The sequence below is a fragment of the Cnephaeus nilssonii genome (assembly GCF_951640355.1).
Source record: "Cnephaeus nilssonii genome assembly, chromosome: 3".
NCBI lineage: Eukaryota > Metazoa > Chordata > Mammalia > Chiroptera > Vespertilionidae > Cnephaeus > Cnephaeus nilssonii.
This window is the reverse complement of record NC_137074.1, coordinates 99830299-99902387: the sequence shown is the minus strand read 5'-3', so window position 1 is coordinate 99902387 and position 72089 is coordinate 99830299. Positions and strand designations below refer to the sequence as shown.

The 72089-nt window shown below is 37.4% G+C and overlaps 1 protein-coding gene across 2 annotated transcripts; it reads left to right on the top strand.

The window, feature by feature from the left end:
- Positions 1-19592: 19592 nt before the first annotated feature.
- On the top strand, positions 19593-70708 carry SAMSN1 (SAM domain, SH3 domain and nuclear localization signals 1). Of its 2 annotated transcripts, none has more exons than XM_079766713.1 (8): positions 19593-19728; positions 42065-42136; positions 46564-46713; positions 48241-48370; positions 50457-50608; positions 55035-55241; positions 58300-58450; positions 69894-70708. In XM_079766713.1, exons 1-8 carry the CDS (start codon positions 19672-19674, stop codon positions 70094-70096), a joined length of 1122 nt encoding a protein of 373 aa, XP_079622839.1. In that variant the 5' UTR covers positions 19593-19671; the 3' UTR covers positions 70097-70708. The 2 variants fall into 2 exon arrangements, with proteins under 2 accessions (XP_079622839.1, XP_079622840.1); XM_079766714.1 differs by having other exon boundaries at positions 19616-19728; positions 42070-42136.
- Positions 70709-72089: the final 1381 nt, after the last annotated feature.

Sequence of the window (72089 nt, the reverse complement as noted above, 5' to 3'; positions counted from 1 at the left end):
GTGGACATTTAATAAATATTTGTTAAACAATAAGATAGGACTCCTTCCCCATATATTGGAATATGACAAGAATGAGAAGAGCCCAGAAACAATAACATGCGCCTGTGGGCATTCAGGTCCTGCCCAGTCTTCTCTGCGTGACTAACAGAGTGATTTGGCCAGGTCCTCCTCATCAGTGCAAAGCAGTCACAGGAAAAGCCTTAAAGCATTTTAAGGTTTTCCAATCTGGTGGCCAGAGCTGTGATGACTAAAAGACCAGCAACAGACTTCTTCAGTTCCCAAATGGGTACCTTGTAAAGATGATATTGAGTGGATTCTGTTCACCACAAATTGCCAGCAGAGGAGGTGACCTTTGCTGGATAAAATGAAGAAGTTGGCTTTGCATGTACCATATGACATACTTACTGATTGTACCAAGAACTAGAAAAAAAGTTCACATTTTTCCCCCTAAGTGTTTATCATTTTGAAAAGCAAGTTTCTTTTCTCTTTCAAAGGAGAAGTGTTAGTTTTCTAAAGTACCAAGATGAGCTGGTAAGTTCAAGTCAAGCTCTAATATTGAGAGAATTATAGGGCGAGAGTTTTAGTGGACAGAGGGACAATATAATCTTTTTCAATAGATAAGGAGATATTTCATTTCAATGAATGCTTTGCAGGCTCAGCCTTAGAAGTCCTGTAATCAGGACCTAAATTGCTAGCAGAGGGAATCCAAATAGTCAGTTTCCAGTATGTATAAAACTACAATAAATACTTCATAGGAAAGCTGCTAGGGTGAAATAATTTATCAATAATAGATCATTATTGTCAATAGGAAACTATGTTGACATTTCTTATGGATTTCTCCATAAATGAGAAAGTATTTTTTAAAAGTTGTTTATGGTGTGTTAAAATTTTTTTAAAAAAATTTTTATAATATCTAGTTAAACATTCATTCTGCCTCCCTTATCCCTTTTGGTTTTGAGGAGTATGAATTCTGAGGTTTTGATGCTGATACTTATTAATTCAAGAAGATGGTGTGCAAATATATAGCGTTGAGTTTATTCCTCCACTAAACAAACACATTCTGAGCCTCTCTCTGTGCCATAATCTAGAGCTAGCAATAGGCCTGGACTCTGACTTCTAGGTAATCAAACCAACCAACCAGTCAAGAGCACTGACAACTAGCAAGATTATATGGATTCAGTCAGAAAAGGCCCTCTGTGCAGGTGGCATGAAGGCTGATGCCTTAAGGATGACAAGGAGCAAGCCATGTGTAAAATGAAGGGAAGAACATCTCAAACACAAGAGAGGGCTTGGCCAAACGCCCAAGGCAGACAAGAACTGAATGGTTTATAAGCACAGAGAAAAGACCAGCATGATGGGAGCAGAGAAAGAAAGAAAGAGAGTGGCAAGACTGGAAAGGCCAGAGATTCAGGCCTTCTTGGTCATGGGAAAGAGTGTGGAGTTTGTTTTAAGAGCAATTGCAAATCCACAGTTAAATGTGTATTACCAAATCTAAATAAAAGCAGAACTGAATTTCCCTGTAGAAATTTCTCATAGCTGGTGGCTTGGAATAAACATCAGATGCAAATACCATTATAACATGAGACAGTAAGAAAATATCAGATTAAACTAGAAATGGTATATGTACAGGCTTTGGAAATCAGAGGGCAGACATGCCACCAGGAAGTTGGGTGACACTATGACCACATCCTACATGAGAATGGGTCTTGCTTGAAATCTTAGATACCTCATATGTTTTTACCTTTGTATTTGAAGGAGGTAGATGAAACTAGCATTTGTTAGACCTTCTCTGTGTTATAAATTTTTTACATATGGACTTATTCAATCCCAATAACAATCAGATGAGAAAATATTATTTTCCCCTCTCATCAAAGAAGAAAATAACTCAAGAGGTCAAATGTTGGACCCAAATTTATATAGCTTGACTGAACTCAAACTTATGTCAGTCCTCCAAAGACCATACCCTCTAATCCCACAAGAAGACCTACAAGGGTGGCATGAGGAAAAGGAGACCCAAGCCAGGCTTTCTCAGCAAAAGACTAGTCACCAGAATGTGTTAGCTCTGTAGGGACCACTTTGGTTGATTGGAATTCGATGCCCTTAAAAACAAAAGAGGAAATTTGATTTATCTCCAAGTAGATACTAGTTTTTCATTAATACATTAGTTTTTTTTTGAGCTTCTGGAAACAGATGTAAATGGCTATTTGGTTCACCATACTACTTTATTAACTAAGAAAAACTGACTTTTCTTTCATTCTCACAATATAGCTGTAAAAGTTATGGAATATTTTCTTATTAAAAAAGAATTGAGTTGTAGGTAACATACTTGTAAAATCCTGTAAATGATCACCTGAGTTTTCCCTTCCCAGAAATGACAAATACATATGTAATAAATTTACAATACAGGAGTGTTTTGAAGAAGCTGTGCCTCACTGTGGCTTCACACTTTATGTGGAAACCTCACTTCATGTGTGTTGGGTTGGGGAGAGCAATGTGTACCTATTTAAAACATACCTGGTCTCTAAGAACATTTTCATTACTCTTTGTATGAAAAGGAAAAGATGATATTCCATCTAAATAAACACAAACATATATACACACATTTATATACATATGCACATACATACATGCATATATATGTGATATGTGTGTATAAATATGACATTATGAAATTTGATTTTGCTGTGGTAAAAATTTTTACATTAAAATTCCACCCCAATCATATTTTATTCATTTCTTTGGTTATGTATTCTATTCATTGAACTGATATGCAATTAAAGTATTTCATTTTATAATTATATTATAGGCAACATTGATGGGATTAAGATCACCTAGAGGTTTTGATTGTTTAAATAAATAGGCTATATATTATTATCTCTTACTAGAGGCCCAGTGCACAAAATTTGTGCATGAGGGTTGGGGGGTGTCTCTCAGCCCAGCCTGCACCCTTTCCAATCTGGGACCCCTGGAGGGATGTTCCACTGCCCATTTACAGGAATTGGGCCATGGGGGTGTGGCCAGCCTGGGTGAGGAGCTGAGGGCTGTTTTCAGGCTGGCCATACCCACTTCAGGGTGGGGGTCCCTGCTGGGGTGCCTGGCCAGCTTGGGTGAGGGACTGATGGCTGTTTGCAGGCTGGCCACACCCCCGGTGACCCAAGCTCCCAGCCCCTCCTTTTTTTCCAGCCCCTCCTTTTTTTCCAGTGCCTCCTTGAGCGGAGGCCAGGGCTGGCTAGAAGCAGGTATCTGGGATTTATTTATTTTCTATAATTGAAACTTTGTAGCCTTGAGCAGAGGCCAGGGCTGGCCAGGGTGGGTGGGAAGCTTGGCTTCCTCCATCACCAGGGGCAACCCAAGCCTCCTGCTCACTCCAGCTCCATGGCCGCCACCATCTTTGTTGGGTTAATTTGCATACTCACTCCTGATTGGCTGGTGGGTGTAGCGGAGAGATGGTCAATTTGCATGTTTCTCTTTTATTAGTGTAGATAGGCTTTCAGCATTAGCATAGTTTCAAATGGTAAGGTCTGAAAAACAATCTGGTCACTCTTGAATCTGTTATAAATTGTTTTGACTAGTGAAGATGGAAAGGAAATAGAAATTATTTTGTTCTTCCTGTTTAAGAATAGCTTTTCTTCAACAATGTTTTATTAATTACATTTTTCCTCAGTAGGCAAAGGCAGGAATCATGGTCTACTGATCAGCCCAGTCTACCTTCCTCTTATGTTTCTGGGGAAAGACGTATGAATTAAGCAGGGGATTTTTATAGCACATGTGGAGTGTACTGTGTTCAGATAGATGTTAATTGAAAAAACACTTTTGTGCAAATTTAGTTCAATTTGTTCTGTCAGTATTGTACTATGGGCAGAATTTTTTTTCAGCCTAATGAAAAAGGATTCATGCATGGTTGAGGTGGTGCTGAATTGCATTCTTAATTTAAAAATTACTTTGAACACTTTTAATACAAATGTAAGTTTTTTATTATTTTATACTAACTATAAAAATGAAAAGGCAAACTATTTCACAGGATACTATATTTCTGAGCTTGTGAGAAGAAATGTGGAGAGAGCAAAATTACTTAAATGTGAGAATGAGCTTCCCTGGAAATGCTTTATGTTTGTGTTAAGATTGATGTAGGACAGGACAGTCCTACATCAATCTTAAAAAATTGGATGGTAAGTGTGGTGGTGACAGAGATCAGTTTTATGTAATTAGTTATACCTTCCATATAATTTGGAGTTTAGCAAATAAGATAAAAAGATGAAAATATTTTAAAGGGCAGAGTGAAAGAAGAGAGTCAGAGGTGATAAAAATGTGAAGAAATATAGCTGACCAAACTCTATTTTGCTTAAATATAGTATATTATCCACTTACAGAGACAAAGACATATATGATGTAAGGGCAGGAGAAGAGATGCATGCCAACTAGTGTATGGGATGATGGAGGTGAATGGAGGACTGGAGCAAGTGGCAATCTCAGAACCTGCAGAAAAAGGATGCAGCACTGAAGTAAGTCAGTGTGTGCCACAGACCCCCTGAGAACTTCAGCATTTGAAGGCTGCAAGGAATATAATCCCTTACTCCACATCCTCCCCAGAACATGAGAGGATTATTACCTGAAGTCTCAGAGAATAGAATTCCAGAAATTGCTATCTGAGGGTCTTCTGATAAAAAGGCTTTCTTGGTGCTGATCCCCCTACCAGCCCACCCATTTACACAGTGGTTCCAGACAGGATTTTCATAACATGTCCTAAGTGATGTATCAACAGCCAAGGATCACTAGACATTTGAAGAAAGCCACAAAGATGAAAGACAAAAATCAGAGCAAACAAAAGAAAGATATCAGAAAGAAAAAAAGGAATGCAAAAGACAGAAGTAAAATTATAAAAATTATAACTAATAACCTCAGAAAGAAAACATATTTTATGTATTTATTTAGTTCTTAGTGTCTAGTATATGCCATGCACATTTTTATAAGAGTATCTTAGTCCTCATAGAAATCCCCTTGAGATATTTAACATCTTAAAATATATCTGGGAAATAAAAGCTTAAAACCTCAAAAATAACCTACAGCCATCCATGCCGAACCCCCATCCCATCCCCTGACACCCTCCACTCAAGGAAATCATTATACTAAATGCAGTGTTCCTCACTCCCTTGTTTGACTTTTTAAAAAGCTGTAAATGTGGGTGTGTGTTTTTTAAAGATCATCATACTACATGTAATTCTTTTGGAATTTCTTTTCACTTAATATTTTATTTTCATATTGCTGCATGGCAATTGATTTCATTAATTTTTACTACTTTATTTTTAAAACCCTCTTTATGAAAAGAAAGAACTATTGCAAAAATAAAATATTAATAAAATATTTTTAGAATAATTAGAAAAACTAAAGGAATTTTCTTAAAAATAAAAACAAAACAAAAAAGTAAGGCTTTCTGTCACGATGATGGCAGAGATAAATGTGGTACTTTCATCTTTCCACAACCACATCAAAATTACAACTAAACTACAGAACAACCCTCATTCAGAACACCTGAAATCTAGCTGAACAGATGTCCTACAACCAAGAATATAAAGAAGAAGCCACAATGAGACTGGTAGGAGGATGGAAACTCAGAATGAGTCCCACACCCATGTGTGGTGGTTAAAAATTGGGAGGGATATCTTGTGTGGAGGTCCCCCTTAAGAGCAAGGGGTCCCAGCCCTATATATACCAGGTGCCCCAGCCCAGGTTTCCACCACCAGAAAGAGAAGTCCCTATAATTTCTGGCTGTAAAAAACAACAGGGAATGTGGCTGAGTAAGATGGAGGGCTACTAGAGTCCCAGGCATTCCTCTTAGAGGCCCACACATGGAGTTACATAGGATCTGAGCTTCAGCACTGGGGCAGCAGCTTGAAAGGCACCGAAGACATACAGGGAGGAACTGAAGTATATGGTATCAGGGAGATAGGTAGAGGGGGCAGCTTTCTCCCAGACAGAGGTGCTAGCAGAGGCCATTGTGCCTTTTCTGAGCCCTCCCTCCACAGAGCCTGCAGGCACCATATCTGAGTCTCCATCAACCTGCCTAACACTGTTAGCCATGCCCTGGTGATTACCTTTGACACCACCCCACCCAGCTTTCAGGCCTACCCAAGCTATTTCTAGTGCCTTTTTCATACTAAAGGCTGTTTTATCTCATGCTTCAGATTTTCCTAAATCTCTCAAACAAGCAGGACCTGGCCTCATCTCAGTGTGCCCTGTACCTCTCACTAAGTGGCCCAAGTGGCAGCTTGCCTTGGTTTGCAACTTATCCTCTCCTGGGTACCTCTTAGCCCAATACAAGTAACAAACATCTGAAGATCATTTTGTAACTAATGACAGATGGCCTACAGTAGAACTCAGGTGGTGGTTGACCTTGGCCTGAACCTCCCAGAAGGCCCCAGAGCCAGCACACCTGGTGGATAGCTTCATATCACATGGAAGAACCACCTAACCACCTCCAAAACAACACACTTAAGGATCAGACTCAATGGGCACCAGAGCCCTATGGCAGTAAGTGCTGCTCCATGTGGTGGGCCCCTGCACAGCTGATTCTCCATGGTGGTTGGTGGTCATAGCAAATCCTTGCAGCTGATTACCTTGATGGTAAATCCTTCACATTGATGTGCCAACAGCAATCAAGGCTCAAATACAACAGGAGGGTGGATAAGCTCACATGAGGGGATGCAACTGGAGTGACCAGCTTGGGTGATCAGAAAGGCTGTGCCACTGGACTCTACAAGAAACCTACTATATAAGACCACTCAACCAAGTCCAGGAGATGTACAAGCTCTACCTAATACATATAAACGAACACAGGGAGGCTGCCAAAATGGGGAGACAAAGAAACATGTCCCAAATATAAGAACAAACAAACAAACAAACCCCTAAAAAAGAACTAAATAAAATGAGACAAGCAATCCACTAGATGCAGAGTAAAACACTGGTTATAAGGATGCTCAATGAACTTAGGAGAAGAGTAGATGAACTTAATGAGAACTTCAACAAAGAGATAAGAAACATTAATATAGAGCTAGAAAACATAAAAAATAACCAGTCAGAAATGAAGATTACATTAACTGGGATAATGAATGCATTACAAGGAATCAACAGTAGAATAGAAGAAGCAGAGGATCAATTCAGAGATTTGGAAGACAAGGAAGCAGAAAACACCCAATCAGAATAGCAAAAAGAATTTTTTAAAAATGAGAATAGTATTAGAAATCTTTGGGATAATTTCAAGCACACTAACATTTGCATTATGTGGGTGCCAGAAGGATAAGAGAGAGACCAAAGAAATGAAAACCTATATAAAAAGATAATGATGGAAAACTTCCCTAACCTGGTGAAGGGAATAGACACACAAGTCCAAGAAGTGCATAGAGTCCCAAACAAGATGAACCCAAAGAGGCCCACACCAAGACATATCATAATTAAAATGCCAAAAGTTAAGAAAAAGAGAGAATCTTAAAAGCAGCAAGAGAAAAGCAGTTAATTATCTACAAGGGAACTCCCATAAGACTATAAGCTGGTTTCTCAACACAGAAACTTTGCAGGCCAGAAGGGATTGGCAAGAAATATTCAAAGTGATGAAAAACAAGGACCTACAACCAAGATTACTCTACCCAGAAAAGCTATTATTTAGAATCAAAGAAAATATTAAAAAATTCCCAGACAAGAAAAAGCTAACGGAGTTCATCACCACCAAACCAGCATCACATAAAATGTGAAAGGGTTTGTTTTTTTAGTTTCGCTTTCTATGAGTTCATTATTGGTGTATAAAAAAGCCATAGATTTCTGGGTGTTAATTTTGTATCCTGCTTCATTGCTGAATTCATTTATTAGTTCTAGTAGCTTTTTAATGGAGTCTTTAGGGTTTTCTATGTACAATATCATGTCATCTGCAAATAATGACAATTTTACTTCTTCTTTTCCAATTTGGATGCCTTTTATTTCTTCTTGTTGTCTAATCACTATGGCTAGCACTTCCAGTACTGTGTGGAACAGGAGTGGTGAAAGTGGGCATCCCTGTCTTGTTCCTATTCTTAGGGGAAATGGTTTTAGTTTTTGCACAATGAGTATGATGTTGGCTGTAGGTTTTTCATATATGGCTTTTATTATGTTGAGGTATGATCCATCTATTCCCACTTTCCTGGGAAGGGTGTTGGATTTTGTCAAATGCCACAATTTATAATAGCTAAGATTTGGAAATAGCCTAAGTGTCCATCATCAGATGAGTGGATTAGAAAACTGGTACATCTACACAATGGAATATTATGCTGCTGTAAAAAAGAAAGAATTCTTACCATTTGTAACAGCATGGGTGGAACTGGAGAGCATTATGCTAAGCAAAATAAGCCAGTCAGAGAAAGATAAATATCAGATGATCTCACTCATTTGTGGAATATAATGAACAACATAAACTGATGAACAAAAATAGAACCAGAGTCATAGAAGCATCGAACAGACTGTCCAACCTATGAGGGAAGGTGGGGGGTGAGGGGGGGAGAGAACAACCAAAGGACTTGTATGCATGCATATGAGTATAACCAATGGACACAAACGGAGTGAGGGCGGGGAGGGAGATAATGTGCTGGGGAGGGGTGGCCGGGGAGTGGTCAATGGGGGAAAAAGGAGACTTATGTAATACTTTAAACAATAAAAAATTTAAATTAAAAAAAATAATAAAAGAGGATAAAAATATGTTAAAGGGTCTTCTTGAAGAAGAAGAGGAGAAAGAAGAAGAAGAAGAAGAAGAAGAAGAAGAAGAAGAAGAAGAAGAAGAAGAAGAAGAAGAAGAAGAAGAAGAAGAAGAAGAAATATAAAAATATAAATAATAAAATGGCAATATATACATGTCTATCAAAAATTAAATGATGTAAGAAACAAATAGAACAGAAACAAAGTCAAAGATACAGAGAATATTTGAATGGTTGTCAGATGGTTGGGGGATGGTGAAAAAGGTGAAGAGAATAAGATGTACAAATTCATAGTTACAAAATAATCATGGGGATGTAAAGTACAGCATAGGAAGTATAGTCAGTAATATTGTAATAACTATGTATGGTGTCAGATGGGTACTGGATTTATCTGAGTGATCACTTAATAAGGTTATATAATATCTAATCACTATGTTGGACACCTGAAACTGATATAATATTGTATGTCAACTGTACTTAAACAATTAAAAAATATAAAATAACAAAAAGAACTTGCAAATTAGGAAATCATTATCTCAAAAGATTGGCAATAAGCTCTTGAGTCAGTTAAAATATAGAGTTGGTTTAATAACTCTTATAAATGTAATTATAAAATTATGTAGGGGACCAAATAATTGGAGGAGATATTCTAAAGCAAAAAGTAATATAAGAGAAAGTGTAAACATTTTAAATGAATAAAACATTTTAATGAATAAAAGCTATAATAATAAAAGCATAATATGCAAATTGACCAAACAGCCATCCTGACATCCTTCCAGACAACCTTCCAATGAAGCTGGAGCTGCAGCCGCAGGATCGAGGCAGCCACCGCGGCTGCAAGGGAGGGATCAAGGCAACTGCAGTGGCTGCGAAGGCCTACACTTGTAAGAATTTCGTGCATCAGGCCTCTAGTTATTTATAAAACAGAAACAAACAAAAAATAAAATTGAAAACAGAGAAATATAATACAATGAGAGTATCAGTGAATGATGTCTAACATTGATTGAATTAATCATATTCCAGAAAGACAGAACAGAGAAGAAAAGATGAAGAATTTATCAAAGAAACCCAAACCCAAAGGTTGTGTTTCCACTTTAAAAGAGCCATTGAGTGAGCAGTACAGAGAATGAAAAAAAATAACCCATATCAAGCATAAAAGGAAACTACAAAAACAGAGAGAGAGAGAGAGAGAGAGAGAGAGAGAACCATGTACAATAAACCAGGAATCATAATGACATTAGACTTTTCAACAATAACTCTGGAAGCTGGCAGGCAATGGAGAGGCCTCCTAAATTCTGAGGGAAAATGAGGCTAGAATTCTACTTCATGTCAAAACACCATTCAAAGAATTGTAAAGACTCTACAAGCATCTAGAATGTTTTCATTAGGAAGGTGTGTTTCTGCAAATGAGAGAGTAGTCAAAAATGATGATGTAAGACACAAGTCAGAGAGAATCCAAACCAAGACAAGATTGAGAAGTTCCATTTCAATTTCATCCTTAGCACTGCATCTATACTAATAAAAGGGTAATGTGCTAATTAGACCGGATAAACTGGACATCTTCCAGACATCCTTCCAGACAAAGCCATAGTGGCGGGGGCTGAGGCAGAGGCAGTTAGGGGCATCAGGCAGGCAGGCAGAGGCAGTTAGGGGTGATCATGCAGGCAGGCAGAGTAGTTAGGGGTGATCAGCAGGCAGGCAGGTGAGTGGTTAGGAGCCAGTGGTCCCAGATTGTGAGAGGGATGTCCAACTGCCAGTTTAGGCCCGATCCCACAGGAATTCCTGCAGGATCGGGCCTAAACAGGCAGTTGGACATCCCCTGAGGGGTCCTGGATTGGAGAGGGTGCAGACCGGGCTGAGGGTCCCCCACCCCATGCACAAATTTCATGCACTGGACCTCTAGTATTTAGATAATAACCAAACTACATTCGAAGAAAAAAAAATCTGAACATTTTGAGCATTTGAAATTATAATGTGTGAACTTAAATATTCAAAACAAGTAAGTTGTTAGATTTGTTGGGACATTTACCTGGGATACATCACAACACATAGAGAATCAACCATAAAAAGGAAGGTAATTATAAGCTCCAAAAAATGGATAACAAAGGGAACATAAAGCACTAAGCACAATTTGACTTATCCATCAAATCAACATTATTTACAAAATAATAATGAGTAATTGTTTAACTGAATAATTATAAGGGAGTTGGAAGATGAAAAGAGTAAAGAATTCGCAAGGATAAAAGCAGGAATCAATAGATAATAACTAACACATAAAGTCAAGAAAGTACAAGTCTATCACATAGAAAAATGAATCTAACTAATGAGAAAAATGATTTTAATACTAGAGGGATCAGAAAAGAATTGAAATAGGAAGTCTGGGAATAGAAAAAGATATGACAGGAAGCTTCAATTTTTTAATCCTTTAGGGTAAGCATTTTAATTTTTAAAAAAAGTTAAAATGTTATTTAGAAGCGCAGAAGGGAAACGTATTATAGAAATGTAAAGATTATGACCATAATTCGGATGTGACCTTGAGGCAAGAAAAACTGGTAAAATTAATAGTTAATGGATAAGATAATAATAAATACATTTAAGAAACATAAATTGGGATGCTATAGCTCCAGATCAAGGAAGAAATAAAATATGCTTATAATAGTAACTTCACAGATAATGTTATTCATAGATGAATACCTTATCAAAAAGCCATCAGCAGGGAACTTCAGGACCTAAGGAATTTAATAAAGTGTGGAAAAGTCTAATCTGTGATTTTACCCTGATTTATATAAGCAGGAAATTAGAGAAAATTATTATTTAAACTAGTGTTAATGGGCTCTTGACTCTTCTTGGAATCACAAAAAGGTAGCTTGGGTTGCAGAAGGAAAATGAAGTAGTACTGGTTTGTCCCCGTGGTGCTGAGTCTGAATTAAAGAAGAGGATTCTAGATTAGTTGCATACTTACTGGTTTCAACTTTTTATTCACACTTAATGATTGAAAGAAACATTCTCTCCAACCAGTAGCTCAGCATTACCCTGTACCCAGCCCTTATCATTCCTGGCTCTAACACCCAAGTAAACCACTTCCATTTTATTCCAGGTCTTTGTGTATGCCAAAGCACAACGATGTGATAGAGGGATATTTATGTGCTGAGGCTTTGGATTGAATCCTGACTCTACCACTTACCAGCTGTGCAAATTGGACACATTACCTCACCTCACCTGGAGGTAAGAATGATAACATTAGCAACATGAAGATTTTGTGAAGATTACATGGGAAACATGTATAAAGCATAGAGCACAATGCCAGGCATAATAATAAGCACTTAAAAAGCATAGTCTTTATTATTATTACCTTTGAGAATAAGATTATTTCAATAATCTTGTAACTTTTAATCATAAATGGGTAAAACTGCATCATTACTTATTGTGGCAACCACTTAGTATATAATTAGAATTTATTGAAATAATTTGAGTAATTTGTATTTACTTAGAATTTATTCAGTTCCCCTAATTGTTTTAGTCACTGTTGAACTGGTGCTCCTTGTATTTTGTTTACGAAATCTTCTCAAACATTGTTTCCAAACATCTTGCCATGCATAGATATGATGTGAGAAGTTCTTTGTCTCTTTCTAGATAGTTTTCCTGTATGATTATTTAGGTTCACCATTCATCTTAGACCATTGGTCCTTGTTATTTACCTCAATTCTCTATTTCCTCTCTAACTAAGATAAAGGAGATAATGTGACACATTATCTTTGTAGGAATTTAAAATAAGAATAATGTTGCAGGGCCAGGCTCCCTCCCAAGAGTCATCCCAAGATATGTTGGGCCTGACCAGTCCATTTCCTCTCTCTAAAGCATCATGATTTGGGCACACCCAGAGTGGATCCTTATTTTGAGACACACTCTAATTTACAACCATGGTAATTTATTACTTTATAGTGAGAAATATAAATTATAGGGTTTAAGGGACTTGATGTCCATACGAACAATGCATTCTCCTCCTGAAGAGCTACCTAAAGAGCCAAGTCATTGTTAGAAGGTTAATCTGAGGCTTAAAAAAGAAATAGACAGAAGTAGTTAGACATATTTGTTGTTTATTAAAATCCAGCTAAAATTGCTTGATGCAGCCATCTCCACATGATGAATCATCTTGTCAGGAGAATTAAGACACTAAAAGTTGACTAAAGCTCTCTCTTTTTTGAACTAAGCAGCTTGAGTGGATACTATCAATATTTACTTCTGTTACTTTCCTTTTCTTTGTAGGAAAAATGATCAAACCCCCCACCCCCACCCCAACATTCCTAAGTGGTTTGGGCATTAACCTATCACTGCTAGTAAATGTATGAAGACTCTTTAGTAACTAAGGCAAGGCACCATATCACAAGGAGAAAATAATAATAATACAGTAATTTTTATGTAGACTTGATACATGTCCTTAAAAGAAAATTAATCTGTGATAAATATGCTAATTTCAAGTCTTTAGGGAAAAACAAACCTTGGTAACTCCCAACTTCTTTACACACCCAGTTAGTGGAATCAGAATTATTTCTTCTTCCAATTTTCTCCTCAAAGCTTGAGCTCATCACTCCCTAAAGCAGGTCACTAGGGAAAACTATATAGTTTTTCAATTAGTAAGACATTAGAAGGGATTTCAAGAGCTTGGGGAATGGGCTGGGTTCCTTACTGAAAAGGATTAGTAAATAGAGACTCTAGAGACAGAGAATGGGTAAGTGATTTCAGAAAGCTAGAAAATATAAGAGATTCACAAGAAGGCTACCATTCCCAAAATCTCTTCCTGTAGGCTTGGGGGAACATCCATCCCACCATTTCTCTGTAAACCCCCACATCTAAACAAGGAGGTACTTTATCTACCATCCTCTCTAATAAAATGGTAATATGCAAATTAACCATCACTCTGCTACATAAGCCACGCCCACCAGCCAAGCCACGCCCACCAGCCAATCAGGGTGAGTATGCAAATTAACCCCATCCAAGATGGCTACAGCCACAGAGAGCAAGGTTTCCCAGGTAACAGAGCAAGCCAAGCTTTCTGATAGCCGTTGCAGGCCTAAGCCTCCACTCAAGCTACAAAGTTTCAATTATAGAAGGTAAACAAATTCAAACAAATGGCAGCAGAATGGAGCTTGAGAGAGGAGGCCAGGGTTGCCGGCAGCAACGGGGGAAGCAAAGCTTTCTGCACACCCTGGCCGGGCTCACCCTCTTAAGGCTACAAAGTTTCAATTGTAGAAGGTGAATTAACTGCCACAGAAATGGCTGCCGCCCCAGAGGGAGCAGCAGGCTTGGCTCCGCTCCAGGCTACAAAGTTTCAATTGTAGAAGGAAAATAAATTCCAGATACTAGGGCCTCCCCTTGGGTTGCCAGGGGGCGTGGCTGGCCTACAAACCACCACAGGCCCCTCGCTCAGGCCACCCCACGCCCCAAGGGAACCCCACCCTGATCCGCGACACCCTTCAGGGCAAACCAGCTGGCCCCCACCCCTGTACCAGGCCTCTATCCTATCTAATAAAAGAGTAATATACAGATTGATCATCACTGGAACACACAATATAGCTGCTCCCATGTGGTCAAAGATCCTGCCCCCATGTGGACACAAGATGGCTACTACAAGATGGCCAGCAGGAGAGGGCAGTTGGGAGGCACCAGGCCTGCAAGGAAGGGCAGTTGTGAGGGACCAGGCCTGCAAGGGAGGGAGGGCAGTTGGAGGTGATCAACCGTGCAGGAGAGGGCAGTTAGGGGTGACCAGGCTGGCAGAGGAGGGAAGTTGGGGGCAAACAGGCTGGCAGGGGAACAGTTAAGCATCAACCAGGCTGGCAGTGGAATGGTTAGGGCGTGATCAGGCTGGCAGGCAGAAGCGGTTAGGGGCAATCAGGAAGGCAGGCAGGCAAGCAGTTGGGAGCCAGCAGTCCTGGATTGTGAGAGGGATGTCCGACTGCCCGTTTAGGCCCGATCCCACCAGGATTGGGCCTACACGGGCAGTCAGACATCCCTCAAGGAGTCCCAGATTGGAGAGGGTACAGGCTGGGCTGAGGGACAACCCCCCGCCGTGCACGAATTTCGTGCACCGGGCTTCTAGTGTGGTAATAATAAGCTAGATATCTAGAGGAGGGATAATACCCAATGTGTTGTATATGGCTATATGCTTTTTAAAATAACATCTGAAGTTTTGAGTAAAGAACTACATAGAATTTCATTAGAAATCCCGAGTAGGGTTAGATTTGTATTATAGTGTAGGATCTCCACTTCCAGCAAGCCATAAACAAGCAAGAACTCATACCCCCACTAGACTTCTTTCTATAAAATTACCTTCCCCATTCTGTAGAGAGAAGCCTACTTGAAAGGGACAGAAAAAAAGAGGAACTATCAAAGTTAAGTTGCTTTTATGATTTACTCCACATTTTCTTTATGATAAATGACTAAATTCTGTAGAACAGAATGGAATACAATCTATTCTTTTTATAATTATTCTATCTTATATTAAACTAGAGGCCCAGTGCACGAAATTCGTGCACAGAGGGGGGTTGTCCCTCAGCCCAGCCTGTACCCTCGCCAATGTGGGACCCCTCAAGGGATGTCCGACTGCCCGTTTAAGGCCCGATCCTTGGGATCGGGCCTAAACGGGCAGTCGGACATCCCTCTCACAATCCAGGACTGCTGGCTCCCAACTGCTTGCCTGCCTGCCTTCCTGATTGCCCCTAACCGCTTCTGCCTGCCAGCCTGATCACCCCCTAACCACTCTGCTGCCAGCCTGTTTGCCACCAACTTCCCTCCTCTGCCGACCTGGTTACCCCTAACTGCCCTCTCCTGCAGGGTTGATCACCTCCAACTGCCCTCCCTTGCAAGCCGGGTGCCTCCCAACTGCCCTCTCCTGCTGGCCATCTTGTGGTGGCCATCTTGTGTCCACATGGGGGCAGGATCTTTGACCACATGGGGGCAGCTATATTGTGTGTTGCGGTGATGATCAATCTGCATATTACTCTTTTATTAGATAGGATAGAGGCCTGGTACAGGGGTGGGGGCCAGCTGGTTTGCCCTGAAGGGTGTCCCTGATCAGGGTGGGGTTCCCTTGGGGCGTGGGGCAGCCTGAGCGAGGGGCCTGTGGTGGTTTGCAGGCGGGCCACGCTCCCTGGCAACGCAAGTGGAGGCCCTGGTATCTGGAATTTATTTTCCTTCTATAATTGAAACTTTGTAGCCTGGAGCAGAGCCAAGTCTGGGGCTCCCTCCGAGGCCCGCAGCCATTTGTGTTGGGGTTATAATTGAAACTTTGTTGCCTTAAGCGGGTGGGCCCGGCCAGGGTGTGCGGAAAGCTTTGCTTCCCCTGTTGCCGGTGGCAACCCTGGCCTGCTCTCTCAAGCTCCATTCTGCCGCCATTTGTTTGTATTTGTTTACCTTCTATAATTGAAACTTTGTAGCTTGAGTGAAGGCTTAGGCCTGGCCAGGGCAGGCGGAAAGCTTGGCTTCCTCTGTTACCTAGGAAACCTTGCTCTCTGTGGCTGTAGCCATCTTGGTTTGGGTTAATTTGCATACTCGCTCTGATTGGATGGTGGGAGTGGCTTGTGGGTGTGTCAGAGGTATGGTCAATTTGCATATTTGTCTATTATTAGATAGGACTAGAGGCCTGGTGCATGAAATTAGTGCATCGGTACGGTCCCCAGGCTTGGCTGGCAATCAGGGCGATCAGGACCTTCTGGCTGCTGCCCCTGCTGCCCAGGGCCTCCCTTCTCTGGCTACCAGCTGCCAGCAGAGCCTTCCTTTGTTCTGCACTGTGCCCTGGTAGTCAGTGCACATCATAGCAAGTGATCAAACTCCCAATCTCCTGGTTGAACTCCCAAGGGGACAATTTGCATATTAGCCTTTTATATATATAGATGTTAATTTCAAAATTGTATTCCATGATAACAATATTATTTCTCTTATTTTTAAAGTTCTTGAAAGATGTCTTTCTGTTTTCCTCCTTCAACAATATATTTGAGGTGAGGTCAGAAGTAGTTTAGGTTTATAGTTACTAAAATAGCTTTTTCATCATGGCTGCCCCAGAAATACATGAAAGTGTTAGATTTATTGTGACCAAGCCCACTTGTTGGAGATGGTGTAAAAATTAAGGCAGTGTGGAGATCCTAATCCCCTTTTTAAAGAGTTGGTTTGAAGACCCTCCATCCATTGAAAAAATGTATCTTGAAATAACATATAGATTAGGATTAACCCAAACATTACCATCTAATTTTATCATTCAACTTGGTGACTGGAAGCAAAGAGATATAGATAGATGTCACTAGGTAATCAAGATGTCAGAATCAAAGACATCAGACAGCATTTTCTCATATCTATACTTTTCTGTTACCTATGATTTGAATTTGATTATTTTTTTATACCACTGAATATTTGTTGCACTGTTGAAACAACTCTTTCCTATCTCAGCTTACTTTCTCAAAAAACATACCACAGTACCTATCATTTAATTGCAATTTCTTTAAAGTTTTGACTAACCCTGTATGACGCAGAAATAGTAACCAATATATATGCCACAAAGTCCCAGCCTTTGTCACTTCCTGGGTAAAAGACCATTAAGGTAATATGTAAAAGCAGTACATGGAGACTGCTCTTTTGCAACTTCCCTGTTTCAGAACATGTCTTAAGCAACAAGTGGCTTAGTGGTTGAATAGTGATATGGAGTTAGGTGTGCTCCATAATGACTCTCTACCTGATTCCTGTATTGTCGACCTTTAATTTCTGAATTTGCTGGATCGCTGTGGGTCACTTATTAAATATCTCAGTGGACCCAGAATTTCATAAATTAGATAATTAATAAAATAGTTTCTACCTTGTCACCTGAGATTTTTTTAGTATCCAGGAGTTAAAAACAGATTGTAATAGGATCTCAAATGTCAGGTCTTTTAATCTCCAGCAAACATCGCTCTTGAGTAGAAGACTTGAAAATTGCTTCTCTCATCTGTAGTTCTGAAGGGAAAAGAGTCCTATTTTATTTATATTTTCAATATTCTTTATAGTGTTAATGATCATAAAATGCCTAGAGATCATACATTGGGATTTTATAAAAACTGCTTGAGTGTAATACTTTTTAAAACTACATATACTCCAGTTATAGTATTTGTTCTTTAGTTATTATTACAGAAATATAATCAATAGCAAGCACCACACTAAACATAACTATTTGAAACCTCATGCTTCTTTTAGATCTACAAAGATTTCTTGACATACATCATTACTTAAATGATGTCATATAATAAGTATATTTTGACTGGTATTTTCTTATATCCTCACCAAAACCCTCTCAATGTAATAAGTAAGTTAGCATTACCATATTATTGATTGAACTTACATTTGAATTAAATTATTATTCACAGATGAAGAAATGGGGACACAGAGGTGCAGATATTTCAGTTAAGACATATGTTTCTTCGTGACTTTCAATTTCTGAAAATGAAACAAAAAATTTACTTAGGCCACAAATTCAACCTAAACCCAAACAGAAAGTTTGAAAGAAGGCATACTTCTAGGTGATTACCCAAACTTAATGTCCTGAGATTTTTCAGTGTTATCCTTTGTATCATTAACTTACAAATATCAGCCTGATAATTCTTGAAAATATAAATCTGCTCTTGATATCTAGTAGAAGCATATTAACCACAATCTTGACAAGTGTATTCCTTCAGTTCTATTATATAATAAAAACAATATTTTAGCAAGTCAGGAGGCTTGATATTATTGTCAGACAACATACAATAGATGCTCAATTCAATATTTGTTAAACAATTAGCAAAATTTGAACACTGGAACTGGGCTGCAGGGAGAAGGGGCTTAGAGATGTGAGGAAAGACTGAGGAATAGTCACTTGACTTGTTATCTAGAGAAGGTGATATTTTAGAATATAGCACCACTGCTTTTCAACCAGGGGTTTTATAGACAGAAGTCTAGATTGATTTCCAAAACAATAGAACCAGAGTTTCAGATATTCCACATCTCCCTTTAGTAAATCCCTAATTAAAGAAAGCTTGAACTTCTTGCTTTTACTTCCTGGGTATCTTGGTTTTGACATTATAATAAAAATTTAAAACCCTTTAGTTTGACAAGGAAAATCTTTCTAAGCCATATTAGCTCTATTCCAGACCTATGGACCTATTAAATAGGGACTCTGGAGGCTTCATTTGAAGGTGCGATTGATCCACTGGATCATCACCAGAACAGCAATAATCAGTGTATGGCATTGTAGTTTGTAGCAGAAAGGCGTCTGGTTAATCGAGGGGTCTGTTTAATCGATTTCCATATTAATCGGGACTTTACAACATAGTGATATGTTAAAACAGTAACAATATGCATAATCACTTACTTTTAGAGTCAGATTCCCATTTATATTTATATGAATTTCACCCATGGTCTATTTTAAATGTATGCATGCATACATGCCTTACATAGGATTACTATTGTATGAAGTCTAGTTTATTTCATCTTCTAACAGTTTACTTAGAAATGTAAAATTGACTACACTGAGTATTTTCTTAAATTTTTTGTACTAAAAAACCCACATCTCAAATTTTATTTATTGTTCACATGTTTTCTTCCCTCTACCCATAGAGTGTGTTATTGATTTTTGTTTTATATAAACTAAAAAAAAAAAAAAATGAGTGTTATTTTGAAATCCTTATGGTTCTGATGATAACTGCAGGTATGTCAAAGTGTGACAGTAATTTACCTCATAGAATATAGAAGAAACAGAACATTAAAGAGTTACTAAAGAATAACTGTAAAAAATGCCAAAAAACTTTACCCATGTAAATGTGACGTCATGTCCTGACCAAAGGAGGAAGTGGCAGGTCACAGGGCTCAAACTTACTGCTGTCAGAGACAGCACACTGCTGTCTTCAGTTGTTTCTGTAACGACAGAAAGTGCACTCACTTGGAGTAGTCTGAATTCAAAATGCTGAAGAGAAAACCATCCAATGTTTCAGAGAAGGAGAAACATCAAAAGCCAAAGGTAAGGAAATTTTATACATAGACAATCAAAACTAAACCACTTAATAAATTGCTCACACAGAGAGAATTCTTATCTGCTACTCCTAAATAAATTCAACCATAAGGCTGAATGCCTCATGGCAAATATGGAAAAAAATTGCATTACAAAGTTAGATGTTAAATAATACCTGACAATTATATATGGTCTTTGTAATTTAACTTATAGGTCATATTTTATTGTTTATATCGGCAACTGAACTTTGAGCACAGATTATCAACTTCCTGGAAATGAATTTGGTGATCTCTGTTTGAAAGATTGATATAAAATCTTCTTGCACATTTTTAATGACAATAGACTTGTTAATGTCTATTTAACAAGTTACTGAATGCATTTTACCTCTTAAGTGCTCAGGTCTTGACAATTTAATTATGAGAAGATTTTAAAATAAATATTTTGGTTAAATATTTGATATTTTTATTTTTAATATTAAAATATGACAGCCTGTTGTACATATTATTTTTCTATTCTGTTTTTTGAACTAAAGAGAGAATTGGGTTGTGTTTTGGGAAACATCAAAACCCCATAAATTAATAGATTTGACAAGTTGATTCTATTTGGCATGTTTTTCTACTCTTTATCTTGACAATAATTGCCACTTAAAAGAAAAAGTAGGGTTGCCTGGCCGGTGTGGCTCAGTGGTTGAGAATCAATTATGAAACAGGAGGTCTTGGTTAGATTCCCATTCGGGGCACATGCCGGGTTGCAGGCTTGATCCCCAGGAGGGGCTGTGCAGGAGGCAGCAGATCAATAATTCTCTCTCATCATTGATGTTTCTATCTCTCTCTCTCCTACTCCCTTTTTCTCTGAAACCAATAAAAAGTATATTTTAAAAAAAGCAGGGCATGTACAAAGTTTAGGTTCTATTGTAGAAATCTATATTAGTTATTAGTTATTGATTTATGAAATCCTGGTATAGAGACTTTTTCTAACATTTGTACATTCTTGAGTTTGTTATGTAAATAACATTTTAATAACTGAGTTCCAATATTTTTTAAAGGACTGATTTATTATCTATTATTGGTCTTTATATACTTGACACCATTCTCAGAGAAAGGATTTGGGAACTGTGAACTTTTGACTTGATGTGGCATTGAATAATCATCAATATTTGAAAACTCCTTGCAAGTTACACACAACCACCCTGAAATAAACTAAAATTAAATGATTTCCAATCTTTGGAATAAATAATTTTTAATATTAATTCTTACTGACACAAAGATCTGATAAAGGGTATACAAGTATCTTTACTGAAAAATATGGCTAGATAAGGTATAATTTCTGTCTTTTTCCCTAATGTAATAAAAATTCAAAGTAACATTTTCCAAAATGTACAAAACAGTTTCTAAAAGCATCATTTACCTTTATATTTAAGATTAATTTTATATAAAATTTACTTGATTAAATGCAATAACATTAAGTTTATAATAGTAGATTTAGGAAGATTACAATAGTATATTTAGGAGGAAGCAGTAGATTTCCTCCAAGTATTTAAAATCTAAAGTTAGAATATTTCATAAAGACTGTATTATGTAGTAAGTTAATATGTCATTAAACTATTTCTAAAATGGTATTTCAGTCAATTATCAATTGCCTTAATTGCAGGAACTATTGTAATACAAATTGAGTGCTGTTCATCTTATTGACTTCATTATTCATAAAAGTAAAAATATATTGATAAAATGCATATCTGGTAACAAAATATATTGCAGAATATAGTCACATTGGAAACATTAACTCTTGTTGTAAATGAATTTCTATTTTCTTGAGATAAATAATTTTATTCCATATACATTTTAAAATTCATTTTCCAATTACACTTGATGTACAAAATTATATTAGTTTCATATGTACAACATAGTGATTAGATATTTGTATATCTTACAAAATGATCACCTCAATAAGTCCAGTGCCCATCTGACACCATACATAGTGATTACAATATTATTTACTATATTCCCTATGTGTGACTATTTTCATTACTGACAATTTGTACTTCTTAATCCCTTTCACCCTTTGCACCCATCTCTTCACCCCCCTTCCATCCAGTTACCATCAATTTGTTCTCTGTGTCTATGAGTTTGTTTCTCTTTTGTTTGTTTATTTATTTTGTTTTTTAGATTCCACATGTAAATGATATAATATGGTACTTATCTGACTTATTTCATCTAGCATAAAACCCCTAGCTCCATTCATGTTGTCAAAAATGACAAGATTTCATTCTTTTTTGGCTGAATAATATTCCATTGCATATATACACCACATCTTCTTTCTCCATTCTATATAAATTGGAAGAGTTTTGTGAGTGTATATGTACAAGTATGTTTTCCATACATTCCATGTTAACTAAATTCTTTCCTTTTAATATGAAGTTAATACTTCCCAAATATTATAATTATGCCTTAAAAGCATTTATTTTTCTGGGTAATTGGTTGAGCATTTTATGGAAAAAGACCAGAATACCTAGAGATGGCACAGATTGATGTTATGACAATCCCTATAAATACACGGGTGGTAAAATGAGGAGTGCAACTTCCTTCATCTACTAGAAGGGGACACAGGGCATGTGTCCAGAAAGATAAAATAGAACCAGCAAGGAAACTGTCTGAAGCATAGGAAATCACTGTCTACACTGACTAACCACATAGGAGACAAATTATTCACATCTCCTGACTCAGAAACATACACACATTGGCTGCACTATTTCAGAATTTTTGAGAGAGATTTCCTTGTGTTTTATTGTAAACTAGAGGCCCAGCATGCGAAATGGTGTGAGGCGCACCGCCTCCCGCTGCACCAGGAGAGGTGCCCCGCCCTTTGGCAATGCGAGAGCCGCTGCTCACAGCCTGGGGGGAGGTACCGAGAGGTGCTCCACGCATCTCCTGGTGACAGGTCGTTTGGTTGTTCCGGTGTTATGGCCAGTGGCTTTTTATAATTTAGATACTGAAGTAAGTAATGAGCAACATTAAAAATTAGGGAAATATTATTTAATCATTTGGCTCATGTTAACTACTATAGGTTTTATTTCAGGTGACATAGTATCCAGTTCAAATGGTGGATGCATATTATATCTCAAATAAAAGTTATGAAACTGATCATTTGAATAGGAAATAAATGGAAGAAGACTTTTTTGTTAGTATTTTTAAATGTCTTATACTTGTGAGAAGAATTCAAACCATTCATGGATATAAAATATAGCAATAAATTGTGTAAGTGCCCTATTTCTAAAATAATTTATTATTTTCTAATGTCCTCAAGACTTATTGACAACATGTCCATCAATAAAGAATAATAGGTCAAAACACACATTAAAATACATATATAATTTCATCATTAATGTGTCCTCTTTTCCACCCTTTATTTTTCTGTTTCTCCACTTTGGGTATGAGTTCTTTCTTTCAAATAGCTCATAATTAGGAACAATAGTATTCATATTTATTTTAAGAGATTCATAATGCAGGTTAAGAGGGAGAGACAAGAGATATTTCATAAGGGAAACTAAAATGGCCTTGGGAAATTATTACAAAAGAAACCCATTATGTATACTGGAATGTTAATAAATTCCAACAGGTTCAATTTGTGACTCAGAACCCTCTATGGTGACTAGGCACATTCCAAATTAAGAAAGGAATTTGATAAATAGTTGTGCAGTATTCTACATTTAGTCTATCAAAAATAGCCTTGGTTAACATACAGTCAAGGAAGTGTACTGTACTTTCCTTCTTTGATTTTGTTTTTACCTTATTATCATGAGTGTCCATTACAGATATAATTTTTCAAAAATTTAAGCATATCCAGGATTTATATTTAATAAGATATATAATTTCACTGTATAAATGCTTGCATTATAGAACAGAATATTTTTGAATACTTTTTCAACTAAAATGTTTTATTTTTAGTTTTCTATATTTATTGTGAGTTTTTTACATACCCGTTGCTGTGTTCAGAGCTTTTCGTACACTAATTGATTTAATATTTGTAACAACTCTGTGAGGGAATCTCTTAGTTAGCCTCATAGAGGAGAGGGCATAGAGAAATTGAATTAACTTGAGCAAAGACACATAGGTAAAAAATAAAACTGTGTGATATGAAATGCATATGTCAATTTTCAGTACTCCTGTTCTTAAATATTATGCTGCCATTACAAGTATAGAAACAGTAGATATTATTTCTAACTATCTTAATTACCAGCTAAATTTTAATGAAACTTGGCAGAACATATTTGTAAGAGCCTCTGTAGGTTGGATAGGAATTTAGAGATTCTCCATTCTTATCTCTGATTAAATGCAAGAATTCCACCTACAAAATTCAACACTTACTGAAAAACAATAATAACAACTTCTTTAATGTTCAAATTGTTCAAGAAAAATCAACCTAAGATTAAAGTAAGTATAACCGTGTATCTCCTTCCTGCACCTAGCATAACACTTTCCATGTAGTTGGCTCTTAATAAATATTTGTAAACTGAATCAAGTTTCTTGGGTCTACTGTACATAGCCTGGTTCCAGTTTGGATGCTTACCAGTGTTATGTACTTTCATTATTCTTGGATCAAGTCTGATAGTATGTACATAAGAAACTTTGTATGTATATGTGTAAATATAACTAATTCATATTTAAGTTTTATTTTAAAAAAGAGCACCAATACTGCAAATGTTGTGCAAAACTCCTAGAGAGGCCTGTCATTGTGTCACAGTAGAGCTTTGTTCCAGGTCAGGGAATATGGTAGAAAATTCAAATATAGAAAAGAAATAGATCCATAAATAAAGCTCTTCAACTGAATCAGTCAGGCTTTATTTGGCTGGGATTAATGATCTGTGTTAGTAAATTTTAACTGAGGTTTTTCTTTGAGTAAAAGAGATTCAAATACCGTTGTTATTTTAAAGGAAAACACTGTAATGATGGCAGTTCTGGAAATAGATTTTTTAACCATTTTAAAAAACCTGAAGTGCATAGTAAATGAGATGCCATTAGTGTCACAGATGCTAATTTTCACTAGCTAAGACTGAAGTGGCATTCCTTCCACTTGCATTTGATCCTAGCAATGCTAAGAGGTGAGGAGTTGATTATGAACTGTTTTCACTGCACTGCCCGCTGTGCAAATTTATTCTCCTGAACAAAGATGACACATAGTTGTGGCATTAAAGAAGTTTTTTCATTGCTTTTCCTATCAAGACTGTGCAGTTACATTTTAACTCTTATCTAACCAACTATGGAAAAAGAGAAGCACAATGCCCTGGTGCGTACTTTAGGCAAGGCATTTGCACAAGGGCTTACGGCATTATCTTTTTCCTCTAATTGACAGGAAATAAAACAGTCCTGTAGCTCAAGACATGATAGCTAGTAAAAAATAAGTTGGTTTGGGATTATATGAGACAGTTTTTCTTCTTCTAATCCTGTGAGCTTCTACCCTACTGCTTCTTTTGGCTTCTTCATCTGGGGTATAATTTTCAGACTTCAATTGACCGGAATTCAGTTGAATGTTTTGGTTTTTTAAACAAAATGATATCAAATAAGATATGTGATATACAATATAGGTAATATTTTAAGTTCACTTTTCCCATTTAAAAAATGGTGGATATATATGAATGTTTATTTTTATTTTTGTTTATGACCTCCCTCTGCAGCCAAATATCTCTCAAGATGTTCTCTTCTTTTATGTATTTAGTCAGTATTTATGTCATATTTGTTTTTCAAGAAATATTTAAAGTAAATTATGATTCAAACCTAAAATAAAATAAGACAAGTCAGGAGAAAACAAAGTATAGACCACTATAAACGGTGTCACAGGGCCATGGAGGCTGAGTTAACATCGGGTAAAGTACTTGCTCCTCAGTGTGGTCCTACAGACCAGCAGCGTTGCCATCCCAAGAGTTGGTTAGAAATGCAGATTCTCGGGTCTATGCAGGCCTATTAAATCAGAACATACCTTGTAACAAGATACCCAAGAGGCCTGTGAGCACTTTAAAGTTTGAAACTATGTTCATATTGATGGTTCTCAACCTAGGCTGCATATGTGAATCACTGAAGAGCTTTAAAATACTGATAACTGTGTTCCATATTCGGATATTCTGATATATAGAATATGCCTGAGCATCTAGAATTTTTAAAGTTTTACAATCTTGGGCCATTTTTTTCCAACTAGTCTTTTCAAAAGACTTAGAAGTTATTTCATTAATATATTCATCTATCCATTCATTAATTCTTCAATGTAAAAAATATCTACTGAGTCCAGACCATAGACTGGAAATACAGTGGTGAATAAAACAAGGATCCCTGCCCTGGTAGTATTTACATTTACTGGGGATGACAGACGACAGGATAAATATGTTAAATATATAGCATGCTATGCAATGACAAATTCTAAGAAGGGAAGGAGAGATGTGAAATATGGAGGACCAGGGAAGACTTGGTGAGAATGGGATGTTTGGAAAAGGACCGGAAGGAAATGGAGAAGCTGGCCATGAGACTGGCTGAGGAAATCTATTCCAGGCAGAGGGAGGAGTAAGTCCAAAGCCTTGTTGTGGGAGTGTCCTTGGTGTGTTTGAGAAACAATGAAGCAGAGCACACAGGGGAAAGAGCGGTCAGTCACTAAGAGCCAGATCATAGGGCCTTGAAGGTCATTGTAAGGATTTTGCCTAGTATTGAAAGATTTTGAGAAGAAAGGGGTCTGACTTACATTTTAGTATATTTATTCTGTCTTTTGTGTTTAGAATATACTGAATGGAGTGAGGGAGGAAGCAGGGAGATGAGATCCATTAGAAGGTATTACAGAAACTAAGAAAGAGATGGTGGTGGCTCAGACAAGGGAAGTGATAGGGTGGATGTTGAGAGATGTTGAGATGTATTTGTACATACTGTATACATTTGAAAACATATAAGAAACTTACCACATGTGCTTGAAAGGTGGTAAACAGAAAGGTTGCCATTGCCCTGCACTGGTCTTGCTTCCAGCTGGTGCCACATGCTAAGGAGAGATAACCTCATACCTCTGCTCAGAGCCAGCCAAAGTTCACTGCCAAAATGATGTGCCACTTCGAAAAGGTTTCTGCTTCTTCCTTCAAAACACAGTTTTTTATTGGACTTAATTTTCATTTCTAGAGCACCTCAAATAAGAAGAGACAAACTAATAATTTCCTCATTTTACCATGTTTAATTATTTGAAACAAATAATTTTAGCCTTGAAAAATCTCCAAAAAAGCACAAATTCATTTTAGCATTCCCATTATTATACACAATATAAATCTATAACCAAGTTGTGTTGCAAGCAAGTAGCAAAAGGTTTGAGGCCAAGTAGATTGGTTATACTTGAAGAAAGCACAGTGACCAGACAATATACAGAAAATTCAGGAGACAAATGGTTGAAGGATTTGATGGAAGTACAGGATCCCCTTTGGAAATTTGGATATTATATCCTGGAATAAAAATACAAAATCACTACTCTGACTACCAATGCACTGGATTTGTTAAAAATCAATTTAACGAGACACTTACCTCTAATTTTTTTCTTGCCTTGCTTTAGAGATAAATGGCTTCATTATCCCTGCTGGTTATTTTTTTTCTAATGGAATTCAGTCCATATTCTACATATCTAAGTTTCCAAATTTAGCATTACCAAACTGATCCATTTCTCTTTCTTTTCTAGTGTTAAGGTTTTAGGTGAATTTCTAGAAACAAGACATTTCATAATTAGCTTCTCAGCAGAGAAAAAAAATGTCTTCCATTAAGAATTAATTGATAAGAATAGAAGAGGGTTTTAAACTGGCTCTGGTGGTAGATGAAGTGATTCTTTCATAGATAGAGCCATTTGTCAACACAGCTGGCTATGTCCTCTTTCTCCCGTCATATGAAGAGCTTTGGAATTTTTCGCCTAGTCTGTATTAGTTTCCTAGAGCTTCTATAACAAAATACTATAAATTGGTGGCTTGAAGAACAGAGCTTTATTTTCCCTCAGGTCTGGAGGTTCAAAGTGCTGGCAGGTTGGTTTCCTCTGCGGGACATGAGGATGGATCTGTTCCAAGTTTTCTTCAGGACTTGCAGATGGCCACCACTTGCTGCCTTTTTTCTTGGTTGACCCTCAGGGCATGAGCATTCCCCCTGATGCCTTTCTTTGTGTATTCACATCTCATCTTTGAGTGGCTGTGACCACTGTCATGCTTTCCTGTCTGTGTTTCCATTAGCCTAGAATGCTTTTACCCATTTTTTTTCCAAATCATGAACTCATATCTTTTAATACCTCGCCGGGCTCTCTCCCTCAAGAAAGCCTCCACTAGTTACCAAGGCAGTGCGTTAGAGGGCAGAGCAGTAGGGAACTAAAGTATTATAGACATGGGTTTGAGGTCCTATTCTGAGATGTCTTAACATTTTTTTAAAACATTTCATTAAACCTCTTTTTAGGTTTGTTGTGCTGTCTAAAGAAGGGAATGTGTTAAAACATGTCACATAGGATTGAAGTAAGAATTAAGTTAGTTACCACATGTAAATTTCCAAGCACATAGTACATGTTTGATTAATAATCTCTCCCTCCTTTCTATTTTTAATAGACTGTGTTCCACACCTGTATTGTTTCTCTTACCATAGTTCATTTCAATATGTCCTTCCAACTAGAGTAACCATCAATAACAGGGGCTGTATCTTATTCATATTTGTATCCCTACAGTTTTTATTGGGAAATAAGGGGAATTAAATTCTATTTGATGTTAGACTCCATGTGCTTTCTAATACACTTTGATTACCATCAAAGCATCTGTAATATGGAACGTAGTCATGACTTCTCAATATATGTACCGTAAGTGTAGAATGATTAATGGGTAATATTAGTCATCTAAAGAAGTAACCTACTTCAAGACATGGTTTTTAAATAGGTCACTGATAAAGATCTGGGACATACCCACATAAAACAAAGGAACCATTCTAAGAATCAGAATGAAAACAAAATAATAATCAAAAATTGTAATGTAATCTGTCTAAAGAGGAAAAAAAAAACATTTGCAAAGGGTGTGACTTTTCACAGAGCCTAAAAGGAGTGGGAGAGTATAAATTTGACACTGTGGTATGAAGAACCATCCAGATCAGCCTAAGCAAATATTCCATTTGGCTCAGCAGACTTGTTCACTTAAGTGAGGTAGGTACTTTGGGCTGTTATAAATTTGTCTCTGTAGGCTTAATATCAACTAATTTACTCTATTGTAACTTTACTATATCAAACACAACAAACTCCCAACATGATTTTGTGTCCCATATAGTATTTCTTCCAAGGGAGACAATACTTTGATCAGTCAACAAGAATATACATTCTTCTTGGCAGTTGAATTTCTCATACTGAATCAATACTTGACGTTGCCAGTTTGGGTGTCTTATCAGCTTAGTTTATGACTCAGTTCCCCTTAGGATTGTTTATTTCTACAAACCTAAAAAAGAAAGTGTCGCCCTGACCTGTTTGGCTCAGTGGATAGAGCATTGGCCTGCGAACTGAAGGGTTCCAGGTTCAATTCCAGTTAAGGGCATGTACCTTGGTTGCGGGCACATCCCCAGTAGGGAGTGTGCAGGAGGCAGCTGATCAATGTTTCTAATTCTCTATCCCTCTCCCTTCCTCTCTGTAAAAAACCAATAAAATATATTTTTAAAAAAATTAAAAAGAAAGTGTCTATATTTGTCAAAATGAAGACCTGATATTGCCATGGAGACCTGGCCATGGAACTAGTTTCCTAGAAGGACTGGCCTGAGCTGCCATCTGGCTCTACCTTTTCTCTATCTACATACAATAAAGGCAAGAAAATAATGAACTTTTTTCTACATTTTTTTATGATTTTTAATAAGTTAAATTCTTTTTTTAAAATATATTTTATTGATTTTTTACAGAGAGGAAGGGAGAGGGATAGAGAATTAGAAACATCGATCAGCTGCCTCCTGCACACTCCCTACTGGGGATGTGCCCGCAACCAAGGTACATGCCCTTGACTGGAATCGAACCTGGACCCTTGAGTCTGCAGGCCGATGCTCTATCCACTGAGCCAAACTGGTCAGGGCAAGTTAAATTCTTAGAATAAGATTCAAAGCAGATTTTCCTTGCATCAAATTCTATTTTATAATTCAGAGTGATATGACAGTCTGAATATTTGTTTAAATTTTAATTTTTTTCTGAATATTTCACATGGTAATAGCTATGCAACTCTGATTTTTTAAATTAAAGTAATAAATAGATAATTAAACACAAATTTTATAATTCTTATAGGTATATATTCTTTATAGTGTTAGTTATTATACAGCTACCATCATCTTTTCTAAATTAGGCCATCTACAAGTTTCAAATTACTTTAAAATTATGAATATCTCACTATAATTATTTATCAATTTTGAAGCAACCAATATCAATGAAACAAATGTTTATAATTTAAAAAATAAAATTCCTTCAAAGACAAATGTTCTATAATTATCAGTCATTATATTCTTGGTTTAGGAATTATCATAAACTGAGTTCATTCCTACCACTACTATTACATTTCAATACCACTATTATCTCCTGATTAGATTGAAATATTCAAATAGCCAAATCCAAATTTACTGAAAGGAAAATAAATGTAATATACAATGAGGAAGTTAGAGAATCCAAAAGTCTCTTCCAAATATTCTAGCATGAACTTACTACAGTTTTTTTCCCACCTATTCTTTCCCTGTTTGGGATTACATGACATATATTTGCCCCCCACATAAACATGTCTGTTTTTACTAATAGAAAAACGTTTAAATTCCTAACTATAGTGGCAGTGGGTACTGCCTGAGAGCGGAATGTTTATAAGCTTTATGATATTAACTGCAGCACTCAACCTCAGGTGGCATAAAGCATGCAAAAAAGTCAGTTTTATTATTTATAAAATGGTTCCCCTTGAAGCAGAAGAGTGACCTTGCTCTGCTGAGCTGACATATGCCACTGGATTAATGGTCGAGCTCTGCTGGAGGGAAGCTCATGGAGACATTACAACTCCAGAAGCTGGGCTGGCAATGACCATTAATCAGGGGACCCAAATCATGCATCAAAAACACTGATTTAAAAGTAGTAAAAATGGCTTAAAAAGCTTTTTGAGAATTAGCTTATTGTTTGTCATTACTGTGTTCAAGGAGATTACTGCATGACTGAAATATTCTTTGGGGATATCTTTAGAAAGGTTATTATGTACCCAGAGGCCAAGGAAATGCAGAGGACATTTAAGTCTAATGGAAGTAACTATAGTAGAGTTTTTGTTCCAGAGAATTGGGTGGAAAAGTTTACTAAATGAATTTAATATTTTATAATTCATTTTTACTCCTTTATTTAACCATGATTTCTAAGCAGGAGGTACTGTGAATGTTTGCCTCGTTGTGATAATTTTATTTTTTATTTTAAAACCAGAGCAAATGGATTTAGTGGGACAAACATTTGACTGGTGAACTTGTTAGGATATTTTTCAGGAACATGAGTTTGATTCAACACATTCAATGATTACATATGTTAAAAAGTATCTTAAGGACTTAAAAGTACTGTATGTTCTTCCACCATGTGTTAGCTAGTGAAAAATTTTCAAGACTTTTTCTTTCTCTGATTACTGAGAAGAAAAGAAACCTAAGTCTAAGATCCTTAAAGAGAATGTTCAGCTTAATTTTTCTGATAATAAGTTCTTCCTGCTTTTTAAAAATGCTTTTGATAAAATTGAATAGACAATATCTTTTATATTTTAACTAGAGGCCCAGTGCACAAAATTCATGCACTTGGGGTTGGGGGGTGGGTCTCTCAGCCTGGATTGCGAGAGGGAGCAGGCAAGGCCGAGGGACCCCACCGGTGCACGATTGGGGCTGGGGAGGGACACAGGAGGTTGGCCAGCCAGGGAGGAACTGCAGGAGGGCTCCAGGGTGTGTCTGGCCCGTCTCACTCAATCCCGATAGGCCGGACCCCAGCAGCAAGCTAACCTACTGGTCAGAGCATCTGCCCCCTGGTGGTCAGTCCATGTCATAGCGACTGGTTGACTAGTCAACTGTCTGCCCCCTGGTGGTCAGTGTACATCATAGCGAGCGGTTGAGTGGCCTTAGCATATCATTAGCATATTATGCTTTGATTGGTTGAATAGCCAACGGGACAACCGGATACTTAGCATATTAGGCTTTTATTATATAGGATAGTTTATCTTTTAGATTAATGATACTATACATAATATCTATACTAATAAAGAGCTAATATGCTAATGGCTGGGACACCGTAACAGGTAACGACCAGGTCATTAGCATATTAGCTGGGGCATTGCTCCAGAGATGGGGCAGAAGCGGGGAGGCGCCCAGAGGAGGCGGGACCATCCCGTGCCAGGAGGGCAGGGGTGAGAGCCCATAGCACCCTCCTCACCAGTCCTTCGCCACCCACCGCTCACGCTCTGAGTGCCCCGCAGCCCACCTGCCAGGGGAAGGAGCACAGCACAGCAGGTGGGAGGCTTCCATGCTCTCCTCTGGTGCTATGATGGGGCGGAGCCGCCGAGTTGCTCAGGAGACGGGGCGGAAGCGGGGAGGTGCCCAGAGAAGGCGGGACCAGCCGAGGCGACTCGAGGGACTGAGGGCAGGGCTTGAAGCGGCCAGAGAAGGCCAGAGGGTTTGGGTGCTGGGCCAGGCGCACTGGAGCTCTGCGTGGACAGGTTCGGGTGTCCAGGCAGGGCTGCAGGTGGGTGGGCGGCACCATGCGATTTCGCGCACTGGGGTCCTAGAATACATATAATCTCATTATTAGGTAGAACAAATAGTAGAATCAGGCCTTTATTTAAAAAAATAATGTTAGGATATTTTTTCAGGAACATGAGTTTGAGTCAACACATTCAATGAATATTTGATACTTCAGATTATTTGATACTTAAGATTATGGTTAATGTAGTAAGGCCTGTTATGATTAATACTTCAAAGTTATTGCTCTAAATAACTGTTGCTTTGCCTAGTCAGTGTGGCTCAGTGGCTGAGCATCGACCTACAAACCAGGAGGTCACAGTTCAGTTCCCAGTCAGGGCACATCTCTGGGTTGCAGCTCCATCCCCAGTGGGGGGGGGGGGGGGTGGAGGAAGCGGCCGATCAATGATTCTCTCTCATCATTGATGTTTCTCTCTCTCCCTCTCTTTTTCTCTCTGAAATCAATTTAAAAAAACATAAAATAAATAACTGTTGCTTTGTTTTAACATAATATTCAATATTATCTTCTTTTGTTAATTATTTAGTCAAGATTATTTATTGTTTTTGAAGTTTAGTTATAAGATTAAAATAGTTGATAATGTGATGAAAGTTAAAATTATTTAATAGTTGATTATAAATAGAAAAAATCAATATGCACATAATAAAGAGTAAATTTCTAAATTTATGGGAAGATAATGTATATTTCTTATAACTGGATATTTGAATTATTCTTTCTATCAAGCTACCTACTAGTAGAAAAAATTAGTAATGAAAATTTGATCAGGGAAATAATTTATTTTAGAGTAGGGATATCAAATGCTTGAAATATATTATCTGTTATTTCTAATTTCTCTCCCCACTATCTTCCCTAAACACACACTATCTTCTATAACCACGATGAACATCTATCTATATATATATATATATATATATATATATATATATATATATATGCAAAGTGTCCCCACAGGAGTTCGAACAGGAGACTGGGCATTCTATCACCTGCTATGATGTGTGCTGACCACCAGGGGGTGGCACAGAATGAAGGAAGGCCCTGGAAGCCAGGGAAGGGAGGCCCCAGCCAGCAGTCAGAAGGAAGGCCCCAGCTGGCCGCTGGAAGGCCCTGATCGGCCCTGATTGCCGGCCAGGCCTAAGGACCCTACCGATGCACGGATTTCGTGCACCAGGACTCTAGTACTTAATAATGACCTCATTATTCAGAGTTCTTTTCAACACTGCTCTCCTTGAAGGTCTTAAAAACTTATCTATGTGGTGCAAGAATTGAAAACTTATCAATTTTGGTTTCGAGAGATAGACCATCCAGAAATGGATAATCCTTGTGAAATATTCTTGTATCAAATATACAACATAAAATGATTATATTCACTAAGGACAATCTTTCATTCCCTTGAAGAGTTCAAGAGATAATTATATTAGACACATTTCTTTAATCCAGTGCTCCTTTTGATATACAGTGGGTGGTTCCTCACCTTTTGGCTACTTTACCACCACTTTAGCAATCACCATCTTTGGACTTAGTGATTTCTAAAGAGTCTCCCAGTCAATAACTTCACAACCTCTTAGAGTAATTTTTGAAGATGGTTAAGAAAGTTGAAATTGTATTGATTTCACCTAATTTCACTTCCAAAATCTGTGATCATTTTAATGGGCCTTTCTTTAGACTGACTATAAATTATGTACATAGACCTATAAACACAAAATGCCTTTCATGTATTAAGTAGTCAATACAAATTAGTACTTGTAAGTGGGGGAATATAAATTTCCAAGTTGACATCTATTATACATTATTCATTTCATTTTTTGTTTATAAACATCTGCTTTTAGCAATTGCTTCTATATTTGTATACCATTCATTTGAATATGGCTCTGTGTAGCTCTTATCTACTGAAGTTATTTGTTTGATGGCACCAATAAAGTGTAAATTCCTCCAGGATAGATTCCTGCCTGATCATGGTCACATTTTTAAAAGTTTTTCATTTCCTTTATATTCTCTAGGATTTTGTAAAAGATCAATGATATCAAGTGACTGAACTTTTGCCAAATTATGTTTTTACCTGAAAAATAAGAGATATTTAAGATATAATAATACTACTTATTTTAAAAACTCCTTTCAACTAAAAGAGAATATCTTACTTTCTATTCCATTCCTGAAAGTGCAGCATGACATACAGTCTATGGATGCAATGCAGATCATAGGATACAGTGGTAAATCATGCAGAGGTGCAATTGAGAATTTTAAATGTTTTGAGTCTGTTTTACTCTCAAAACTTGTGGGGTTTTTAAAAATCTTTATTGTTGAAAGTGTTACATAGGTCCTCCTTTTCCCCCCATTAACTTCTTGAGCCTGCCCTGTCCTCCCCTCTCCACACCTCCCAGGCTTTCACCACCCCATTGTCTGTGTCCATGGGTTATGCATACCAGTATATGCATACAAGTTCATTGGTTGTTCTCTTCCTACCCACCCTCCCCTGTCTTCCCTCTGAGGTTCAACAGTCTGTTCATACTTCTATGACTCCGGGTCTATGTTTGATCATCAGTTTATTTGGATAGGCTGGTATGAATGTGAATAACCACTTTTGCAGGTTAGAGATTCTGCATTGATTTTTTTTTAGTTCTAGTTTATTTCCTTTGGGTAATTTTCTTTGAAGCAGTTTCAATTTGCAGAAAACATCTCGTGACACATCATCTTTTGAAAGTAAAGCTTTACCATGGAAATTTTGACACAATTTTAAAATACTATGGTTGAGTCAGAATCTGCACTTCCTTTAGTGGAATGTGGGGGGCCGATCAGGGGTCTAGACAATTTGCTGATGGCAAAGATACTGAACCAGACAAATCAAGTAGATTAACTGGTTCTAAGAGTCCAGATGTACATTAAAAACACTTACAGCATTGACATATATGTGAGCATTGGGTTGCCTTTACCCAAGGTTAAAATGTTAAGTATTCAAGGCCATGTTTCACAGCTCTGGTTGTCTTTTAGCCTCAGCACCCCTGACATCTCACACAACTGTCTTCCATTGGCACCACATGATAGTGTAATTATTTAACACTGAAGCAATCCTAACAGATTATTTTAAGTCAGTTAAATTTGTTTCACATTCTTCAAAACATTTCTGTGGCTGAGTTTGTTAGAAGAGACAAAACCTCGAATGTCTTTGGATAAAGGCTGATAAGCTTATTGAGATTTAACATACTATTATTATAAAATATTCATATAAGCACATAACACCGAAACAATTTCTACCTTTTAGAGCATATTACTAACCAATGCTCTCTGTGCAATGTGAGAGCTCGCTGGCAGAGTGTGTGTAATTTTTAATTTGCCAGTATTTTCAAAATACTGTGGATGTCTGACTCACATATGCAAATTTTTTCTTTGAAATAGACTGAAACTTTTCCACCAGTGCCTTACACAAATATTAAGTCATGCTGGAGGTAAGATTTTACATGAAGACCCTAAAGTTGGTGAGTGGTTAAGAAATGAAAATGAAGGTCAAGTTTTTTCTGGTGTTGGTCAAAAGGATGATTTACATTTTCAAAAAGAGACTTCCTTATTCTCCTTTTCTGCTGTTGATAAATTTAGGCTGGTCATTGTTCTAAGAAGCCTATTCAGTTCCACTCTATCAAGCCAACTTTCTACACTTTCCATCCTGCTCAGATAGCAAGTTTCTTTGAAAGTAGAAGAAAATATCAAAACTTTGTAAGGGAATGACATAGTGGAGAGTTGAAAAAAAAGATTTTTTGAAAGTTCTGGTTCCTATAACTGTTTTCTCATTGAGTCGGACTAGATGATTTCTAAGAACTCTGCCAGCTTTATATCATCTGTAATTAGAATTGTTAGAAAACTAGAGAGGAAATGTGACTAGCAAAAAAAAAAAAAAGAATCTTCCTAAGTTATTTTAATTATTCATTGCATTGTGTAAAAACACACACACACACACACACACACAAATGTGTGCAAAACCTAAATGACTTGATCAGCTCTATTTTTGTGGAAACCAAGTAGACAGTATGGAAAATAAGTAATCTTCCCCATGTGAACTCAGTTAGTCTTTTAAAGGCAATCCAATAACATACATTTATATCAAAAAGTTGGTTATACTAACACAAGTTTACAAAAAGACACTTTATTTTCTCTTTAAATACGACTGTACTAGTACTTCTAAACTATGAACTACACAATACTAATGATATTTTTACAATCTGGTTGCTTAGAAACTTACAATACCATCTACCATCTTCTCTCTCTCTCTCTCTCTCTCTCTCTCTCTCCCCCTCTCTCTCTTTGAAGGAAGAGGCACCTGCATTAACTCTTTTACTTTAAGACTAATTTTTTTAAGAACAGTTGAAATGTTTTAGGTTCACAGAAAAATTGAGAGGAAAGTACAGAGTTTTCCCATATACCCCATGTCCACACATTATTAATTAATTTTTAGCTATTATACATGCATATTCCTTTTTTGCTGACCCAACATTTTATTATGGAAAATTTCAAGCATATGTAAAATTAGAGAGTAGCACAATCTACCTCATATATCCCTCATTCAGTTAATCATTAAATAATGACCAATCGTGTTTTCTTCTTTATGCTCACATATTTCACACACTTGCTGCCCTTCACTAGATTTTTTAAATTGCAAATAAAAAATAATGATACTTCCTTAATATCATCAAATAGCTACTTATTTAAAAAATTCCTCAGTTGTTTTTTGAATGTTTTAGTTACAGTAGTTTATTTGATCTCTATTTGAACCACTCTTAAAGGTTCTTGATATGTACTTTATTTTTTCTCTTTTATTTCTATTGATAAGTTTAAAAAACCAGGCTACTTGTCCTGTAGATTTCTCATTGTCTAGATTTTATGGTCAACTGCATTCTCTTCATGTCATTTAACATGCTCCTCTGTCTCCGAATTTAATCTGGTAATAAGATACAGAAGGTTGGTATAATTGCTTTTCTTAAAAGAATATTTCATTGGTGGAATTAGGTGCTTCTATTATGAAGTATATATTCTAGTCCTCTCTTTTTGTGATTTTAGTAGCCATTGATAATTTTTTTCTGGATCCATTATTGCAGTAGGTATTTATAAAATAGTAGTTTTGTAATTTCATCATTCTTAATTGATTAGCTGGGATAAACATATACAGAGAAAAAAAGATTTTTTTCATTATGTATGTAGTTACTCTGAAATATATTTCATACAAGAAGGACAGATTAAATGTTTGTCTTTACCTTTACTTGCCAGTTCTAATAATATAAGTGTAACATTTGCAAAGATAACTACTGGGTTTTCTCTTTTCAATATCATCATGAACTCGTGAATTTTGAGGTATTTTAATGTAGTTCAGGTATTATTCTTATTTATAACAAAATCACCCCATCTTTGGATACAGTCTACTCCAGTGAGAACATTTCCAATATGATCACTGTGTTGCTTTGGCCCCAGTAGGCTTTGAAAGCTTCCTTTCTTTATGGTGTGACAAGATGAGAATTGTGAGGATTCTGACTAAGAATCTTGACTCCAAATTTAATTGACATCATTACTTGTTTACAGTGTTCCACAACCTTTTATTACATACCAATATTATGAATAACAAGGTGATTACTAAAAATGGGTTAAAATTTAGTTTGCCATCTTTTTTGTCAAATTACTGTTTTTTAACATCACTTAATTCTTCTTTCTTAGGCACCACTTAAATATGGACTTAGGCTCATTTGTTTTCATTTTTATCTGGAATTTTTAAGGATGGTTTTTATTTCATATTGTTTATAAATATATAAAATATAATATGTGAAATAGTTACATTATTTTAAAATCAAATTTACAAAACAAGGTATATTTAGATAAGTCTATTTTCTTTTCTGTCTCTTTATTTTGTTTATTTTGCCCCATTTCTGTAAGAAAAAAAATACATATTTGCCATATTAAAACACACTCATACATTTCCACTCTTAGAAAAATTGCAGCATACTACATTTGATTTTCTTCACTGGACTTTTTTTCACTTACACTGTATTCTGAAGATCATTCCATAGCAGTATAAATAGATATATTTCAATTTCTTACAGCAGCACACAATTTCTTTGTTTCACCATATATTACACAATCAGCCCCTTTTTTATGAACCTTGAGTTTTACAGTTTCTTATAAAAGTTTTACAATGAATGTGGATGTGTAAGTCAGTTTCTATAAAAGTGTATCTCTGGTTTAGATGTCTAGAAATGGAATTGCTGGGTCAAGGGGCAAATACAAAAATAATTTTGCTAGTTTTGCCAAATTACCCTCCACAGCTATTGTGCCAGTTTACAAACATGTTTAAATATTTTTATTGATTTTTAGAGAGAGAGGAAGGGAGGGGGGAGAAAGAGAGAAAAATGGATGTGAGAGGAGAACATCGATCAGCTGCCTACTGCATGAAGATTGAGCCTGAAACCCAAGCATGTGACCTGACCAGGAATCAAATCTGTAACCTTTTGGTGCACAGGACAACACTTAACCAACTGAGCCACACAGGCCAGGGCTACAAACATATTTAATTGGACAATGAAAGACTATAGATTTATAGAGTCAATTTAAAGACAAAATATGATCTAATGTCAACAGAAACAAAGAACTATCTAAAATCTAAATTGCATTTCTATTTGTTACTCTTCTGTTGGTAGCTATTAATATATATAACTAGAGGCCCAGTGTACAAAATTCGTGCACGGGTAGGGTCCCTAGGCCTGGCCAGTGATCAGGGCGATCAGGTTCCCCACCTCCCCACTTCCCCGCCTCCCTGCCTCCCCTCCCCCCTCCTTCTCTCAATGCCTGCATCCACCGCCACCCACCCCCAGTTCCCCGTCCCAGTCCAGCACCCGACCCCAATTGGGCGATTGTGACCTGTCTGCCAGGGGGAGGGACTGGGAGGTTGTCCGGCAGGCCCCAATCAGGCAATCAGGGCCTGCCAGCCAGCGGGGAGAGGCCAACTGCCACTATGATGGGTGGGCGGTGGGATCAGCGCCTGCTAACCGGGGAAGGCATAGGGGGAGGGACCCAGGAGGTTGGCTGCTGGCCCCAAGGAGGGAGCTGTCCCTCAGCCCCCCTGGGAAAGAGGCCAAGTCTGCTGCTACCCACCCCCAGTTCCCCACCCCAGCCCAGGGACCTAGCCCCAATCAGGCCATCGGGGCCTGCTGGCAGGGGGGAGAGACCAGGAGGCCCCATTGGTGATTGGTGATTGCAGGCTGGGGGCAGCTCCTGCATTGAGCGTCTGCCCCCTGGTGGTCAGTGAGCATCATAGCGACCGGTCATTCTGGTCGTTCCATCTTAACGGTTGCTTAGGCTTTTATATATATAGATAGTTCTGTCTTGATGGGAGCTTCTGTCACAGGATAATATTTGCTAAATCTAATTCATTACAATTATGCCATGCAAAATTATCAATATTCCAGTACATTCTCATTTACAAAGGACTATTATCTGTGAAGCCAACTTGCCTCCACATGATTCACCTTTTCATCAGAAACTTAAAAGAAATAGAAATGATAAATTTGTGCATTGTCCATACCTCAATGTAGATATTAGCCCTTTTTCATTATAAACTATAACCTATGCATCAGGAAACCATCTCAGAAAGTCACTAACTTTTAGATTTATCGAATAATAAAATTTTTGAAATGTCATTTTAAATACATAGATTTGCTTCTTAAGGATATCTTAGCATGGATTGCTATTATACTCCTCTCACTTAAAATTGTTGAGTGAATCATAATAAGATGACTGACACATCAAAGTAATAGTCCTGAAGCTTTCTTAAACCACTACTCCTAAACCTGCTTCTCTTTATTGATATAATGAGGGGAATTAATTTTAAAAGGTGGTGACTATTGATTACTTAATGGCAGAAGATAGTGTAGAGAAATGCTGAAGTGAGCCTATTCTGTATCCTCTTGGGCCACATAACCCCATTATCCATGGTGGAAACCATGCTGTAGCTCTCATTAATATTTAATAGGCAGGATGCAGGCTGGATGTAGGCTACAAATGTACCCTAAGCATAGGCTCCAATAATGCATATGAATGTTTCAAGTATATAAAAGAGTAACAGATTTCCCTGTGTTGAGATACTTTATAAGCTGTACAACATCACATCAATTCCCTTTTCTGATCTCTGGACAATGATGGCCTGGTGGAAACACCTACTAGGCAAGCTGGAGTGATTAATGCTTTGGGAAGTCACTCGAGGTTGGTAAGCTCTGCGTTAGAAGACTGTATTTTCCAGTGTGGTTCTCAGTTTCAGCCCTTTTCTTCTCCTCCTGTCTTAAGCGGAAGGGCTTGTTCAGCAGGGGTGGCAAGTCAGCAGAAGGTGCTGTGTCTCACACAGCCATTATCCTCACGGTATGTATTCTGTATCACATTGTCTAGCAAGCTAACCCCTTGCCACATGTCAGGATCTTTTTTATTTCAGCTCATTTAAAATGGAAACAAAGAGTTTTAAAGATAACTATTGGGGAGAAATGAGTATAAGAGTGCTTGTAAGGACTAAAAGTCTTTGATGCTCACTTGAACTAAAGTGGGCTATGACATCTGAAAGGACAAAGTTTTCTAGATTACTGGCTCCCATTATTAACTTTTCTAATCACCAGATTATGTTTTGGTACCACCAGCTTATTTTGAGAATATAAGCTTGAAATGAGATGGAGTTCTTTAGACAGAACATGTTCTTAGGATTTGTGGGTATCTAAGGACGTAGTATTAAATATCTACCTTCTCAAACAATATATAAAATTAAACAGAGAGTGAGGAAATACCAATTTTTTTGACTCAATGACTAAAGATTTTTGTAAATGTGTTTAGGAGAATATCAGAAACTATTTATAATTACCTGCCTAGAATGAGTTACATAAGAATAAACATTTATCTTCACAGGACAAAAAGTAGCCAAGGGAACAAGTCTTTTCTTAACATACTGAGATTTTTCTCACAGCCAGTGAATGAAATTGACTTAAGGTCTCATTGTAATTCTATGTGAAATGTGGAAAAATTCAGGTTTATTTTAAACCTTAGGCTGTGCATAACTAAGTGCTGTTTTCAATTTATGTATAGATCTATGTGTATGCCTTCTCTTTCTGACATCAAATAGAGAATTTAAAATTAGCAAGAGTTAGAAGTGGAAAATGTATTTGTGCTTATTTTCGTTTTGCTTTTTGACTAATATGATCTTCATGAAACATAATGTTGTATCTACTCAGATGTTTTCTTTGTTTTATTTTTTATTAGTTGTTTGGTGGGTTAGTAATACATGCCATTCACATGAGCAAAATTCACACTATAAAATAAAAAATTAACAGATTTTCTCCAAGGTGTGTACCACTATAATATAAAACCTATGAAGATAATTGATCAAATGTGCAACTACAATTATAATAATAATTATACATTCAGTGTCCTTATTCCAGAGATATTTTTTTTCCTTTTTATTGAATTTATTGGTTTAATAACATTATACAGGTTTCAGGTGCATAAGTGATGCTTATTGAACCATAATATATTTTGCACTTTTATCAGTGAAAATCACAAATCCTAAACTTCCTGTCCTTTTCCTTCATTTTCTATTTTCTAGCGCAGCAGCAGCTTTGGGAGCTTTGATCGTTTTCGGAATAATTCCATATCAAAACCAGATGATTCCACTGAGGTATTTATTATGTTTTTATGCATATTATGCAAACACACAAAAATTATAAAGCCAACATCACTTTTGTAAAGTATAATAAAACACAAATATGTTTAAAAATTATAGCCTTCCATGTTTTTGGTGATAAATACACAAACAGTTGTTTAGTGCCTAGTACCATGCTGGGAGTAAAGAACTACCTAAAAAGCCTGACAGACCATTGGGAAGGCAGAGCATGAATCTAAGGAGAGAATCATAACTTAATGTAACTCAGACAGTCCCAAATTTTCTGAGCAGTTCCACCGTAAAACAATATGTATTTTAAATTTTATTTAAGTTCTAATTCCTTTAATTTAGGAGACGATTAAATAGCTTAATAGTAAATTTGTTAAGGAAAGCATATGGCTACTCAATTACACTCTCACACTTCTGCCATCTGCACTGAAATATCTCAGAGGTGACCATTCCATACACATTTGCAAATCATGAACACTTTAAATGTAGCTTAAGAAAAGTTTCCTATGTTACTGCATGTGATACATTTGTTTTAAAGCAATAGGTTTCAGATTTTATTCACTTCTTAATTATTCATTTGAACTAGTGTATCTTTATTCTTTGTTTTCTATATAGAATTAGATCCCTTTATTGGATATAATTTCTCAAAATACTTTTCAGATTCTTATATGCATCGATCTATAATATTTTAAAATATGTTAATTTCAATAATGGATATTCTAGACAAAAAATGAAAGTCATCTTTTATGACTTCATAAATCTGTATTATTTCTATACATGCATGTGTGTATAACATATACCTTTTTATACATATATATTATACATATCCCTTTTATACATCTATATATTTATATATATGCTTATAGATAAACTTGTATATAGCTATATTTTCTATCAACACTTACATAATTGTAAATAATACAATGTAATTATATATATACTAGAGGCCCAGTGCATGAATTCGTGCACAGGTGGGGTCAGGCCAGCCTGGCCCCAATCGGCAGATCGAGGCCAGGCCTGTCAGGAGGTGGAGACGGCAGGAGGTTGGCCATCCAGCCTGTCTCGATCAGGGCCCAATCAGGGCTGGGCCCGCTGGGAGGAGGGGCCACAGGTGATTGGCCAGCGGGTCCCACCCCCGATTGGGGTGGGAGGCTGATTGGGGGTGGGACTGGTCATGGGGAGGGGCTGTGGGCAGTGGGCCAGCCAGCCCTGCCCCCACATGGGGTGGGGGGGCTAATCGGGGTCAGCAGATGGGGGAGGGGCTGAGGGAGGTTGGCCAGCCAGCCCCACCCCCGATTGGTGTGGGCAGGGCCGATCAGGGGCGGAGCTGGCTGGGGAGAGGGGCCGTGGGCCGATCGGGGAGGTGGGGGCCCATCAGGGGCAGGGCTGGCCAGGGGAAGAGGCCACAAGCAATTGGCCGGCCAGCCCTGCCCCTGATTGGGGTGGGGGGGCAATCTGGGTGGGGCCGGGTGGGGGGAGGGGCCATGAGAGGTTGGCCAGCTGGCCCCATCCCCTGATCTGGTTGGTTCACAGGTCTCAGTGGGCATCATAGCAACCGGTCGTGCTGGCGTTCTGGTCACTGGCTTTATATATATATAGACCAGAGGCCTAGTACATGAAAATTGTGCACTTGGAGTGGGGGGGGTCCCTCAGCCCAGCCTGCACCCTCTCACAGTCTGGGAGCCCTTGGGGGATGTCTGAATGATGGCTTAGACTCGTTCCCACATACTTAGCACTGCCACAGAGGCGGGAGAGGCTCCCGCCACTGCTGCTGCACTCGCCAGCCGTGAACCTGGCTTCTGGCTGAGTGGCACTCCCCTGTGGGAGATCACTGACCACGAGGGGGCAGCTCCTGCTGTCCATTCAATTTGCATATTAGCCTTTTATTATATAGGATTTATATATATGTGTGGAAATAGTAAGAAGCCCTAGTTTCAGTTAACATTCTATCAAATAAAAGAGCAATATCCAAATTGACTGTCACTCCAACACAAGATGGCTGCCCCCATGTGGACACAAGATGACTGGCAGGGGAAGGCAGTTGGGAGGGACCAGGCCTGCAAGGGAGGGCAGTTGTGGGCGATGAGGCCAGCATGGGAGGGCAGTTGGGAGGGACTAGGCTTGCAAGGGAGGGAAGTTGGGGGCAACTGAGCCTGCAGGGAAGGGCAGTTGGGGGGGGACCAGACCAGCAGAGGAGAGCAGTTAGGGGTGATAAGGCTGGCAGGAGAGGGCAGTTAGGGGTGACCAGGTCGGCAGGGGAGGACAGTTGGGGGGGACCAGGCCTGCAGGGGAGGGCAGTTAGGGGTGATGAGGCTGGCAGGGGAGGGTAGTTAGGGGTGACGGGGTCTGCAGGGGAGGGCAGTTAGGGGTGACCAGGCTGGCAGGGGAGGGCAGTTAGGGGCAATAGGGCTGGCAGGGGAGCAGTTAAGCATCAATCAGGCTGGCAGGGGAGTGGTTAGGGGGTGATCAGGTTGGCAGGCAGAAGCGGTTAGGGGCAATCAGGAAGGCAGGCAGGTGAGCAGTTGGGAGCCAGCAGTCCTAGATTGTGAGAGAGATGTCTGACTGCCCATTTAGGCCTGACACTACTGGGAGCGGGCATAAACGGGCAGTCAGACATCCCTCAAGGGGTCCCAGATTGGACAGGGTGCAGGCTGGGTTGAGGGACACACACCCACATGCATGAATTTCGTGCACCGGGCCTCTAGTATTGTATAAACCTATAACTTTCCATAATCATACATAGATACAATTAAACTTATAATTGTATAGTTAACCTAAAATGTTTCTCAGGCTCACGCAAGTTCACTAATTAGTTATAGTGACATAGTATTTGTGAAAGTTTAGTGAACCTGATAGAGTAGCTTGTACATTTTTTAGTAACCTAGTATTCATTCATTCATTTAACAAATATTTATTCTATGGCAGGGTTTCTGTTAGGCATTCAGAATATTGTTACTATAACAGATGAAAATCCTTACTTCATGAAGTCTGGATTCTAGGGGGGGGGGGTAAATTAAAACAACAACAAAATAAATAAATTTTTAAATAAAATTGTGATCGAGCTATGAAGGAAAACAGCATAGAAATATGTTAAAATTTTAAAAAATGTTTAGGTAGTTTCTTTAAAGCTTCTTAGCAGAATGATAGAAGAATCTGACATTAAAAATACTTGTGGTAGTTTTTGAAGTTTAGGCAATGGTAAGTTAACACAAGTAGTAATTAAATATTATACTTTCTTATTTATTTTAATTTGTAATTTTACATGAAGATAAAGTTAAGAGAAAAAATGTCTAATTCTAAAATTTTAAACTGTTTCCAAGTTATATTTTATTCAGGATTTTTTGAAGTAAGCAAAGCATCTTTGTCTTTACAACTCTGGGCTTAAATTGGCTGTCTATTCATATTTATCATAGGCAATTTGGGGTAAGATGTGAAGCAAAACATAGTATTGATTAACAATTACTTTAACTACATAGTTAAACCTTCATATTAAAATATTCAAGTTCACTAAAGAGATGTTTCTCATGATCTTTTATATTTAAGGAATGACTAGCTGTCCACCTATTGGGAATGGTGGGCATCACTAGACTAGATGACCTTCAAAGATCCTTTCTTAGAAACTTGAGATGTTAAGGACATGTAACCCAAATATATCCTTCAAGATGAAAAAAATCACTCCGAAGTTCAACATGAGGAGTTTTGCTTATTCAAAATATATTGGGGGTCAGTTATGTTCCTGAAAGTATTCTAAACACTCAGAGTAAATAGAACAGATAGAGCCTCCAGTCTCATGGAAGCATACATCATAGTGGGAGGTTCGGGCAATAATCAAGCAAACAAACAAATGTTATAAGGTACTATCAAGTGTTTAGAAGAAGAATAAATCAGGGTAAGCATGCAGTGCATATGGACAGGTGCAAGCTATTTTAAATAAGGTGATCAATCAGAAACGTCCCTTCTTTTACATGGCATTTGATTAGAAACCTGGGTGAAAGAAGGAATACAGTTTTGGACTCCAGGGAAGCCAGTGGCAAAAGCAAGTGCAAACCTTGATATGACCATGAAGAGAAGCAGCAAGGAGACTAGTATGGTGACACTTGATTATAGTTCTTTCCAAACTTTAGCATGTATCAAAATCACTTGAAGCGTTTGTTAAAATACAAATTGTCCCCAAGTGATGCTGTAGTTGCTGGTCTTGGGACCACATTTTGAGAAACACTGCTATAGTGAGCAAGGGAAGTATGAGAAGTAGCTAAAGGTGAGGTGGTGAATATATTCTATTTCATATACACTTTGTATAGCGTAATGTATATGACATTATCAAATATATTAATTACACTGTTGCATTATCTTATGTTGTGTTATATAGCGATGTTCAGAAAAACGCTTTTTATTGCTTTATTATCTTGTCTTTTGCAAACAATTCTAACTAGGTGTATGAGGGAGAGCCTATAAATGAAAGTGGAGAAAAAAATAAAAATTCAAATCATGGAGGAAGTTTAGGCAAAAAAATGAGAGCCATTTCCTGGACAATGAAGAAAAAAGTGGGTAAAAAGTACATCAAAGCCCTTTCTGAGGAAAAGGTAAGTGTACTCTGTTAATCACTTGTATTTTTCTATTAAACTTTTCTTAAAAAATTTAGTATGTACTTCTAGATATAGAAATGCTTATGCTTTATGAAGGACTTCAACATCTATTTCTCCTCAATAATTGTGCTCAAAAGTTAGGTGGAAGAAAGTATTATTACTCCCATTTTAATAGAGAAAACTGAGGTTCAAAAAGATCACACATGTAGTATGTGAGAAATATATGCCATTTATGTTTTAGAAAACAGTACTTCATTCCTTTTTATTGACAAACTAGAGGCCCGGTGCACGAGGAGTATATTTATTTGGATCTCACTGTTCCTTTTACTTGAAAAACTGTCTCCAAATATTCACATAAGTTATAGCTTGCCACCATTCAGGTCAACAATTCAGAGCATATATTACCTTATGAAGGAGAACTCTGGAGGCTACTCCTTCTAAATTAACTGAACTTCCCCCAACCCTAATCCCAGTAGCTAATCTCCTAGCATCATCCAGTTTTATGTCCTTTATAGCACTTATTCTCTGATATTTTCTTGCTTATTATGTTTACACATGCCTCCCCAAACAGTACACACACACACACACACACACACACACACACACACACACACACATGCATACAGTCTGACACTAAAACGTACCTTATTAGAGCAATGACCCTGTTACCATTTTCACCACTGTATCCCTAGTTCCCAAAACAGTGCCAGGTACTTAGAAACTGTTCTATAAATGTGGGTTGAATGACTGAACAAAAGAATAAATGTATGGATAAAAACAGAGAATCAAACTTAGTGTAAATCAAATGTACATTCTGAAGTTTTATTAATGTTTAGAAATGCTCAAAAAGTAGGATTATTAAATTACATTTTGATGAATATTAAAAAATTTATAGGTTTTGTCCAAACTATCTAAATATGGAAAACATTTTAGATGTTTTCAAGCAGATGTAATTTATTTTGAAATTGTCTGTCTTTCTAAATTTATGCAAGATTTGCTTTTCACTTGACTAGGTGGCAAGCATGGTATGAGATTTGTAAAACTTTGCTTTAAAATTGCAAAGTGTACATGTTTTATTCATATCTAGTGATCTCATGGGGTGCAAATAACTGACATGAAATAACTGTGCAGAGTTTAAATTTTTAATGTCAGATCTCAAAGTATTAGTAATAGTGGTAAATAGGTGAGAAAGAGCACATACATAAAGAAAGAAAAGTGCTTTAACAGAAGAGCATAGATGTCAATAATCTAACATTTCTGGCTTAATAATCTTGATACAATATTCATCCTAATTTACAAATTGCACTATTATAATATTAGTTGAATTTCATAATGTGGAATGTTCTATCTATAAAATTTTTTGCTAGGAATTGAAATTAAGATTAATGACACTCATATTTCATATTGATGTTTTCCTGAGTACTTTATTGCTAAACCGTATCTTGTTTGTTAAATCAATGCGCACAGTGAGTATCTCCAGGGAAAGCAATGATCTAACCTAACCTCTGATATGTTTTTCTGGAGGATGAGGACGATGGAGAGGATGCCCTCCCGTGTCGGAACAGTGACCCCATTATTGGGATCCACACAGAGAAGCTCTCCCTCAAAGCCAGTGATTCCATGGATAGTCTCTACAGTGGGCGGAGCTCATCAAGTAAGGCTATAGAATCAGGAACAAGTTCCCGATGGGAGGTCTGGGTTAAGTTAACTAAAAACAACACACTTGCTTCTCTGGGACTGGTTTCTCAAATTAGCAACAAGGTTCCAGCTACTTGATAAGATAAATAGTGAAAAATGTAAAATGTGTTGAATTTAAAGAGTTGCTATTGTTTAAAATGGTACTTAATCTATTAGATAGAATTATGCACTATTTTGAAACTTTTAACATTGTTGTCAGAAGCGTCCTTGGGGATATGCCTCAGAAGATCATGTTGGGTAATTAAATCTGTATCCCTAAAATAAAAACATATGCTGGGGAGAACTAGTGTTATATTGAGTCAGTATTTTTAAAATGACTTACAGTTTTCAGATAAATAAAATCATGTTCTCTGTCTCTTCTTTCCTTCTTTCCTCCCCCTTGCTGCCTCCCCCCTCTCCTTTTCTTTCTCCTTTCTTCCTTTCTTTCTTTCTTTCTTTCTTTCTTTCTTTCTTTCTTTCTTTCTTTCTTTCTTTCTTTCTTTCTTTCTTTCTCCCTTCCTTCCTTCCTTCCTTCCTTCCTTTCTTTCTTTCTTTCTTTCTTTCTTTCTTTCTTTCTTTCTTTCTTTCTTTCTTTCTTCTTTCTTTCTTTCCTTCATCTCTCCCATGTCTCTTCCTCCTCTCTTCTCCTGCCTTCTCTCACTTTTTCCTTCCTTTCCATTATTTTTTTTTTAAATTCTGGATAAAGCAGGACATTTACATCAATTCTGACATTTAAGTTTCCATCCAGCATTAGTGGGTAAAGAGTAAAGTAATATGTAAATATTAAAAAGTAGGTATATCACCAATTAGGTGACAAAAAGAAATCAGCAGATGATCAAAAGGATTTTCTTAAAACATTGATATATTTCTAAGAAGACAATCAATCACTCGGGATTCAGTCACATATCCTGCTACAATATTTGGAAACTGCTGCTATTGCAGGGCACTTTACACTGTTTTACATCCCTCTAATCTTGTAAGGGCTTTTAAATGTTTTTGCAGTTTATTTTTCATTTCCTTTTAAATCAACTGCTTCTGTTATTTGAATTTAGATAGCAGAGACCAGATGTTTCAAATATCCTGGATTTTATTCCTAAATTCCTATTGGCTGTAGAACAGTTATTTTGTTAAAAAAGCAACTGCAGAAACATTTTAAGGCTATATTTTTGCATGTGTGAAATTCAGATATCATTAGTATTCATTTCTGCTGGCAATTTTAAAATTCTGAAGTATGATGCTGAATGTGGGAAGAATTTTATTAACTAGAATGTGCCATGAAAAACCAGGGCCCAGGGTAGTCATGGAAGGGAGGTGTGAGGAGATGGTGGCTCATTTAGCTGCTACGTACAACTTACTTCTGTAATTAGAAGAAACTACCCTTCTTATACTCCAGCTCATATACAATATGGAGCATTCCTAAGGATCTTGACCTTGTTTCCACAATTACTGTTATTCATGGTCGAGAAACTGAGGCTGTTGGTCATTGACCTGAGCACCCAAAGGCCCACTGAAGGAGAAAGTGAAGTGACAACTGAGAGGGGGATTCACTGGAAAGAATCCTTGCCCCCAGACAAACAGCAAAATGGAATCACTTTCCTCTTAATCCCCTGAGGTTCAAAGTCATAAAGGAAGAAGACCAAAGAGCAAGGATTTAGAGCAGCTTTAAAAGTCCAGTTTAGAACATTTTTGAAAGCCATATGTACAAACTTAATTATTTGGCTTATACAGGGAGTTAAGTTTACACTATCTGCTTCTTTAACAAGTACCCATACTCAAAACACTGTACTACTGGATCAGATCGGAGACCAAAGTCAGATGGTATTTGAGTTAGTGGTTGAGGAAAGAGTGGTCAGATTGGCTGGAGAAAGGTCCAAAATAGCTCAGAGGACAGAGGTCGCTGATGGAGAGTTACTGGGAGGCAGAAACAGGATGGGTCCTTGGAACCTCTGCAGGAGATGGCATACGATGTTTCAGCATTGACCCTGCTTAGTTGTTCCAGGTGATGGTTCAGAATGTTATGAACCTTCCATGAGAACTGTTAACCTCTGCTTTGCCTTCTTCAGGTGGAATAACAAGCTGTTCAGATGGCACAAGTAACCGGGACAGCTTTCGACTCGAAGATGAGAGCCCTTACTCTGGACCATTCTGTGGCCGTGCCAGAGTGCACACCGACTTCACGCCAAGCCCCTATGACACTGACTCCCTCAAAATCAAGGTGTGTGCACACACATCTGCATTCTGTGTGGTGTGTCCAGTGCTGGTTGTATGATCTGTTTCTCAAGGGCAAGCAGTGAGAACTGGGGGGAGGGGATGTGAGTCTGTTCTTCCCAACAGTAGAACTGGGGACCAGCTTGCTGTGGCGAGAATTTAAGCATAACACGCCAGGCAGAGTAGGGAATCAGTCTGTTGAGGCTATTAGCATAAGCTGCTGTTATGAAGTTAATGCATAATCAAAGCCTATCAGAGAAGGGATTGTGTACATTTTCCTGAAAGCAGGTGCCCAGCTCTGCCTGATCATTCCTGAAGTGAAAATAATAAAGCAAAGGAGAGGGAGAAAAGGTGGAGATATTAGGCAAGATTCCAGCAGAGCAAGAGCCTTGGGAACCAGACTTGGCTGGGGCAATTCAGCACTTAAATTGGTTACTCTGAGTAACCAAACATCTTCCTACCAATGATATTCCCTCCTGAATTCCCTCTTCTTACTCTTATCCTCTGTATTCATTTTCTATTACTGTGTAACAGATTACCACAAACTTTGGGGCCTCAAACAACACAGATGTATTATCATCTCACAGTTCTGTAGGTCATAATTTGGGCATGGTTCATCTACTGAAGGTCTCACTGGGCTGAAATCGGGTGCCAGCTGGAAATGTGATCTTGCCTAAGCTCGGGTCATCTTCCAAACTCACTGGCTGTGGGCAGAATTCAGTTACTTGTGGTTGTAGGAGTGAGTCTCATGCTCTCTTCCTGGAAAGCACCCGGGTCATCCTCAGCTCCTGGAGGCGGCTGGCCGCGGCCCTCTCTATAACAAGTTCTGCAGGAGAAACGCTCACTCAGGCTTCAAATATCTCTATTTTTAAGAGCTCCTACCCGATTAAGTCAGAAACACCCAGATAATTACAAAATTAACTAGTCTGGGACATTAATTACATCTGCATAGTCCCTTCTGTCATGTAACACAACATAATCACAGGGGAGAAATCCATCATTTTTATTACCCAGCTTATACTTAAGGGGAGGAGCTGGTTACAACAGCACAAATAGAAGAAGGTTTAGTGCTAAAATATTTTATAGATGTCAAATTATTCCTTTTAGTAACACAAAGTGCTATATAACTAAAAGGACAGAATTTATGAATTTTTATGCTGTCAACACCAAGCCAATGTTAACCAATATTTACAAGTTATGAAGTATTGATATTATCATTTAACATTCAAGGCACACAACTCTTCTCTTTGTCCATTCTGTGGTATCAAATCTGAGCAAGCTCAGTTGGAGGATGAAGAAAACATTATTCTCTGCAATTGGCCCCTTAGTCATTTCTTAGTTCCTGTCTTGAGGAAAGGCGGGGAGTAGAAGGGAATAAACTGAACACATTTTGACTCAGGATAGCTGTTCACCTTCCCTACAGTATTGTGACAGTTCACTACCTCTGGTGCTACCCAAGGTGATGCTTGCTGAGAACTTGTAAGACACAATAAGAATCCCAGTTACCACTGAAAATTGAATACTAATGTTTCCAAAAAGGGTCTTATCCAAAATGACATTGAGTCTTTGCTTGGTGACCTTTCCTGGAATGTGCAATTTTTACAAGTTTTAAAGATACTAAGAAGGATGCGGCAGAGGGCTGCCATGCTTAGAAACTCCCTTCAGAGTTTCTGGGGATTTTCTGGGACTGATTAGCTGATCCCATCGAGCCTAAGATTTGATGCCCTTATAGAAAAAGGCAGGAAAGAGCTAGATGAAAGCTCATAGTGTCAAACAGGCAGACAGTTACAAATCAGAAAGCCCAGATCTTTTAATCATATTGAATTCTATTTCATAAATAAAATCTGTGTTTTAAATGTTAGAATATACATTCACAGAGCAGCAGGAAAAAATATTCTTAGTAACCAAGTTAATGCTTTGTTTATTTAGGGGTAGACCCCTAATATGTCCAAACTATCAGAAACTATAATGTCTTCTCTGGGGAAGAAAGTTATGTCTCAAGGGAGTAACTCTTCTCTAAAATGTAGGCACTGTATTTGCATAGATATCCATTTTCTTTACAAATAATTACCCCTGTGGGGTTTTCTGCTCTTGCCAATAACTGGCAGCATGTATCATATGCAAATAAAGAAAAATATCAATTTCTTTGTCTATCCCAATGTGCTTCATTGATACTTCAATCCAAACTTTGTTGGGGAGCTTAATCTAAGAATTATCATCTCTAGAATAATTAAGTAACAATTTATCCTCAGTGCATACATACTTTTATTATGTATTTATTATGTATTTTGTATGTACAAAGTTCTGAACACTCTCATTATGTTAGATGAATGCAATAATTTAGGTGTGTTTATTTTGTACTGTGGATGAATGTTTCAGATGAACTAGAGGCACAAACCGAATCACAGATTTCTCTTTCTCCCTTTTCCTAATATGGGAGCCCCTCAGGAATGGCAGCTTGAGTTTTGCTATATATATAGTGCTTTGACAGGATGAGTGAAAAGACCATCATTTTTTAGTTCAGACAACTTAGCCTTTAGTTCTGGTTCTGCCATTAAATTCCTATAAGGTCTTGGGAATTTATTTAATGTTTGTGTTTATTTTTCTGTAATATTTACAGAAACAATGACACCTTGTATATGTACATAAGAGGTGTGTTGTGGGCATAAAATGACTTCATTTGTGCAAAAATGTTTTGCAAATTACATTGTGCTCTGCAAATAAAAGTTGACAAATTGATATGATACCAAACACAAAAACATGTCACCAAATGCATGTAGGATATTTTCTTCAACACGTTGTTTTCTTCATTGTCACTAGTAAATAGTTTCTTTAAACTTTTTTTTTAAAAAAAAAGATATATTTTTATTAATTTCAGAGAGGAAGGGAGATGGAAAAAGAGATATAAACATAAAATATGAGAGAGAATCATTGATCAGCTGCCTCCTGAATTACCCACACTGGGGATCGAGCCCAAAATCTGAGCATGTGCCCTGACTGTGAATCTGACCATGACCTCCTGGTTCATAGGTCAATGCTCAACCACTGAGCCACACCAGCTGGGATTCCTCAAACTTTTAAAAGAAATTTCCTCTTATATTTATTTGTTATCTTGGAATCATCTTAGCATAATGCCCTAGTTATTCTACTTTATTTTTTATAATGTTTTTTTCTTTATTGATTAAGGTATTACATATGTGTCCTTATTGCCCCATTGCTCCTCCACCCCACCCCCACTCATGCCCTCACCCCCTGTTGTCTGTGTCCATTGGTTAGGCTTACATGCATGCATACAAGCCCTTTGGTTGATCTCTCCCCCTTACCGCACCCTTCTCTACCTTTCCTCTGAGGTTTGACGGTCTGATAGATGCTTCTCTGTCTCTGGATCTGTTTTTTGTGTTGTTTTTTTTTTCATTAGTTTATGTTGTTCATTATATTCCACAAATGAGTGAGATCATGTGATATTTATCTTTCTCTGACTGGCTTATTTCACTTAGCATAATGCTCTCCAGGCCCATCCATGCTGCTGCAAATGGTAAGAGTTCCTTCCTTTTTACTGCAGTGTAGTATTCCATTGTGTAGATGTACCATAGTTTTCTAATCCACTCATCTGCTGATGGGCACTTAGGCTGTTTCCAAATCTTAGCTATGGTAAATTGTGTTGCTATGAACATAGGTGTGCATATATCCTTTCTGATTGGTATTTCTTATTTCTCGGGATATATTCCTAGAAGTGGGATCACTGGGTCAAATGGGAGTTCCAATTTTAGTTTTTTGAGGAAATTCCATACTGTTCTCCACAGTGGCTGCACCAGTCTGCATTCCCACCAGCAGTGCACGAGGGTTCCTTTTTCTCTGCATCTTTGCCAGCACTTGTCGTTTGTTGATTTGTTGATAGCCGTTCTGACAGGTGTGAGATGGTACTGCATTGTTGTTTTGATGTGCATCTCTCAGATGATTAGTGACTTTGAGCATGTTTTCATATGTCTCTTGGCCTTCCTATGTCTTCTTTCAAAAAGTATCTATTTAGGTCCGTTGCCCATGTTTTGATTGTGTTATCTTCCTTTTGTTAAGTTGTATGAGTTCCCTGTAAATGTTGGAGATTAAACCCTTATCAGAGAGAACATTGGCAAGTATGTTCTCCCATGCAGTGGGCTTTCTTGTTGTTTTGTTGATGGTTTCTTTTGCTGTGCAGAAGCTTTTTACTTTGATGTAGTCCCATTTGTTTATTTTCTCTTTAGTTTCCATTGTTCTAGGAGCTGTATCGGTAAAGAAATTGCTTCGGCATATGTCTAAGATTTTGCTGCTCTGGATTCCTCTAGTATTTTTATGGTTCCCCATCTTATGTTTAAGTTCTTTTTCTATGATTCCATTCTTTCTACAATAGCACCAGAGTTCTCTGAAATTTGATTTGCATATTTCTTTGTCCTTAGAAAGGAGACATCATAGACATCATCTGCAAAACACCAATGGGGATGTGGACAGGAATGTTAAACAATAAGGTGGGAAACTTTAAATTTATTTATGTGGATGTCATCTCAGAAGAGGAATCAGCCCCCAGGAAAATAAAGACACACCGAAGGAGTGGAAGAGAAAAATCCAAGACCCTGCAGGAATTCTTAGAGAGGATTAACCTTCAGGTTAGCAAACATTTGGCCTATTGGATTCTTGTGGCATATGGACAGAAAAATTAAAGAGACTAGATCAGTGTTGCACAGAATTGTTAAAAAATACATGACTTACAGCAAAGGAAAATCTGTTTTTCAAGAACAGTTCTTTCTCCTTTATCACTTTTATTGTGTAAGAATGGTTCTTGATATAATATCCTTTGGACTAAACTCTATTGCTACTCAGCAATGACTGGAGAGATTAATTTTGAGAAAGTGTAGTAAAAAATAAAAATGAAAATACCTTGGAGAATAAATGACCCAGAGGAAACATGTAAATGAGAATCATAAAGAAAGTATGAAGAGTGAAAATAAAAATCCAGATGTTACCAATGTAAAGATCTCCACATCTCTACAGGTTGCTAGTGGGAATGGGTTTCCTATGATATCCCCAGAAAAATAATTTTTTGAGACTTGCAGGGGAGGATTGTAGAAAGCTTTATTTCTGATAAATTAAACCCCTGAGTTTCCAAGGTCCCATTTTGCTTTGTCCTGCCAAGGAAGAAGTCCATTTTGCTTTTAGCAGGGCTAAAATCAAAGCCAGTATCCCAAGTTTCCATTCTAGGTTGAGACACAATGTAATCCAGCATCAGGCTAGCTTAGTTTGTATTCCCAGATACAGTTCATCTGTACCCCTTACATGTGGGGTCCACATGGCCACATGGCTATGTAGGAAACACAGGTTAATGCAAGGAAGCAGGAAGAAGAGGGCTGAGAGAGAATGTGAACTCCTTTTGTGGAGGGGATTATGTATTCCCTAATTTTTGCAGGTTTGCAATGGCCCTGCCCTACTCTAGTCAATTCATGGTTCCCCAGGCTTGACTGACTGCCACTTTCCCTATGACACCCCAATTCACTGTGCATGCACTCAACTTCCCCTTTGTCCAATTCCTTCCCCCAGTAAGCTGCAAGGAAATGGGCCAGTGGTTCCCTGGGGAGTGTGAAGTTGCAGCTTCCTGGTGAAGCCGCCCAATTAACAGGTCCATAATGTCTGGCCTCCCTTTTGCTCCTTTCCTAATATTAACAACTAGCTAATTACAATGGTACCAGAAACTTGAAAGAAAAAAATGAAAATTGTATTTTCTATAGAGCAGAGATCAAAAGCAAGTCAAAGGAAAGTAAGTAAATATAACTGTTTTAAAACTAATTTGTTAGGAAATAGTGATCTTAAACCTGCATAATAATTGTGTTAAAAAAACTGTGCTGTCTATATTTATAATCAAATTATTTTCTCATATATTAACAAAATATCTATCTTGTTAAATATATACCTAGCCTCACTCAATTTACTGTTTTGCAATCCATTTTAAAAGTTAACACGGTAGTACTTTGATATTTTTTGAAATTCATTAAGGCAATAGCTAAACTTTCCTTAATTGTTTGTCCTGAATTATCTAGTTACAATCTTGTCTGTAGACGCACTGCCTAGGTCTTCCTACATTACTACTGGTGCCCCCAAATTGGGTACTCCTTGGAGGAAGTACAAGTTTGAATCCTGCTTCCCTATTTGTTTTTTTGTGGTTTTTTTCCATGACCTATGAGAAAACCAGCGTCTAAGCAAGTGAAATAACTTCGTCATGAACCCTCAGTTAGATGGTTATATCAGAATGGGAATTCAGTTTTCTCTGTCCTAATTCAGTGTTCCTTCTAGGATATTTTTAAAAGAATTGCTACTGGGGTTTTCTTTTTGTTTGTTTTTAACATTAAAGGGCTGGTAATAAGCTCTTCCTGATTACTTAAAACTTTTATACTTCCTCTTACTCAATTTTAATAACTAAAGTAAGGATATTGAAATAATCAAATAAAATGGGAGGAATTTTTGAGAAAGTTGAAAAGCATTAAACTTCACTTTGAATTTTTATGCTGTTAGAGAGAATAGAGGTTACATAAATAAAATACAGACTTTGAAATCAAAAGCCCAGTAATATTATTTTTCTTTAATATATTTTATTGATTTTTTACAGAGAGGAAGGGAGAGGGATAGAGAGTTAGAAACATCGATCAGCTGTCTCCTGCACACTCCCCATTGGGGATGTGCCCGAAACCAAGGTACATGCCCTTGACCGGATTCGAACCTGGGACCCTTCAGTCCACAGGCTAACACTCTATCCACTGAGCCAAACCAGTTAGGGCAAAGCCCAGGAATTTTAATGAGTATATCTTGATGCAAATCATGGACAAGATATATGTGCTGAGAAAAGGAAACAATACTTTTCCAACCACAGTACTTTTGTAAAGCTTAATAAAACTTTTAATTAAATAGAAAGCCTTGGATTCCTTTGGTTTATAATCAATATCCTAAGACCACTTTTAAAAAAAAAATGTTTTATTGATTTCAGAGAGGAAGGGAAAGGGAGAGACAGAAACATCAATGATGAGAGAGAATCATTGATCAGCTGCTTCCTGCAGGCCCTCCACTGGAAATCAAGCCTGAAACTTGGGCCTCCCTCCCACACCCACCAGAACAGAACCTGGGACCCTTCAGTTGGCAGGCTGACACTCTATCCATTGAGCAAACAGGCTAGGGCCTAAGTACACTTTTAAATTGCATCTGTTTCAAATTTTTTTTTTACCCTACCCCAAGAAATTAATGAGGGTAGCTGTTTTTGCAATCAAGCAAATAAGAGATGTAGATTCAAAAATATTACTATAATATACTCTATTAAAAGCACTTTGTTTATAAACTTAAGGCACTCTAGTTTTATCAATTTAGCAATTTGAAAAGTGAAAAAGTGCCAAATAGGATGAATGATCCAGCTATTTAATTGATCTATTATTTAGCATTGTATGCTTAAGGTAATTATTTCTTCTCTGTTTGTCCTTCCAGAAGGTCAGAATTATACCTCCTACTCTTTTAAATGCCCTAGAGTTTATATGTGAAAACTAGTACAAGTAAAATAAAGTTAAGCAAAAGTTTTATTGTCACCTTTGGCTTCCATAAGCATTTCTACACTTTCTATAAATCTACAGAGAACTAAATGTATTTGAATCCAACTAGCTCATATTATACATAATTTTCTCTCCCACACAGGAATACTCATCAACACTTTTGCTCAATGGTTATGAGACCCTAGAAGATTTAAAGGATATAAAAGAGAATCATCTCATTGAATTAAACATTAAAAACCCAGAAGACAGGAAGAGGTTACTATCAGCTGCTGAAAATCTCCTTGATGAAGAAAGTAAGTTTGCACACCTATTTTTCTCCCTGGCTGATAACCACAGTTTAATGTAAATAGTAAAATCATTAAAAACAAAGTCCCAATTTAATTTGCTGAGAATCATATCAAGCATTCAAGTATATTCTTATACATTTGTAAACAACAACTCTTATCAAACATATAATTAGAAAGAGGTCTTTTTTTTCCTTTTGAACTCAGAAAATGAAAGGTCTTTTCTGTGTCCTTCATTTAGATTCTGCAGAGTTATTTATTAATTTACATGCAAGTGCATGTCTGCATTCCCAAAGACTGGAGCAGATACACTGAGTGGCCAGATTATTTTGATCTCTGAATGCATAATAATCTGTCCACTCAGTATATATCCTATATAATAAAAGGCTAATATGCAAATTGTCCCCTCGACCAGGAGTTTGACCAGCAGGCAGGCCGGCCAACCGCCCATGTCCCCTCCCGCTGGCCAAGCTGGCCGGACACCACCCATGCACAAATTCATGCACCGGGCCTCTAAGTGGCCAGATTATTATGCATTCAGAGATCATAATAATCTGGCCACTCAGTGTAGAGGCAAACATTTAGTGGCAGCATGAGCCATTAGTGAGAAATGTCATATGCGGCTCCTGTAGAACAGCACAGAGCTTGGCTCCAAGCTAACAAACCTTCATGCCGCACAAGAAGATTTATTTTATTACCATATAGTCGCATCTTGTATGTGTTTATACTGTTCTTTCAACATGTTAAAATAGCTTACAAAAATATTCAGCACTCAATGTTATTATCTGAGATGGCCCTGGGTGTTTGTGAGTATAAACTGAAGATGGAGGAATATATGCAGATTTACTTGTGGCAGAATACTGGCTATACCAACTGGGTTTGTAGAGATAGGTTAGCTTTTGCTTTTGCAATTACTCACTCTGAACACTCTTCTTACTACTTGTCAGGCTCCCAGAACCCTGAGTTCAGAACATGCCAAGCTCTGCAAGGGATATTTTGTTAGAAAAAAAAGGAAAGAAGTATCTAATTATAAAGATGAAAAATAACTTAGCTCATCTAATCCAATCTTCTCTTGCAAAAGTAATAATAATAATAAGCATTAATTACTTTACTTAACATGTTCTGAGTGCAATTTTGAGCCAGGTTCTTCACATTTATTGCCTTCTTCAATGCTCTCCATCACTCTGTGAGCTAGATAATACTACCCCCGTTTTATAATGAGAAATTGAGAAGATAAGTAACCTGTCCAAGCTCACATACCTAACAAACTGGAAACGAGGACCAGTGCTTGTGACGCTATGCTGTACTTTCTAACACTGCAAAGGACAGCCCAGAGGAAGGAGGAAAGGTGCACGTAGGACCCAGGCCTCCTGGCTGTCCCTCCGTGGCTTCCCTTTATCCTCTCTCTCATATCTCCCCAAATGGGCACATTTGCACAGCACATATTATATATACTGGCCTGTTATCTAGAAGGAATTCATCTTTTAAGAAATCGTGTCTTTACTTTTTTTTTTTTTACTTGCTGTCTTGAGTTTGCATAGATCTTTATCCTTTTCAAAAAGCTTTCATATGTCTGACTAATTTGAAACCTGCAGAATTGATTTCACCCTTAGGCCTATGTGTTTATGTGCATTCTTTGAAGTTGTGGAAGCTAGGAGATGCAAAGAGAGGGGATAGGGTCACAGAGGCAGACAAAGATCAAACTTAAGTAGCCAGCATACTCAACAGTCCAAGCCCAAACAGAACTGATCAGCTTAAATGGATGTAGCAGTATCTTTCATGTACATGAGGCAGTTTTTTTTTTTTGTCATATCTTGTCATTTTAAAATATGTCTCTTCCGTAAGCAATGTTAGGCTAAGAAATAGATTTTGGAGATTTTTTGTAATTGATAATGTTCAGTATCATTGTCAATACTCTTCAAACTAATTTGACATTGAAGTAGAGGGAAGGAGAAGAGAGTATTTTTTGAACACTTACACAAAATTGTTTTTCTTCCACAATGCCATCCATGTAGGTGTTTTGCCAATTTTGCAGATAAGAAAATATTTCAGAGATGAACTTCAAAAAGGCCAGACAGCTAGATAAGTAGCAGAGCTGGGGTTTCAATCAAAGGCAGTATGCTATAAAAACCCACATTTTTTCTCCCACACAGGCAAATTGATAAATATGAAAACAACAATGAATATTTAAAAACTTAAAATTACTACTACTCTCCAATTTCCTCAGCAGCTTAAGTTCAGTTTTCTATCTCAAAAAGTGGAAGCTAGTATTTAAATGAGAATGGAAACCTTGTAACAGCCTGACTCCCTGAAAGGTGGGAGCTGTTGTGGTTGCACTGCAACAGGATTTGTGAATAGAAGGGGCTTTAGAGCCCCAATAAGCAGGCTTTCAGCTGGGAAGCAGTTTTCAGCAAGGACCCACAGAGGGGAGATCAGCCCAGCACCAAAGGCTTGGGCCACTTTCAATGTCCACTTCCAACTTTTCATTCCAACTCCCTTATCACCCATCTACTTTCTCTGTTAACAACAAAAAATACATAATGATTTATCTAACCCAAATTCTTCCTTTGTAATATGAAGAAAGTAAAACTAGAGCAGGTGTCTTTCTCAAGGTCATGTATCTAGAACCCATCTACTAAATCCATATATTAGGAACACATACTGCTATACCCTGATCTCTGAAAACAAAGCACAATATCTCCAAAGCATGATGTGAAATGCAATGTTTGCTATTAAAAAGCACAACTCCTCCAAATTATTTCCCTTGTGAAACTTCAGAAAATGGTACTTGAAGGTCACTAGAAATTGATTATTTAATAATACCTAGTAATGTACAAACATACATACACTGAGCCCGATTCTGGGAGATGAAAAATGAAAAAAAAAATGCAGATTCAACTATAGTAGTGTTTGTTGTAAACACACAGCACAGGGATTTTTCTTATTTTAATCTTACGGTCAAAAGTACTATTAGAATATACATGTCAAAAAGATGCATATTGCATGTTAGGCTATACTGACTGAAAGCTATTTATCTTACATGAAACTTCTTTGCTCAAGAAATAAAGAAGAATGACTTCCATTTGTTGATAAGATGTTGAGTTCTGATGATTCGGCACCATGCTGCTACATGCTTATTTTTATCTATTCTCTACTTTGAATCATATCTCCAACAACCATGCTAAAGATTAAATGCACAACCTTCATGTACCTTCAGTGATAAAGACCTTGAATATATGGTTATAATAAAACTAAGACAAATACATGTCACAGGTTAAAAATAGTTAGCTTTTTGTATGTGTGTGGAAGAATGGGGTATGCAAATTGGCCAGGATTTTATGTATGCATTTTATTCTGATCATTGAATAATGTCAGTTTGGGAAAGTCAATAAATTTCTAGTTTAGAGCTTCAATCTTTCTTAGGTTGGGAATTGGAATGTGTTACTTTGCTAACCATTCAATATAAACACTGAGCAGAGTGGGCACCTGTTTTGAGGACAAGAATAAAAACTTTGAGATAATGTAGAAAGACCACAGTCCCATGTGAGCCTTTAACCTGTCTAGAGAAACCAAGCTAATGGGGACTGGGACGGGAACAAAAACAGAAAACTAAGACGTAAAGCAAGCACTTTTCCTTTTCTCTTTAGGCCAAAAGAGGTAGCATTTTACCCTCTTTGACTTTGAAGATGTAAACAAAATTAAACTTTGTAGATTATTGCTTGGCAGGAGGTAAAGATGCTTCTCTTCTCCATCAAGCTGACCGGAGGGCTGGCAAGTGGTGTAGAGCTGATCACAGGAGTACCTCTGGAGGAGAACAATTTGGGGTTCTGCAGTCCCGGCAAGACTGGCACAGGGATGTTCTGATCTCACTCCTGTGCTGCGTTAGAACTGAGCAGATCAGGTCACTGGCTCTCAGCTGAGAATCCAGACCAGGTTAGAAGGAGAAGAAAAATCGGGGTGAGACAGCTCTTAAAGAAGCAAAAGAGCAGAATCTGTTTATTTTGTGCACGTGAGGGTTTCTCTAGTTATCATCTGAATTTTAAAATGGTCTGTTCACTTAGAATAAACATTCCCAGCAAGTAAAAAAAGAGTAGAGAATATATATGTGTGAGTGTTTGTGTGTTCATTGTTCCCTAAGCACAACCTTCAAGACCCCGTTGCCTTGCTGAGAAATGTCTCTTTAGAATAAGTTAATTGCTATTCGTAGTAAATATTTTCTCTTTATTCTGAACTTATTCTTTTCCCACATTTAGGAACACTTTGATGCGTCTTAAAAGTGTGTCTATGAGAATGTGTACTCTTGTCCTGGGGGGAAATGGGTGATGGAAATAGCTTGTCTTCCCTTTAGCACAGGGATAATTAAATTTTAAAATAAGAAAACAACAACAACTTAGTAACTGAATGAACAAACTGTACCAGAATCTGTATAGATGGTAGGTACCTGCAACCTTTATTTGTAGTGCTCAGTGAGGAGGAAGGGGGAAAGGTGGATGGTGTGACAGGCTGTGGCACCAGCTGTGGTCACAGCAGCCCTCATTGCTCAACTCTCCCCAGTTGTGCCTTCCTGCCTGCCTACCTGCCCGAAATGATGCAGGGCAAATGGCAAGGCCCAGCCAGGAGCCTGGAACATGAGCTGCCAGCAGGGGAGACTTGTATCTATGCCAAGGAGCCGTCCAGCAGTTGGCCTGATGGCGTGCCAGGGCAGGCTGGTGCTCTAGCCCCCGACATATGTACCTGGTGTTTCCAACCCTCTTGCCATATGATTTCAATCTAGATTCAAGAAACATACATACAACTTAAAAAAAAAAAAGATATGCTAACCATCCACATATACAGAGTAGAGGAGGCATGTAGGCATTTTCCTATTCTGTGTTTATAAATATGCCTTTCATATTTGTTTCTAGTCATAGCTATTTGGTCTTACTAGTATATCAATTTGGGCAATTTAATTTCTTCAGATTTTGGGGGGGGGGAGTTATTCCTAAAATTTAATTTATAATTTATAATAGATGCCATGTTTTATGTAATACAAAAACGCATATATTTCATTAGTCAAATGAAATATAAACATTTTTACTCTTCTACCAGAGAACAATTCCGAGAGAAGGGAGTTTATAGAATTTCATGTTAGTCACCTAGGAAACTTGTACTGCCTGTGCGCGCAGGGCACTCCTGTTCTTGTTAGATTGCACTGTGATTGTGTACTAGGCATGGCTTTGTGATGATTACCCTGGCCAAACAAGACTAAATCCCCTATTTGCCTTCCCAATGTCCCCAGTTCTGTGCTTGCATTAAGAGGATTGTTAACAATGCCTGTAGAATTAATAAATGTTGAGTGCAGGAGTAAAGAGATTTTCAAATAGTAAGCAAGACTTTTTTGGTTATAGTACTTAAAGTCCCCTACAACCCTACTGTATACATAAAAGTTTTTGTAACAGGCAGGCAAGAGTTGGTATGCATTGTCAAGATTTGTTTTATGCATGTGTTACCATGTGTGCATGTATCCATGATAAAATGTAAATGAGTACTTTCTAGAGGGCAATAATGTAAAACCTATCAAAGTTTAAAATGTTCATACTTTTATTTTATACCCAGGAATTCAGTTCTAGGAGTTTGTTGGATTAATTTAACTTCAACATACAAATACATAAAATACTAGTTAAACTATTAGTAGTTTTAGTTAAAACTAAAACTAAAATAACTTCCATCATTAATCTTTTAAATAAATTAAGATATATACAAACAATAAAGCAGTATGAAGATGCTAAGAGAATGAAATGCATACTGACATAAAAAGATGTTCAAAGCATATTAAATGATAAAAGTGATTTCTGGATCAGAAATATGGAGGACATTCATGTTTGTGTGAAATAATAATAATTTTTAAAACAAAGAAATTAGGTTAATTTTTACCATATCAAGTAAATAGGATTAATTTAACCAATAAGAAATATAAACTTGATTTCCCAAGGTCCATAATTAAGCAATATAAAATGATAGTTTTTAAAATTACTTGGTCATTATCAAAATAATCAGTCCAATATAGGTGTGCATGGCTGGGCAGTGTGACAGCCGTGAGCACTGAGTTGGTGCCCAGTGATTGTGATCTTGAGTGAGTGTGCCTATAGGTTCTTACTGAAGCAGTCAGCCCAGTGCAAGTGGAGGCTGCTGTAGGTGTGAGTGAAAAATATTTCCTTTTCTCCACACATGTCATTAGAGGGTAAACTATGATGCTGGGCTAAAAAAAAATATGTACAAACAAAGGGAGAGTCAGTTCAGCTCCATATTCTCTCATTGCTTCAGGAAAACAACAACAGAAACTGGTTGGTTTTCCATAAAGGGATTCCTGTTTTTCATTTGTTCTTGATTTTTCAAAGGGCATATTAATATTCAAATGAAATGAATACCAGACATTCATTATAGTTAAAAAATTAAAGTGTTTAAGTGATTTAAGGATGTGCTTAAGATGAAACTGAAATTACCAAGAGTTGTGCCATATTGTCTACTGAATATTCCTCCCTGGACACCACCACCTCTGGACAGATAAACACAGCTATCGTTACCTGGAGAATGACTGAGTTTTGGTGTGAATGACTCAAGTGTGACTCCAACATGAGGCTGAGGTCTGGAGCCACCCTAAGATGCATATCCCTGTTTTTTCCTCTGTAGAGATGGCACCAGGAGAGAGAATTCAGAGCTGAGTTCAACAAAATTCCTTATTTGATCTTCTTTAGTTCATATTTCCTTTAATTAATCAAAAAAATCACATTATTTTTCTTTAAAAAGAAATGTTTACTGGGTACTTTTGTTGGCCAGGCATCTTCCTGTGTTCTCTAGATTGCGTTATTTCATAGTACTTGTCCCAAAGAACTAGAGGCTTCAGACCTAAGGCAAACAACAAAATAAAGTCAGTATCTAGAATATTTGGATAAGAAACCTGGAAAGTCAAACAAAAACTACATTTTTAGTGAATCCTCAACTTTCTCCATGTGAATATTGGACAGATTTCTTTCCTTAAGGTTTGAGAACTTCTTACCATAATTAGGACCTAGTTTGATTTCCTTCAAGCTTTCTTCACTTCTAGTATAATTGAGATGCCTATACTCAATTAATTAAATGTCACAACTCCGATATAATTATTTCATGAATAATTGTATTAGCTGTCATTTGTTTTAATCACCATGCCACTTTGTATTGCCATTGATAACTATCTTAAAATATTGATGAGGATAAAATATTTTAATATTCAAATTAGTACCTCATGACAAAATGTTATCTAAATATTGTTTTCTTATAATTATGTTTTCCTTTATATTACATAGAGTACAGAACAGTTTGGGGATACTTCTCTGACTTCATATTATACCTGCTGTTAGCTGAAAGCAAAAAGGACATCTTTTTCAAATTACTTAATAATCTCCAATATACTCATATTTGAAAACGTATAGCCTTTAGAATATTTGAAAACCATTCAGGGGCTTTATTGTAAAAATGTACCGTTTTTGGACCATTTTAATTTTTATTAAAACTAGAGGCCTGATGCACGAAATTCATGAAAAAGTAGGCCTTCCTTCCTCCGGCTGCCGGCACCAGCTTCCTCTGGCACCCGGCACCCGGGACCGGGCTTCCCTCGCAGCCCCGGCTCCATCTGGAAGGTCCTCAGGTCTAATTAGCATATTACGCTTTTATTATTATAGATAGAATATAAAACATTGTAGATCATCTGAGGAGGAGAGAGGAAATCTATCTAAAACTTTAATGCTGTCATTTGTGAATTATATGCCTATGTCTATGTGTTTGCATAATGTTTATAAGAGAATACATAAATTAGAAATACCGAGTTTTAAACTTAACATATCACACACATTTTGGTGTAAAACAGATGCAATCAGACATCCCATGGCAAGTGTGTAATTTGGGAAGCAAACTGTTTCTTATTCCAATGTTACTTGCCTGGTTAGCTCAGATGATTGGACCAGAGGACAAAACTGATGAAGGTTATAGTTTCAATTTCTAGGTAGGTCAGTTAGCTTTACACTGTTTCATGGTCACATGGAGGGGCTAAATGGCTTAGAAAGAAAATGTGGGTGCAGTACTGTGAATTCATCCCCTCTGCTGGGGAAACCACCCACACTCAAGTGCTAGGTTTGTGCCAATCCCAAAGTCATTAAGTGTCAGGATGGGGAAAAAAAAGAAAGAAAGAAAAAGAAAAACCAAAGAGGAAATCCTGACCCTCACAATACAAAAATGTAATGCTATGTAGCTCTCATTTCCATAATACAATATAATGACCTGCCTTTTCTTTTATAGTTATAGATGAGGGGCCCCAGCTGACCACCTGCCTGAAATTATTGCAGGCCTGGTGGGAAGCATTTGAGGAAGCATAGTCATGTTTTCATTTCACTAGGAAATCATTTAGCAAATTACTGCTGTTCTGTAAATGACTGTGCTGCATGACTTCCATACTGAGAAACTATTTCCTTTTTCTATAAAAATTGCAGATAAAAGATTATCAAAATAAATAATCTGTATTTAAAATAAACCAATTCCTAGAATTTAGAGAACGTGATACACTGTTACTTTTTTTTAATTTCTTTATTGATTAAGGTATCACATATTTGTCCTCATCCCCCCATTCCCATCCCACACCTCTCCCCATGCATGCCCCCAACCCCTGTTGTCCTTAACCGCTGGTTAGGCTCATATGCTTGCACACAAGTCCTTTGGTTGATCTCTCCCCTTTACCCCCACCCTCCCCTACCCTCCCTCTGAGGCCCGACAGTCTGATCCATGCCTCCTTGTGTACACTGTTTCTTATATGGGAATATAAAAAATATATTTTGTTACTAATATTAAAAATATATCCTCTGTTAAAGTCAGAATTTCACTTATTTTGCTTGTTACCCTTACAGATGATAAATAAAATTTTCTGAGGGTAAAATAACAAGCTAAGTATTTATTTTTAAAGGAAAATAGCTAATTTTGGAAATCATAGTACTTTAAGCCTAAGTTTTATATCTTTAAGAGAATCCCACAGTTAGTAATCAACCTAAATAAAACATGGCATTGAGAGCAGTTTTCATTGTGTCAAGTCCTGTGTAGATGTCAGTCTGAAAGGAAGTAACTCAGTAATTTTAATTTTGCGATGAAGTGATAGGCTCAAATATAATCTGGAGAAACAGCCCCACAACCATTCTAAGAGGATCACATTCTAATATGGTGATCATTGCTGACGTGGCAGAAAGCTCGCACCAGGCCTCGCTCCTCTGGTCTTTCCAGAGACACTCGGATCGTGGAACTCGGACCTGACGCATCCACTTCAGTGGCAGGAAGACAGATAAGCAGAGGCAGGGAGACATCTCTTCCTCAGAGAATGAGGTCCCACTTTCAGACCTGCTTTTTCACAAAAAAGGGGGCTTGGAAACAAAAGTGAAACAGTCTCATAGAGACTAAGTAGATTTCCCCAAACTTAAAGGTTGTTAAGACTAATAAAGAAAAAATACTTCATGGTAGCTAAAATTTTAAAATAATTACAATAGGTGCATATTGAAATTAAAGCTCCTTATACCTAGAACTATCTATAACATCACTAGATTTAAATACCTGATAATTGAATCCAGAATTAAAGTTGTGGCAAACATGGAGAAAATTCAGAAAATGACATAAATGTGGTTTCATTGTTGCAAATAAAACCTTGGAGGGAAAATTTAAAAGGACTGTTATGATTCATTTTGAAGATGAGTAGAGTTAAATGATTTTTCTTATTATTTTTTCAGCCTTTCTCAATCTGTGTTCCTCATCTAAACTACAGAATACTGAAAATAATTTAAGTGAATTTTCAATTCCTCCATGGATTGGACATAACTAGTACCATTCTAGATATACTGAAGAGAAGTTTACCCGTTACATATAAGGCTGCCTTAGGGCACCAGGGCTCAATTCTCTCTCATAATGGGTGTTGATAACAAGTGGATACACAGTGAACCATAAACTAATGTCAGCAAGTTATCTATAGCCTAAAAAAATGCATTTATAAAGCAGATGTGTAGACTAGATTAAAGGCTGAATTTCTTAAAGATAAATTACTTAGCATTATACTGGTCTATTGAGGAAAATTACACAATATCCTTCTCCCAAAGATTTTGAAGATGGGATTTATACATTCTTCTGGCAAGAATGGGATGAAGTATGTAGCATCTGAAGGCAGAGGTCTTGAAAAGTATGTTTGGTTCTTCCAGTTTGGGCTATTCAAATGTCCACAATGGGGGAGCCCTGGGGTTAGAAGGGGGAAGAACAGAACATGCTGTGGGCTAAGAGTGTCGCCTCTGTGAGGAACTCACTGTAATAATGCACAGAAATACCCATTCACTGGTGTCAAGAAAGGGAAAGTAGCAGAAAGAATGCTGATGCTGAAGAATTCTTGAGAAAAAGTAAATCTTTATAGGGCCATTTAGGTTCTTTAGAAAAAATCTTTTGTTACATCTCTAATATTAATTTTTTTCCTAACATATAATGCCAGTTGAATCTAGAATACAGATTTGATAACACATTACCAATATGAACATAAACAATTGTTATTCAGAACTACAAAGATATAGAAGACAAACTAAATAAAGCAGACTCGATGGTAGTTGCTTACTACCTAAAAGCAAACTGATTTTTATGTCTATTTTTTTATGAATACACACATAGGAAAATCCTGAATACTCTGTTCTTTTATTAGTATATTCTTTTTTTAATTATAGTTTACATTCAATATTATTTTGTACAAGTTTCAGGTGTACATCATAGTGGTTAGACAATCATGCACTATACAAAGTGTCCCCCTGATATTTCCAGTAACCATCTTGCAGCATACATAGTTATCATATCATTGACTATATTTTCTATGCGGTGTTTTACATCCCCATGACTATTTTTGAATACTGTACATTTTATGAGTTAAATTCTAAGTTACTGAAGTCCCACGTTGTTGTCCATAGTGATCTTTTATTCATTAATCCGCATTATCATGATTCAAAATTGCTCAAAAAGATCACTATTAATGTGGACTATACATTTAAACTTTACAAATGACTTTTTCTAATGTTACTTTAAGGAGTATTTGGACAAGGCATCAGTCACACTGTGGATACAATCTGCTTTCTTTGGCAACATTAATGTAAAATGCGAGTCCATATTGATCTTTGCTTATGCAAGCAGTTCACATGAATTCCATGAAATTGCAGGTGAGCAACAGTGGTTTGCTCACTTTGTCTTCTAAGGAAACAGTGGTTTGAATAATTGAATGTAAAAACCTCTTTTATAATAAACAAATATATCATTTACTTACATAAGTTTCCATTGTAATGAAGTCAAGGTTGGAACAGTTAAAATAGCTCAAAGATGAATGAGTACATGAATAAAACTTTTCTTACATATGCGTAACTGCTGCCCTCTTTTCCATTTACAGCTATTCAAGAGCAAGAAAATGAGTCTGTGCCCCTATCCTTAAGCCCAGACATCTCCTTAAATAAGTCACAGCTAGATGACTGCCCGAGGGACTCTGGTTGTTTTATCTCATCAGAAAATTCTGATAATAGCAAAGAAGACCTGGAGTCTGAAAATCTGTCTGACATGGTACAGAAGATGACTATCACAGAAACAAGTGACTGAACACATTCTCAACTCTATATCCACATCTGCATCCCATGTAACTCTTCTGGAGCTAAAAGGTCAACTAGGAAAGAAAGAGAAGTATTTGCAGATAACAATCTAAAGTTGTTTTATTCTGAATGATTTTACGTAAAAGTTTATATCTCTAACATTTCCAATTATTGTAAATAATATGTATATTTATTATTTTAAGTGCTACATGTTAGTATTTCATATGAGTGTATTAGAAAGGGTGTAATATAAGTCTTTAGTATGTGTGACATAAGTTTTATTTTGTAAGTGCAAAATGATAAATTCTGCAAAAATCCCCTTCTTTCTTCATACCTGTCAGTTTTGAATTTGTGTCTATTAGCAAATAAATACCAGTGGAGCCTGTGTTTGTTTAACCAATTATCCAAGCAGTATTTACACTCATTTTTATAACTACTGTAAAGTACAAGTTAATATTGGAGACATTTGATCCACAGTGTTTTCATTATTTTTTGTTGATTTCTTCACTGTTGTATGGTATAAAAGTATAGATAGTATACTGTCAGTTCTGATTTAGTAAAATGAATTGTAATAATTTCACAGATGTTTCATGTTTAAGTGTAAATACTTTAAATTTTGTAATGCCCTAATTTTAAAAATAAAATAAACTATGTGCATTTAGTATTTTCCAGATTAGTGTTACTTTCATATTAGGCATTTTCATATCAGGCATTCAGACAAAATATCTCCTACCAGACAAGATTTTATACTCAGTCCTCACTATATATATCCTATATATAAAAAAGGCCAATATGCTAAGTGTCTGGTCATCCATTCAACCAATCAAAGCATAATATGCTAATGATATGCTAAGGCTGTTCAACCACTCACTATGATGCGCACTGACCACCAGGGGGCAGACTCTCAGTAGGTTAGCTTGCTGCTGGGGTCCGGCTTATCAGGACTGAATGAGATGGACCAGACATGCCCTGGAGCCCTCCTGTGGTCCCTCCCCTGCTGTCCAACCTCCCACATCCCTCCCCAGCCCTGATTGTGCACCAGTGGGGTCCCTTGGCCTGGTCTGCACCTCCTTGCAATTCAGGACTCCTCAGGGGATGTCAGAGAGCTGGTTTTGGCCTGATCCCACAGGCCAGGTTGACGGGCCCCACTGGTGCATGAATTTATGCACCAGGCCTCTAGTATATATAATTCCCAAATCAATTACCTCACCTCAGTCTGTCTCCTGAGCCCCAGATCTGTGTTATCTAACTTCCTGAATACTTCTATGTATTAGTCAGCTTAAGTTGTCATAACAAAATACTATAAACTAGATGGCTTAAACAATAGAAATTTATTTCCTCACAGTTCTAGAGGTTAGAAGTCCAAGACCAAGTGGCCAGCATGGTTGAGTTCTGATGAGAGCTCTCTTCCTGGCTTGCAAAGAGCTACCTTCTTACTGTGTTCTCACATGGCAGAAAGATAGAAAGCTTTCTGGTGTTTCTTCCTATAAGGACACTAATCCCATCATGAGGGCCCCACCTTCATAACAATTATGTCCCAAAGGCCCCATTCTCTAAGTACCATATATTGGGACTTAGAGACTCACAGATAAATTGGAAGGGTGGCGGGGCATAGTTTAGTTCATAGTACTCTAGGAAGCTTTGACTCAACATACCCAAATCCTTGCTTTTGTCTTCAGATTTGTCTCTTCTTTCTTACTCCCAACCTACCTCTCTTTAATAGTACCAACATTCAGCCAGTTATGCAAAGCAGAAAATAATTTCTCACTTCATTTCACATATATCCTCTTCATGCAGATTCAATAAGTAATCAAGCCCTATGAATCCTACCTCTAGAAATGCTTTTGTATTTATGGCTTTCTATCCATTCCCGTGGTTCCAGTTTTGCTTTTTAACCTCAGGATTTCATGTGTAAAATAGTGCAAGAGTTTTCCAACTGATCTCTGTTCTACAAGTGCCCTCCTTCTTAACCCGTCCTTCACAGAGCCTCTAGAAAGATCTTC

Coding starts and splice junctions, on each gene's coding strand:
- SAMSN1 (XM_079766713.1), top strand. CDS start 19,672: ATGCTGAAGAGAAAACCATCCAATGTTTCAGAGAAGGAGAAACATCAA. Junction 42,137..46,563: donor AACCAGATGATTCCACTGAG/GTATTTATTATG, acceptor AATTCTAACTAG/GTGTATGAGGGAGAGCCTAT. Junction 48,371..50,456: donor CAGTGGGCGGAGCTCATCAA/GTAAGGCTATAG, acceptor TGCCTTCTTCAG/GTGGAATAACAAGCTGTTCA.